We start from the raw sequence: 72089 nt of genomic DNA, 5'->3' as shown, positions 1-72089 counted from the left end.
TATAGAATAATAGTGAAGACATCAAAACTATGAAATAACAAATCAAAATATATTATATATTTGAGATTCTTCAAAGTAGCTACCCTTTGCCTTGATGACAGCTTTGCACACACTTGGCATTCTCTCAACCAGCTTCATGAGGTAGTCACCTGGAATGCATTTCAATTAACAGGTGTGCCTTGATAAAAGTGAATTTGGGAAATGTATTTTCTTAATGCATTCGAGCCAATCAGTTCGTTGTGACAAGATAGGGATGGTATACAGAAGATAGCCCTAAGTCCTTATTATGGCAAAAACTGCTCAAATAAGCAAAGAGAAATGACAGTCCATCATTACTTTAAGACAGGAAGGTCAGTTAAAATGGATCGTTTCAAGAACTTTGAAAGTTTCATCAAGTGCAGTCGCAAAAACCATTAAGCGCTATGATGAAACTGGCTGTCGTGAGGACCGCCACAGGAAAGGAAGACCCAGAGTTACCTCTGCTGCAGAGGATAAGTTCATTAGAGTTACCAGCCTCAGAAAATGCAGCCCAAATAAATGCTTCACAGAGTTCATATAACAGACACACCTCAACATCAACTGTTCAGAGGAGACTGCGTGAATCAAGCATTCATTGTCGGATTGCTGCAAAGAAACCACTCCTACAGGACACCAATAATAAGAAGAGATTTGCTTGGGCCAAGAAACACGAGAAATGGACATTAGACCGGTGGAAAACTGTCCTTTGGTCTGATGAGTCCAAATTAGAAATGTTTGATTCTAACCGCTGTGTCTTTGTGAGACGCAGAGTAGGGGAACGGATGATCTCCGCATACGTAGTTCCCACCGCGAAAGCATGGAGGAGGAGGTGTGATGGTGAGGGGGTGCTTTACTGGTGACACTGTCAGTGATTTATTTAGAATTCAAGGCACCCTTTCTGCAGCGATACGCCATTCCATCTGGTTTGCGTTTAGTGGGACTATAATTAGTTTTTCAACAGGACAAGGACAGAACACACCTCCAGGCTGTGTAAGGGCTATTTGACCAAGAAGGAGAGTGATGGAGTGCTGCAGCAGATGACCTGGCCTTCACTCGACCTCAACCCAATTGAGATGGTTTGGGATGAGTTGGACTGCAGAGTGAAGGAAAAGCAGCCAAAAAGTGTTCAGCATATGTGGGAACTCCTTCAATGCCTTTGGAAAAGCATTCCAAGTGAAGCTGGTTGGGAGAATGCCAAGAGTGTGCAAAGCTGTCATCAAGGCAAAGGCTGGCTACTTTGAAGAATCTAAAAACGAAAATATATTTTGTTTAACACTTTTTCTATTTGTTCAACACTTTTTTTTGGTTACTACCACTACTATGTGTTATTTCATAATTTCTGATCTCTTCACAACCATAGTTCAGGGACATCGGTTTAGCCAGGACTGCTCATTGTTCTAGGTCCCATAATCCTAGTAAAACAACACACACATATTACAAATCACACATTGGAAAATCACAATCTTAAAACACAGTTTCTCGGTTTGTTTTGATTGAATATATAGCTGTAGAGGGATAGAGAGGAAAGATAGAAGAGCCACCACTAAAGTCTCACTGTTCTGACTGTTAACTGTCATGACCAATAACATGCTCTGTTGGCTAAAAGTGTCTTTTAGTAGTCATTAACTCTGCCCTCTGCTAGCACGGCATTGTCCCCATTGTTGAGCCCGAGATCCTCCCCGACGGTGACCATGACCTGAAGCGCACCCAGTACGTGACTGAGAAGGTCCTGGCCGCAATGTACAAGGCTCTGTCCGACCACCACGTCTACCTGGAGGGTACCCTCCTGAAGCCCAACATGGTCACTGCCGGACATTCCTGCTCACACAAGTACACCCACCAGGACATCGCCATGGCCACCATTACCGCCCTGCGCCGTACCGTGCCCCCAGCAGTCCCCGGTGAGCGGCCGACAACACACTGAATACAGCCCAATATACAGTACAGCACGATACACTTATACATTTCTAAACTTCCAGCTTCACCCACTCACACGCAATGTTATCACACATTTTCCCAAACACAAAAACTCACCCTCTATGACTATGGCACTTTCATATACAGTGTTCAGTTACATTATTAAATACAGCATGTTATTAAATATTTCACATACAAATGTAGACACAATTTGTTGATGTATCTTTTTTTTGTCGTTTTTTAAAATAAAACAACCCCTCTCCTTACCCGCTTCACCCACAGGCATCACCTTCCTGTCCGGTGGCCAGTCTGAGGAGGAAGCCTCCATCAACCTGAATGTCATGAACCAGTGCCCCCTGCACAGGCCATGGGCCATTACTTTCTCCTATGGCCGTGCCCTCCAGGCATCTGCCCTTAAGGCATGGGGTGGCAAGCCCGGGAACGGCAAGGCTGCCCAGGAGGAGTTCATCAAGAGAGCTCTGGTACGAACAACCAAATATATTTTTCCCATTTATTTTGCTTATATTTTATATGTCATTATTTATAGCTGTATAGAGGCCACATCCCACTGGATGTTTATAGTATGGATGTATAGGAAGTCACAATGTACAGTATATTCCACACTTCGAAAATATCAGCTGAAAACAAGTTGATGTTGTGCTTCTTTCCTTCCACAGGCCAACAGCCTGGCCTGCCAAGGCAAGTATGTTTCTTCCGGAGATAGCGCCGCTGCTGGAGATTCACTGTTCGTGGCCAACCATGCTTATTAAGCATGGACACTCATCAGCATCCCTCTCCTAACCCTCCCTACACCCCCCTCCCCCACCATGGGGAGTGCCATGTTGTTTCTGGTACCTCCTAAAAGCCGTCTCTACTCGACCCTGTGCGACACCACTTGTTTGATACCTCGATACGGGAAAAAGTCAACGCAAACCTTTCTTTGGGCTCTTGCTTCAGAGAGAAGATTCAAAACAATTAAAGTTCTGCCTCCATTCCCTTAAGGTGAAATGATTTCCATCGTCATGTTTTTACACAACATGCAACATTATTCCTTAGTCTGTAACACCTAACTAATGTAATGTTTGTACTGGAGCCTTGGAATAAAGTATTTTACCCAACATGCAACATTATTCCTTAGTCTGTAACACCCAACTAATGCAATGTTTGTACTGGAGCCTTGGAATAAAGTATTTTACCCAACAATGTGTTACTTTGCTTCCTTCCTTATTACATTTCATTGTAACTCTGAGAACTGATCTTACATCATTGAACATCCTGCTCGACTCAATGATCACTTCCTATTTATTTGGAATGTACTGTTGGATGTCAGTAAAAATTATCATAGAAACAAGTATTATGTTTCAGGTAAGACACAGATGCAGACAGCGTCGAATTAACAACAGTTTATTAATCCAACAGGAGCAGGCAAAAGAGAGGTCAAGGCAGGCAAAGGTCAGTAATCCAGATCGGTGGGGCAAAGGTACAGGATGGCAGGCAGGCTCAGGGTCAGTGTAGGCAGAAATGGCCACTCCGACATCTAAAGCATCGGCCTTCACCACAAACTGACGGGAAGGTCAGGATGAACCAAGACAGGAGCAGTGGTTGAGGTCCCGGAACGACCAGTCAGTGGCAGAGGACCACGTGAACGGAACCTTGGTAGAGGTGTTAGAGTTGTAAAGAGAAAGCCATATCTCCGACTGGCCAATAAAAATAAAAGATTAAGATGGGCAAAAGAACACAGACACTGGACAGAGGAACTCTGTCTAAAAGGCCAGCGTCCCGGAGTCGCCTCTTCACTGTTGATGTTGAGACTGGTGTTTTGCAGGTACTATTTAATTAAGCTGCCAGTTGAGGACTTGTGAGGCGTCTGTTTCTCAAACTAGACAATAATGTAGTTGTCCTCTTGCTCAGTTGTGGACCGGGGCCTCCCACTCCTCTTTCTATTCTGGTTAGAGCCAGTTTGCGCTGTTCTGTGAAGGGAGTAGTACACAGCGTTCAAAGAAATCTTCAGTTTCTTGGCAATTTATCACATGGAATAGCCTTCATTTCTCGGAACAAGAATAGACTGATGAGTTTCAGAAGAAAGGTCTTTGTTTCTGGCCATTTTGAGCCTGTAATCGAACCCACAAATGCTGATGCTCCAGATACTCAAATAGTCTAAAGAAGGCCAGTTGTATTGCTTCTTTAATTAGCACTGCAGTTTTCAGCTGTGCTAACATAATTGCAAAAGGGTTTTCTAATGATAAATAAGCCATTTAAAATTATAAACTTGGATCAGCTAACACAACGTGCCATTGGAACACAGGAGTGATGGTTGCTGATAATGGGCCTCTGTACGCCTATGTAGATATTCCATTCAAAATCATCCGTTTTCCAGCTTCTCTATTTCTCTTGCTTCTCCATTTTGGAAGAAACTGTTCAACTATTGTCTTTCTCTCTCTTTGAAGTCAACTACTCACCACATTTTATACACTGCAGTTCTAGCTAGCTGTAGCTCATGCATTCAGTACTAGATTCATTCTCTGATCCTTTGATTGGGTGGACAACATGTCAGTTCATGCTGCAAGAGCTCTGATAGTTGTCATACTTACTATGTAAGTCTATGGAAGGGGGTGAGAACCATGAGCCTCCTAGGTTTTGTATTGAAGTTAATGTACCCAGAGGAGGACGGAAGTTCATTGTGTTGGAGAAAGTACATTGGTTAGTTTCCAGGCCCCTGCCCAGGCTGGAGACTCTTACTCTACTTGCTGTTGGGACATCGGTCCGATGAGGTGAGTACTGTCGGCTGTGTACTTCAGTGGGAGATTTGGGTAGGGTAGTGACACTAGCTACCTGGAGCTATAGCCTTTTTTTTCCTCTGTTAGGCTTAGTGACGTGTTTCACTTTGGAATACGTTGGGCATGGTTTTTGTGTCTGTGGACTGAGCAGTTGTCTCGTGGGCACATCCGTGGCTTGGGGAAATCTGCCAGCATGCTGGGTGGTTTATTTCCTTGCCAGTGGGCTACAGTACGTAATTACCCACCGCAAATCGGCACAAAGACTAGGGTTGAGTTACTGTAGGTTTTGGGGAAGCTCCATATATATCATCTCTCGTGGTGCCCAGTGTGATTGTCATTTCTCTGGTTGTGGTCTGGTGTGCTCAGCAGAGGGGAAGAGCGAGATTTATTTTTTTGTATTTTCTTGTGACTATGGTGTCTTATGTAGACGAGTTCATTCGCTTTCCATCAGAGGGACTGTTCGAATTATGTACTAAAGAACAGCTGTTGAAGATTGCTGAACACTACAAGGTTGAAATTAGTGATAAATGTCTAAAATTCTATTAGGTTGATATTGAAGGCCGATCTGATGGAGAGTGGTATTCTTGAAGTTACCACTGGGGCAGCTTCTGCTGAGGACTCGCCTTCTCTATGTAACGTTACAATGGCCGCTCCATCTTTGTCCTAGTAGTCGTCTTTTTGAACAGCAGAAATGACTGCTTCTGTTACAGCTAGAGCATGATCGTGTTAAGTATGAAAAGTAATTGGCATTTAAACAGAATTCGGAGCTTGCTAAAATCAAGCAGCAACAAAAGTGAAGAGCTGGTTAGGGAAGGAAAGCTCTCAGGAGAGTTTACTCTGGGAAGGTAACCCAGACGTACCTAGGGGTCACTCCTCTTGGTCGTGCCCTGGACACATTTGATATTGTTGGGAACTTACGTTTGTTGCCTAAATTTAATGAAAAGGACCCGAGACATTCTTTTCATTGTTTGAGTGTGTTGCTGACGCTAGGCGTTGGCCTGATTCTGACTGCACTTTGATGTTGTAGTGTGTGCTGACTGGTAAAGCGCAGGAGGCATATTCAGCTCTTAGTGTAGCCGACACTGTCAGTTATGATAAGGTTAAAACGGCTGTTACAGATTTATGAATTGGTTCCTGAGGCTTAACACCAACGATTTAGAACTTTAAAAAGGATGATAAACAGACTCATGTTGAGTTTGCGTGAGATTATCTTGTTTAAATCGCTGGTGTTCCGCCTCTGCAGTTATGAATTTCCAAGGCCTCTGATCTGATTATGCTAGAGCAATTTAAGGACACAATCCCTGATCGTATAGCCACGTACATTAACAAACGAAAAGTAAAGACTGTCGGTCAAGCTGCGGTTTTGGCGGACGAGTATGTTTTGACTTACAAAAGTGTCTTTGCAGAGCCCCGTATTCGGAGTGAGTGGGGGTGTTCGGAGAGATTTGGGCCTCCCTCAGAGTTACTTTGGTACACGAGTTCTTTTCAACTAGGGTTGAGCCGGACTCCTGTGGTAAAGCCGACTTTGGTCAATAGTGTCACTACTGTCAAGGTTCAGGTCATTGGAAAAACTAATGTCCAGTTCTCCGGGCTAGGGGTAAATTCAGTACGTGCGTTTAAGTTCAATCTAAGCCTATGGCATTGGCTGCGCCTGTTCCACATCAGTTCACTCCTGACACGTTGTCTCATGCCCAGGGGCATATGGAAGTCCATATTGACCCAAACTATTTACCTTTCATTACAGAGGGTTTTGTGGCTGTTAAGAAGTAACGACCTAGTGCCAGTGAAGATCCTGAACGACAGGTGCATCTGAATCATTTGTGTTGGAGTCTGTTACCCTTCTCTGCTGAGACTGATTTGGGGAATAGTGTTCTAATGAGGGGAATAGGTTTGAACACTGTCGGTTCCATTGCATAAACTATTGTTGGATTGTGAACTGGTGAAAGGAGAGGTTGTTGTGTGGGTGCGTCCTTCATTGCCTCTTGAGGGTATCGACGTTATCCTTGGGAATAACTTGGCTGGTGAGCGTGTATGGCCTGTCGTGTTTCCATCTCTAGTGGTTTCCACTATCCCGTCTTTTATAGGTATTCCTGATGAGCTTGCAGTGTTTCTCCTGGTGAAGTGACTCGTTCTATGAGCCGTGGCGACCTGGTCACTGCGCCGGCAAGAGGGAATACCACAAGTCCGTCACTGCTTTCCCTGTTATCCCGTTATTTGTATCCCGCTCAGATCTAATCAATGCGCAACGGACTGACCCCACATTAGTAGAGTTCCGTGACCAAATTGTGCCTGTGGAATAGTTGGGAGATGTCGCCCATGGCTATGGTCTCCAAGAGGATGCCCTGATGAGAAAGTGGGTGTCTCATGGTAGTTTTCTTTGGGAGGTGATTAGTCAGGTTGTTGTACCAGTTAAGCTTTGTGTTGGTGTTGACAACTTCCAACAATGACATTGCTGGATGTATGGGTGTGAGGAAAACCTTTGACCTCTGTCATTGCCAACAAAGGGTATATAACAAAGTATTGAGAAACTTTTGTTATTGACCAAATACTTATTTTTCCACCATAATTTGCAAATAAATTCATAAAAAATCCTACAATGTGATTTTCTGGATATGTTTTCCCCTCATTTTGTCTGTCATAGTTGAAGTGTACCTATGATGAATTACAGGCCTCATCTCTTTACGTGGGAGAACTTGCACAATTGGTGGCTGACTAAATACTTTTTTGCCCCACTGTATATGGCAAGGTAACCGATCCCGGGTAAAAATAGCACATTTATAAAGAGGGAAAGATGTAGGAGGACTATCCGTACCAAACTTTAAATTGTATTCCCAGACAAGCATTTCACCAAATCCTAAATTGGTTTAGACATTATTCTTCTGCGCCTTATAGAGATAAATATGTTGTCTCCTATTGCCCTGGAAGAAGTGGTCTTCACTGAAATGTAAACATTTACATAAACTAGGCTTTGGTCCTATTAGTCACATCAATTCTATTAGGTGTGAAATCAAAATGGCATAATATTTTACAATAATGCATGTGATCTGGAGGGTGGTCTTTTGTATCCCCCCCAATGGTACAACTGTGTAATCTGTACCCTTACTGATATCATGGAATGGTTTGATAACATGCCATGATTTGAAAGATACATACACACTACCAGTTCACTCCTTTTTTCTATATTTACAACTTAGTTCAGCTATGCTGGCTATGGAGTCCCTTGGGAAACCCAACTACCAAAACATCCAATGATGGAATTTATAATTAAGTTATCTGGGCTACTGAAAAGACTGCTCTGTATATTAATACCTTTTGGCTCATATTCTGAGCTAGTCATTAAGTATGCCCCACAGATCTACAGAGGTTACTCAATTATGTCTGTCACACTATTGAAAATAGTAAAGAAAATTGTAATTGACTCGCAGAAGCTTCCTACATGGTCACTTTTATGATTACAGACTATACAAGTAGTGAGTGGAGTTAGACTATCTGCAAAGAGAATTGTATATGACTACGCTGGCTAGCGTATGAGCTCGATTTGGGCCTACCCCCACACTAAAGCTAGTTAGCGTTGCTAGCTAACGACTCAGAATAATGACCAAACTCACCCCTGGATGTGTCAATTGCCAACAAATGACCCAGAACATTGCTGAATTGGAGGTTAGAGTGTATTCTTAATCAGATTAAAGAAGATAAACAGCTGATTGACTCTTTGCTTGAGTCTGCCAAAAATGTGGAGAACGAAGCCACTTGCCCATGGCTTGTTACCGCGGCCTCGGAGGAGCCTGCAGCTGTGAGACGTGCTTTGGTCCCGCTGGACGAGCATTGGCCATTACCGGGAGCTGTGCTCAAGCACCCGGTCTGCTCCACTCCCTCTGCTCCACCTCACACCAGGAGCCATGGATTACTGTACAGAAACCAGGCAGGAAAACACCAAGGCAAGGTGATGCCTTGGAACTGGGAAACAGATACCGGGTATTGGAAGAGTCTGAGATTTCTGCCGCTGGCCCCAAAGGAACAAACAACTTTGTCCGGGAGCAAGTGGACCCATGCCATCTAAACAATTTACAATGAAACAGCCCTACAACTAGCCCCAAACAACCCTCTATGATAATCGAACTAATCCTTGGTTCTCCTGCGATTTGAAAATCATTTTTCTGCAAAAGAATCAAGCATGGGCCTTGGTGAGGAAAACTGGTTAAACAGCTGATTGGCTGCTTTTCAGGCAATTGAGAAATAAATGGTAAAATCTAGGTATTTTCTTGATGCTATGACAGTCTGCTGGTGATCCCTCTAAATTCTGGAATACGGTTCACTCACTTAAACCAGGAAACTCCTTGACTTCCCTGCCGAAGCAAATTACAACGGGATCAGTGACTGAACTGAAATTTGATGTTTTTAATAAGCATTTTATTTCTGCCTGTTTTCTTTATGAAAGAAAAAATGGCCAACATGATCCTGACCGGTCTATTGTTTCAGCCCCTCAGCTGATGTGGAAAACAGTAAGCCGGTTTTTCATTTTCTAAAAGTCACAGAAGTCTTATCTGCACTATCTGTGACTCCAACCTAGGTGACTTCAACTGTAAGTCATATTAGATCAGTGTCTAACACAAACTATGAGACAGGTATATTTTTAGCTAACCTTGACCAAAAATAACTTTATATTGATTGATTTTACACCCGTTGCTACTCCCAAAAAATACATGAAAAGACATTGAGGACTTTAAAACAAATCCTGGGAGAGTATGCCCAGACCCCCCTAAAAGAGGCTTAGCCCCTCTATCCATGAATCTCTAGTGTCCACATGCTGTTCATACTCTTTTGACAATGAATCAAGCTGCACAGGTCACAGCTGCTCGTTGGATCAAGTGGTCAACTGTGCTGAAAGCTCCTATCATCATCATACAACGTGGCAAACCATGTAATCCAGATACTCAGATGCTTCCTCCAGATACCACATTACTTGAATCTCTGTTGAGATTTGGTTTTGGTTCAGCTTTCTGATGAGTTTACTAAAAGTAGTCTGTTGGAAAACCCTGAGTTTATCTTTTACATAGACGATTCAAGCATTGTGGAAGGGAGTGTGAGGAAGGCAGGCTGGGCAGTTACTACAATGGATAATGTGATAGTGACAGGCACGTTAACTGCAGGGGCATCAGCACAGGTGGCAGAATGGGTGGCTTTGACAGAAGCATGCAAACAGGCTGAAGGAAAAACAGCTGATATCTGCACAGACTCAAGGTATGCTTTCTGTGTTAACCATGATTGTGGAAAAATATGGAAAAACAGAGGATTCATGACATCACTGGGAGCTCCTGTGAAGAATGGACCAGGGGGCTCTACTGAATGATCTCGTTGTTTCTCACGGTGCGTTGAACCCTACTAAAAAAGGAACCGCACAACAGAGTTAAAATTCTAATTCGAGAAATCATTCCCAGATGGGGATCCTGACTAAAGTGTGTCAGGAAGTAGCTCGTCTTCTGAACATAGACTGGCAACTACACCGCCCTTAACATCCTCGATCGAGTGGGCAGGTAGAACGCACAAATCTAGTTTTGAAAGAGAGACTTTCAAAGAAGCATCAAGAAGGGATAGCATGGCCAGATGCATTGCCCACAGTCTTATGTAGTATACGGGCAACGCATAACAAAACCACAGGGTTGAGTCCGTTTGAGGTCGACACATGTCACTACCAGGCACGTTAGATTTGAAAAAAGCAGACATACACTTTGAGTGACATAATGCTTAATTATTGCATACAACTCTAATGCAGTAGGGGAAGCAGACAGACAAGTAAAAGAGGCGTGGAGAACAACTCCCAGTGTGGGGGGGCATGACGTAGTACCAGGACAGTGGGCAATGGGAATATGTAACAGACACATTAGGACCAAAATAGGAAGGTCCTTCTCATGTTTTGCTCATTATGAGTTCAGCAGTAAAAGTCCAGGGAAAATCACGAGGGATACATGTCACTCGTTGCAAGGTTGTCCATTTTGATGAAAGCGGAGCCTGGAGAATAAAGAACTGATTGATTAGCAATCGGGGGCCAATCTCAGGTAAAGAAGCATCGTAAGATGATCAGAACCTGATGAGCTTCTATGTTGTACACCGCAGTCGTCATATTAGGGATATCTAGGTGAAATGTAAACTTTTTCCTGAAAATCAGGACATGCTTACTTAAGGAAATCTATGTGATATATCAATGTCTCTTGAAATCAGGACATGTTACTTTCACTTTTTTGTTTCCTTCGTTACAGGTTACAAGACTCTACAGTCTGAAGCAATATTCCTTGACCCAAGGACTGTACCTGAAATGATACAAAATCACCGGTGAAGTGTTCATTAGAGAAGTCTTATCAACCAGTGGAACAGAAGAATTCCTCACTACCAGCAGAAATCATTTCTTAGTTATCTACGTGGGACTAATACCAGCGTGGAACAGCTGGTCACAGTTATAGGACTCTGAATTATTACATTGACAATAGGACGATTTCTAACAGAGAGATGAATCTCCGCCTCTCATTCCAGTTCTCTGCTGCCAATGACTGGAACGAACTGCAAAAATCTCTGAAGCTGGAGACTCATATCTCCCTCACTAGCTTTAAGCACCAACTGTCAGAGCAGCTCACAGATCACTGCACCTGTACATAGCTCATCTGTAAATAGTCCATCCAATCTACCTCATCCCCATACTGTATTTATTTATCTTGCTCCTTTGCACCCTAGTATCTCAACTTGCACAATCATCTTCTGCACATCCTACCATTCCAGTGTTTTAATTGCTATATTGTAATTACTTTGCCACCGTGGCCTATTTATTGCCTTTACCTCTCTTATCCTACCTTATTTGTACATGCTGTATATAGATTTACCTACTGTATTATTGACTGTATGTTTGTTTATTCCATGTGTAACTCTGTGTTGTTGTTTGTCAAACTGTTTTGCTTTATCTTGGCCAGGTCACAGTTGCAAATGAGAACTTGTTCTCAACTAGCCTACCTGGTTAAATAAAGGTGATTTAAAAAAATTATAATTTAGTCTGAATGATAGAAATGTAACATGGTTTTAGGTTGGAAGTATGATGTTGCTGCAATGCACCTAAATATTACCATGGTATTGCATCATTTACACCATGGTGTAGATGGGGATCATGGAAATACCATGATTTTAAACTGCGTTATATATTATACCATGGTAATGCACAATTATGAAAAATGGTATCAGCTTTATTAATTGTGCGTTACGAAAGTACAATGGCAGCATAATGCATTTAATGAGTAAATCTCCCTGGTCAGAGCGGTTCTGTCACGCCTTGGTCTTAGTATTTTGGGTTTTCTTTATTATTTGTTCAGGCCAGGGTGTGACATGGGTTTTTTGTGTTGTCGTATTGTTTTTTTTTTGTAGGCATTGGGATTGTGGTTGATTAGGGGTGTGTCGAGTGTAGGCTTGGCTGCCTGAGGCGGTTCTAGATCGTATTTGATTGTTCCTGTCTCTGTGTAGTGTTCACCAGATAGGCTGTATTAGGTTTCACGTTCCGTTTGTTGTTTTCGTATTTATTTAGTTATTTCATGTATCGCCGTTTTCTTTATTAAAGATGATTAACCACCACGCTGCATTTCGGTCCGACTCTCTCTCAACAAACGAAGAACGCTGTTACAGAATCACCCACCACACACGGACCGAGCGGCATGGTAACAGGCAGGAAAAGCGAAAGGAGGATGTTATGGACAGCAATGGCATGGAGTATACGACGTGGGAAGAAATCGACAGGTGGGTGGCCGACCCAGAGAGCGTGCAGGAGCCCGCATGGGATTTGCTGGAACAGTGCGAAGAAGGCTATAGGCGAATGGAGTTGGAGAAACAGACACGGCGGCGCAGAGCGAAACCAGAGAGTCACCCCAAAAAATGTATTGGGGGGGGGGCTCAGAGGGAGAGTGGCTGAGTCAGGAGATGGACCTGAGCCAACTCTCCTTGTTTATCGTGAGGAGCCAAGGAGGAGACCAGAACCAGAGCCGGTGTTAGAGGTGAGCGAAGCAGAGACTGAAGGAGTTAATGGGGAAAGTGGAGTGGAGAGTAATGAGGGAGTTGCTAGCTTGGTGCTATAGATATCATATTCGTCCGACGGATCGTGTCGGGGATTTGATGGCACCTGAGTTAGCACTCCATACTCGTCCTGAGGTGCGTGTTAGTCGGCTGGTGAAGTTGGTGCCAGCCTCACACACCAGGCCTCCTGTGCACATCCCTAGCCTTGCACATCCTGTGCCACCTCCACACACCAGTCCTCCGGTAGCAGCTCCCCGCACCAGGCTTCCTGTGCATGTCCTCGCTCCAGTATCACCAGTGCCCGCACCACGCATCAGGCCTACAGTGCGCCTCGCCTCTCCTGCTCTGTCGGAGTCTCCCGCCTGTTCAGCACAGCCAGAGCCTTCCTTCCCTCCTGCGCTGTCGGAGTCTCCCGCCTGTTCAGCGCAGCCAGCGTTCTCCTCCTCTCCTGCGCTGCCGGAGCCTCCTGCCTGTTTGAAGCAGCCTGAGCTGCCAGTCTGAAGGGTGCTGTCAGTCTGCAAGGAGCTGCCAGTCTGCAAGGAGCTGCCAGTCTGCAAGGAGCTGCCAGTCTGCAAGGAGCTGTCAGCCTGCATGGAGCAGTCAGAGCTGTCAGTCTGCAGGGAGCTGTCAGTCTGCAAGGAGCTGTCAGCCTGCAAGGAGCTGTCAGCCTGCATGGAGCAGTCAGAGCTGTCAGTCTGCAAGGATCTGCCAGTCTGCAAGGAGCTGCCAGTCTGCATGGAGCAGTCAGAGCTATCAGTCTGCATGAAGCAGCCAGAGCTGCCAGTCTGCAAGGAGCTGTCAGCCTGCATGGAGCAGTCAGAGCTGTCAGTTTGCATAGAGCAGCTAGATCCGCCAGTCAGCCATGATCTTCTAGATCTGCCAGTCAACCAGATTCTTCCAGATCTGCTAGTCAACCAGATTCTTCCAGATCTGCTAGTCAACCAGAATCTTCCAGATCTGCTAGTCAACCAGAATCTTCCAGATCTGCTAGTCAACCAGAATCTTCCAGATCTGCTAGTCAACCAGAATCTTCCAGATCTGCTAGTCAACCAGAATCTTCCAGATCTGCTAGTCAACCAGAATCTTCCAGATCTGCTAGTCAACCAGAATCTTCCAGATCCGCCAGCCAGCCAGGATCTACCGGAGCCTACTACCTACCTGGGCTTCCTCTCAGTACTGGGCTTCCTCTCAGTACTGGGCTTCCTCTCAGTACTGGGCTTCCTCTCAGTACTGGGCTTCCTCTCAGTCCCGAGATGCCCCTCAGTCCCGAGATGCCCCTCAGTCCCGAGATGCCCCTCAGTCCCGAGATGCCCCTCAGTCACAAGCTGCTCCTCAGTCACAAGCTGCTCCTCAGTCACAAGCTGCTCCTCAGTTCTGTGGGGTTCTGGGTGAGGACTATTAGGCCATGGTCGGCGGCGAGGGTGGATAATCCCAGGACGCGAAGGGGAGGAACTATGACATTTATGGAGTGGGTTCCACGTCCCGAGCCGGAGCCGCCACCATGGACAGACGCCCACCCGGACCCTCCCTATGGTTTTGGGGGGGGGGGGGGGGGGGTTCTGTCACGCCTTGGTCTTAGTATTTTGTGTTTTCTTTATTTGTTCAGGCCAGGGTGTGACATGGGTTTTTTGTGTTGTCGTATTGGTCTTTTTTGTAGCCATTGGGATTGTGGTTGATTAGGGGTGTGTCGAGTGTAGGCTTGGCTGCCTGAGGCGGTTCTCGATCAGAGTCAGGTGCTTCTCGTTGCCTCTGATTGGGAACCGTATTTAGGTAGCCTAAGTTTCGCTTTGTATTTCGTGGGTGATTGTTCCTGTCTCTGTGTAGTGTTCACCAGATAGGCTGTATTAGGTTTCACGTTCCGTTTGTTGTTTTCGTATTTATTTATTTATTTCATGTATCGCCGTTTTCTTTATTAAAGATCATGATTAACCACCACGCTGCATTTCGGTCCGACTCTCTCTCAACAAACGAAGAACGCCGTTACAGGTTGGTTGACATTCTATTGATGAAGGTATATACCAGTATGGGAAGGTTTCTGATAAAGTCAGCATAATGCATTTAATGAGTAAATCTCCCAGGTCAGAGCGGTTGGTTGACATTCTATTGATGAAGGTATATACCAGTATGGGAAGGTTTCTGATAAAGTCAGCATAATGCATTTAATGAGTAAATCTCCCAGGTCAGAGCGGTTGGTTGACATTCTATTGATGAAGGTATATACCAGTATGGGAAGGTTTCTGATAAAGTCAGCATAATGCATTTAATGAGTAAATCTCCCAGGTCAGAGCGGTTGGTTGACATTCTATTGATGAAGGTATATACCAGTATGGGAAGGTTTCTGATAAAGTCAGCATAATGCATTTAATGAGTAAATCTCCCAGGTCAGAGCGGTTGGTTGACATTCTATTGATGAAGGTATATACCAGTATGGGAAGGTTTCTGATAAAGTCAGCATAATGCATTTAATGAGTAAATCTCCCAGGTCAGAGCGGTTGGTTGACATTCTATTGATGAAGGTATATACCAGTATGGGAAGGTTTCTGATAAAGTCAGCATAATGCATTTAATGAGTAAATCTCCCAGGTCAGAGCGGTTGGTTGACATTCTATTGATGAAGGTATATACCAGTATGGGAAGGTTTCTGATAAAGTCAGCATAATGCATTTAATGAGTAAATCTCCCAGGTCAGAGCGGTTGGTTGACATTCTATTGATGAAGGTATATACCAGTATGGGAAGGTTTCTGATAAAGTCAGCATAATGCATTTAATGAGTAAATCTCCCAGGTCAGAGCGGTTGGTTGACATTCTATTGATGAAGGTATATACCAGTATGGGAAGGTTTCTGATAAAGTCAGCATAATGCATTTAATGAGTAAATCTCCCAGGTCAGAGCGGTTGGTTGACATTCTATTGATGAAGGTATATACCAGTATGGGAAGGTTTCTGATAAAGTCAGCATAATGCATTTAATGAGTAAATCTCCCAGGTCAGAGCGGTTGGTTGACATTCTATTGATGAAGGTATATACCAGTATGGGAAGGTTTCTGATAAAGTCAGCATAATGCATTTAATGAGTAAATCTCCCAGGTCAGAGCGGTTGGTTGACATTCTATTGATGAAGGTATATACCAGTATGGGAAGGTTTCTGATAAAGTCAGCATAATGCATTTAATGAGTAAATCTCCCAGGTCAGAGCGGTTGGTTGACATTCTATTGATGAAGGTATATACCAGTATGGGAAGGTTTCTGATAAAGTCAGCATAATGCATTTAATGAGTAAATCTCCCAGGTCAGAGCGGTTGGTTGACATTCTATTGATGAAGGTATATACCAGTATGGGAAGGTTTCTGATAAAGTCAGCATAATGCATTTAATGAGTAAATCTCCCAGGTCAGAGCGGTTGGTTGACATTCTATTGATGAAGGTATATACCAGTATGGGAAGGTTTCTGATAAAGTCAGCATAATGCATTTAATGAGTAAATCTCCCAGGTCAGAGCGGTTGGTTGACATTCTATTGATGAAGGTATATACCAGTATGGGAAGGTTTCTGATAAAGTCAGCATAATGCATTTAATGAGTAAATCTCCCAGGTCAGAGCGGTTGGTTGACATTCTATTGATGAAGGTATATACCAGTATGGGAAGGTTTCTGATAAAGTCAGCATAATGCATTTAATGAGTAAATCTCCCAGGTCAGAGCGGTTGGTTGACATTCTATTGATGAAGGTATATACCAGTATGGGAAGGTTTCTGATAAAGTCAGCATAATGCATTTAATGAGTAAATCTCCCAGGTCAGAGCGGTTGGTTGACATTCTATTGATGAAGGTATATACCAGTATGGGAAGGTTTCTGATAAAGTCAGCATAATGCATTTAATGAGTAAATCTCCCAGGTCAGAGCGGTTGGTTGACATTCTATTGATGAAGGTATATACCAGTATGGGAAGGTTTCTGATAAAGTCAGCATAATGCATTTAATGAGTAAATCTCCCAGGTCAGAGCGGTTGGTTGACATTCTATTGATGAAGGTATATACCAGTATGGGAAGGTTTCTGATAAAGTCAGCATAATGCATTTAATGAGTAAATCTCCCTGGTCAGAGCGGTTGGTTGACATTCTATTGATGAAGGTATATACCAGTATGGGAAGGTTTCTGATAAAGTCAGCATAATGCATTTAATGAGTAAATCTCCCTGGTCAGAGCGGTTGGTTGACATTCTATTGATGAAGGTATATACCAGTATGGGAAGGTTTCTGATAAAGTCAGCATAATGCATTTAATGAGTAAATCTCCCAGGTCAGAGCGGTTGGTTGACATTCTATTGATGAAGGTATATACCAGTATGGGAAGGTTTCTGATAAAGTCAGCATAATGCATTTAATGAGTAAATCTCCCAGGTCAGAGCGGTTGGTTGACATTCTATTGATGAAGGTATATACCAGTATGGGAAGGTTTCTGATAAAGTCAGAGGCAGGTCTTAGTTTAATATCAAAGAAAAAGGGTAATACTTTAGGTATTAATAGTACCGTTTTTTCTCATGATTGGGTTCCCTGTGTTGCCAACCTGAAATGTGGGAGATGTGGGAGAAATATGGTAGCCTAATCTTTGGCATGTTGTAATCATTTACAGCAGCCTTTCTGAAAGTATGGGTTGCAGACCTGTTAATGGTGGGTTGCGATGTGTCCGAGTAAATGTATAATTATTTCATGAATTACTGGAATTGATTTGGCCAAGTGCAACTGCACACTCTGTTCGATGCGCTCTCTGCGTCGCAGCGCTGTCTCTGCTCGATTTGCCAGATCTTTTTTCGGCAGTTTTCTTGAAGATCAAAGATCCCTCCACGACCCACATGCTACAGTACTGTCGTAATTAATTTATAAAAGGTGTTACATGCTGACCAAACCGCTCGTGTTTTTTGCAACGCTTGCGAAAGCGGTGTGGTCAGCATGCTAGCATAGAAGCTAACATCGGCTGAAGTTAGCCCCAGTCAAGCTAGCCTGCTGTTGTCATGGCAACAGTACCAACGGACATTCGGTCACAGTGTAAACAAAGGGAAACATTGTAACTAGCTGTTTTTAGGGATGTGGAGAATTACATGATTAAAATATCTATTTGATAAGACCATTTATACCTTCTTACAAATTGTTTTTTTGTATGTTGGCTATTTAGAATTGTATAAGAGTAGCCAAGTCAGGTGAATAAGAGGCAGCCAACTGAAAATTGTATTGAAGAGAAACACCAGATAAACTACTTTAAATCTTCAAGGTGTCAGTCTCCGTTCTTCTCACCATAACCTATCTAGGTCCAAATGTTTAATAGGGCACACTACTAGACCATGTGTGTTGTGTTTTTTTCATTATGAGCTAAAGGGGTTTAAGAAGGTACTAAGTGTAACAGACTGAAACGCTATTTAGCGCGCACCGCTAACTAAGCTAGCCGTTTCACATCCGTTACATAGGCCTACACTTTGCCATTGCAGAGTGAGTAGTCGATGTTGCAGTATGTGAGTACCATTGGATGAAGGACCTCTGTATGAAGGGTATGAGCCCCAGAAGTGGTGAAATCCAATTATTTTAAATGTGCTAGCCAGGTATGCCCTGTGTTACTGTTGTTAGAAGGCTATTGTGAGTGTTTTGTTTTGGGACCACTAATTAGGCAATATTTTGATAATGCTATGGTAGAGGCCGGACTTGCAGCGCGTTGAGCATCACATACCTATTTCTATTTTAGCGCCTGTCGCTGAGGCGAGCAGTGCGGGTGCAATGATTGAATAACCTTTTTGCAACGCTCGTGCAAGCGGTTCATATAGACAGCGTTTGAAATCTAAAAACTGTAGAATTATCTAAAATAAGGACGCACTCCTCAGATCTGGAAGAGCTCTGAGGTGGGTTCTGTTCCTTCGTACCTCTTCTGAGCTTGTGTCCACCACATAGGAGCATCCGCTTTCCTCAGCACTATTGCTTATGTCAGCTCTGGCCTCTCCGTAGCACGGTGTCTCTGATTTAAGTCTCCAGTTTGTGTTTGTTTCAGCCGCTTGTCCCTCTCAGCGAAGGCCTTCCTGTTAGGCCATCGGGGTTTAAGCTGAGGCGGCGAGACAGGCGATGGGGAATGCAGACTCCTGCCCATCAGGAGTTTCGGCAGGCGACGGCCCATGATGCAGTGGTGTAACTCTGTAAGCTAACAGAGCCCTGTATGGATTCTTGTTGTTTTTCAGCAGTCCCTTGACTGTTTTCACAGCCCTCTCTGCCTCACCATTACTCTGTGCATGGTAGGGGCTACTGGTCACGTGTGAAGTCATATTCTGCGGCAAAAGGAGCTTGCAGAGAACTGGGGAGCGTTATCTGTAACCAGGACCTCAGCAACCCTTTGCCTGGAAAAGATTTTACTTTAACCCATTGATAACACCAGCTGATGTGGTTATGGGTGTCTTTGCTATTTCAATGTATCTTGAGTAGTAATCTACCTCTAGCAGATAAGTGTCATTTTTCCAATAGAACATATCTGCCCCTACATTTTGCCATGGCCGTTTTGGCTGCTCCGTTGACTTCATTGGCTCCGGATGACAAGGTTGACATGTTGTACACTATCAGAGGCAGAGGAGACCGTTCACACGGTCCCAGAACCCACGGGACTGAGTGTCTTTAATTTAACAAGCAAGATATGGAGCCCTGCCCATGTCTCTTTGCTTAATAAAGGGTTATCTTTTGTGCCTACAACCCTGTGCAACAATTTGATGTTAAGGTAGACATGTTTAAGTTTTTCAGAAACATCCGTTTAAGGGAATACTTTAGCTCCCCTAATTCTGACACTTCTATTGAACCAGTAGGTTGCTCTCCTGCACATATTCCGACTCCTTTTAGAAGCAAGAGTTATTTTATACCTCCAGCCAATCACAATCACTCTATCGAGACATATTGCAGACTTGTGGAAAAAGGATGTTGAACATCTCCTTAAGAACGAACAGGAGTCCAAATCTTTCCATAATTTGCCTGAGGATGAAAAACAAGCTTTGCTTGATTTACAATCCGATACGTCAGTCCTTATTCGTCCTGCTGATAAGGGTGGGGTCGGTTGTACTCATGGATAGGACAGTTTATGTAAATGAGTGTCATAGACAACTGCTTGACAACACCTTTTACAAGAAACTCAGAAGTGACCCTACTTCCCAATTTCAGAACACAATCTTTAATGTCCTAGAAGGGTATTTAAGTTCTGGTCAGATAACCAAAAATAAAACACGACTTTTTGGCTATTTCAACACCCTAAAATTGCCACTTTTTATACTTTGCCGAAATTACACAAAATTACTCATTTGTAAAGGACACCAGCAGTATGGTCTCAGAACAGCTCCCCTCCTTTGTAAAGGACACCAGCAGTATGGTCTCAGAACAGCTCACCTCCTAAAGGATACCAGCAGTATGGTCTCAGAACAGCTCCCCTCCTTTGTAAAGGACACCAGCGTATGGTCTCAGAACAGCTCCCCTCCTAAAGGATACCAGCAGTATGGTCTCAGAACAGCTCCCCTCCTTTGTAAAGGACACCAGCAGTATGGTCTCAGAACAGCTCCCCTCCTAAAGGATACCAGCAGTATGATCTCAGAACAGCTCCCCTCCTTTGTAAAGGACACCAGCAGTATGGTCTCAGAACAGCTCCCCTCCTAAAGGATACCAGCAGTATGGTCTCAGAACTGCTCCCCTCCTTTGTAAAGGACACCAGCAGTATGGTCTCAGAACAGCTCCCCTCCTAAAGGATACCAGCAGTATGGTCTCAGAACAGCTCCCCTCCTTTGTAAAGGACACCAGCAGTATGGTCTCAGAACAGCTCACCTCCTAAAGGATACCAGCAGTATGGTCTCAGAACAGCTCCCCTCCTTTGTAAAGGACACCAGCGTATGGTCTCAGAACAGCTCCCCTCCTAAAGGATACCAGCAGTATGGTCTCAGAACAGCTCCCCTCCTTTGTAAAGGACACCAGCAGTATGGTCTCAGAACAGCTCCCCTCCTAAAGGATACCAGCAGTATGATCTCAGAACAGCTCCCCTCCTTTGTAAAGGACACCAGCAGTATGGTCTCAGAACAGCTCCCCTCCTAAAGGATACCAGCAGTATGGTCTCAGAACTGCTCCCCTCCTTTGTAAAGGACACCAGCAGTATGGTCTCAGAACAGCTCCCCTCCTAAAGGATACCAGCAGTATGGTCTCAGAACAGCTCCCCTCCTTTGTAAAGGACACCAGCAGTATAATCTCTATTATTGAATCTCTTGATCCTCTCCCAGAGAATACTTTGTTAGTTACTTTTGATGGTGAGTCGTTATACACTAATATTCCACACGAGGGCGGTATTGAAGCTATGGAACATTTTTCTTCTGCAACGTGACCTTAATGAACTACCTTCCAGTGCTGCATTATAACATTGGCTGAAATAGTACTCACACACAACTACTTCATGTTTCTAAATTATTCCTTTATTCAGACGAAGGGTACTGCTATGGGATCCCCCATGGCTCCTAACTATGCTAATTTGTATGTGGGTTACATGGAGAAACAGTCTATTTTCAATCATCTCAAAATGTTTTCTTGCCTAACATCATTATTTGGAAATGGTATATTGATGATATTTTAGTTCTATGGAGGGGTGATGTAAAACAGATAGTTGTCACCCGCTTCCCTTGAAAAATAGTTTGCCCTACAGCCAATTCTGTCGATTCGAAAGAATTTGCAAAAAACTATCAGATTTCGACAGAAATATGGCTGAGACGCAAAGAAAGTTCAAGGAGAGGGGCTACAAAAATCTGATTAATATTGCCATTGAGAAAATTCAAAACAAAACATGACCTTTTTCAAGGTCAGTCTCGCAAAAAGACGCATTCTTGTGTTCTAACTACCCGCTATTCAAAGCGTTCTGAACAAATTAAGGGAATCGTTCAAACATTGACACATTCTAAAATCCGATGATAACACATTACCGAGACTTTCGGACCTTCCCTTGGTACACTCTGATTTACCACCCCAAGATATTCCTGAATAACGTCTATTTGCTCCCCTACTGGATGGAAACTACAAGTGTAATGGCTGTGCTCAATGCAATGGCACTTATAAATGTAGATCCTTTAAACACCCACAAACAGGGAAATCGATCAAACGCCACCTGTTGCATGTGACCCCGTGACCAGTCATTCTCTTTGGCTAGTAAGTCTCAGGGGTTTGGCTGTATCTGAAAACTGTGGGAGGAACTTCCCGCATGTGGCCATGCCTAAGAAGGTCCTGACTTCAGCCACATTCTGGGGTCTGGGCATGTCTGTGATGGCGCTGATCTTCTCCGTGTCCGGCTCTATTCCAGCTGCCCTGTTTTGTGTCCCAAGAACAAGACCTCTGACTGTGCAAAAGTGCATTTTTCATTGTGTCAGTGTCAGGCCAGTCTTCTGGAGTCGGGTCAGAACTGCTGTGAGCCTTACATCATGTTCTGCTCTGTCCCTTCCGCACACGAGCACATCGTCCGCGTGGACTATGACGCCACTCAGCCCATCCAACAGCTGGGACATGAGTCTTTGGAAATGTTCAGGACCGGAAGCGATTCCAAATGGCAAAACATTAAAACAGTAACGTCCAAACGGTGTTATAAACGTTGTGAGCGCCCTACTCTCTGGTGACAGGGGTATCTGCCAGAAACCTGAGCGGGCATCCAGCTTTGTGAAGACTTGTGAGCCATCCATCTGAGCCAGTGACTGCTCCACTGATGGTAAGATGTGCCTCTCTCTGCAGTGTGCCTCATTCAAGTTAGTCATGTCCACACAGACCCTTATGTCCCCATTGGCTTTTGGGACCACTACCATCCTTGCACACCAGTCAGTGGGACAGCCCCAATTCCTTCCATCCTCCCCAACTCTTCCTTTACTTGGCCAATAAAGATATAGGCATGGTGGGGGGTGGTAAGGGCATAGGGGACAGCATCCTCTTTCAGGTGGATTTTGTAGTTACCTTCTAGCCTTCCTAGGCCAGAAAACACTTTTGGGAATTTATTTTTGAAAACCTCCCCTGGGTCCTCCAGTTCAATCACTCTGTCATTGAGTTGCAATGCTTCAATTGCTGGCAGCCCCAGCAAAGGTCTGGCTAGAGAATCAATAACAACAGATTTAGCTAAAGCCTTCAACAAAGTTGACCTTACAGTGGTAACAAAGTTCCTGATTCCGCGAGGAGTCAGAGTCCCTTATCCCCTGGGTCTGTAGCTTCATCTCCAAATGGAAGCAGAGGGTAATTGACTGACCAAGTTCTGGATGAGAAATGAAAACCATAAACAGCGGAGGTTCCATTACTCACGGTGGCAGTCAATTGAAAAACAAGTTAATGTCATTATGACCAATACAATTCCACAGTAGCCTGTGAAGTACAATATTATTTCTGGAACACCTACGTGAGAATGTTATTCATTGACTACAGCTCAGCGTTCAACACCATAGTGCCCTCAAAGCTCATGACAGGCCGCCCCAAGGTGGTAAGGGTAGGTAACAACACATCAGCCACACTGATCCTCAACACAGGGGCCCCTCAGGGGTGTGTGCTCAGTCCCCTCCTGTACTCCCTGTTCATCCCATGACTGCATGGCCGGGCACGACTCCAACACCATCATCAAGTTTGCCGACGACACAACAATGGTAGGCCTGATCACAGACAACGATAAGACAGCCTATAGGGAGGTCAGAGACCTGACCGTGTGGTGCCAGGATAACAACCTCTCCCTCAACGTGATCAAGACAAAGGAGATGATTGTGGACTACAGGAAAAGGAGGACTGAGCACTCCCCCATTCTCATCGACGGGGCTGCAGTGGAGCAGGTTGAGAGCTTCAAGTTACTTGGTGTCCACATCACCAACAAACTATCATGGTCGAAACACAGACAGTCGTGAAGAGTGCATGACAGCTATTACCCCGAAGCCGTAAGACATCTGAACAGCTAATAAAATGGCTACCCAGACTATTTGTATTGTCCCCCCCCTCCCCCTTGACACTGATGCTTCTCTGGTTATTATCTATCCATAGTAACTATAACTCTTCAACCTACATGTCCATATTACCTCAATTACCTCGACTAACCTGTGCCCCCTCACCTTGACTCTGTACCGGTACCCCCTGTATATAGCCTCACTACTGTTATTTTACTGCTGCTCTTTAATTATTTCTATTTTTTACTTATCTATTTTTTACATCATACTTATTTTTCTTAAAACTGCATTGTTGTGTAAGGGCTTGTAAATAAGCATTTCTCTGTAAAGTCTACACCTGTCTACACCTATTCAGCACATGTGACAAATAACATTTGATTTGATTAGAGTGGCTCAAGTCACACTTCTTGGACCCCTTGTCTTCCTGTCCCTCATCGACACTGCACTTCAGAAGTTCAGGTGGAAATACAGTGATGACATGAACATTACAGGTGTATTAGGGTGGGGCGGCTCTCCAGACTTCAACACAGTCTCGAAAAGACGTGCTCCTAGGTGGATGAGCGTTCCATGCAGCTCAACCCAAATAAGTGCATAGTCCTGCATCGTTTGCTCTACAAACAACCCGACCCCTTTGGGACCCCTGTACCCAAATGGACACACTCTGCAAGCAACATCTGATGTTAAACTGCTGCTATCCAGGATGACCTGAAGTGGACCGGCAGGTGGAAAATGCTAACCAGAAACTCTTTGTGGTTCTCTGTGGCTCAGTGGAAAGAACATGCCCATGGCCAATGCACTGCCAGGATTCCATTCCCAAACACCGGCCTCGTCACCATCTACACCACCAACTTCGGGCCTGTACTAGAAGACAGCTCCCCCGAATGACACACTCACCTCAACCATGACTGGACAATTGGAGTGGATACAGAAGTGAGCATGCTGGAATATCCATGGACCATGATACAGCAGCTACACATCAGCACACTCAACCCCCAACCTCTGTCCATTGATTGAGAGAAGAGCCCAGCACTCTGCCTCTAGTCTGACAACAGGAACTTCCTACCACAACCCATCATCACAACCTCTGGAAGAAAAACACTCACAAGAACTCAGACCTGTCAGAGCAAGAACTGAACAAGCTCAAAGATCATCCATCCCCTACATTACTCAATTATTGAACAGCAACTCATAACAACATCCACAACAATAGTTCATTAAATGTATGTTTGTTTTGTATTATTATTTATTTTATCATTCAATTCAGAGTTAAATTGTATTCTGCCATGTGAATGAATTCATCCGTATTTTACGATATACCGGTGTTGTTGCACGGACCGGTTTGGGTTTTTACTTTACCTTATAACGATATTTGAATGTTTGGTTTGTTAAATGTGATACACCGTGTGTAACGTCCATTTTTATAGTTTACTTAGCTACTTGAGTAATCTCTCTCCACTCCATCTCCATCCCGCTTTCCACACATACCTAGCCCCGCTCCTTGTCACTCAAGGAGCGCATTTGTGGTTCCTCTACCACGAGAAAGTTGCGTTTGAAGCTGTGGCTAGAGATCAATCGTTGATAAACAAAGAATCAAACTTTACTCCGTGTGGCGGCGGTTCGGCTGTGCTGTGACTAGGTCAGAGATGGTAGGAGATAGTGATGGAGATGAAAGTGAAGCAAGTATGGAACATATGGAACATATTGGTACAAATAACGGTGGGAGTAACACCGCTTCACATACATTTCAATGGAAGGAAAGAGGTGAGAAGCGGAGAGGGTGGGGGAGCTTTGGGCGGTGCGGAGGTGGTGTGGGAGGCGGTGAAAAATCTAAACTTTTCCCAACTTTATGCAAATCACCAGCGGCGACCGCTGGGCGATGACCAATCATATCGAGTGGTTCCCATGGCGAATTTGAAACTATTTTGACGCTCCAAGGCTGGAGACTTTCTTCAGCAAAGATGGCTGGTTGAGAGGAGGGGTGCTAGTGGTAGTGAACTACTATAATCCCGAGTGCCGTTGCGGTCTAAGGCACTGCATCTCAGTGCTAGAGGCGTCACTACAGACCCTGGTTCGATTCCAAGCTGTATCACAATCGGCCGTGATTGGGAGTCCCATAGGGCAGCGCACAATTGGCCCAGCATTGTCTGGGTTAGGATTTGGCCGGGGTGGCGTCATTGTCAATAAGAATTTGTTCTTAACTGACTTGCCTAGTTAAATTAAGGTGCCTATGCCTATAACACGCTCTTGGGGGGGGAGACAAGTGATGGACAATCTGATAGAAATGACAGATCTGGTGTGCCTGAATGATGGCAGAGGGACCAGGATTGATGTAGCCACAGGGAAAGAGTCTGCCTTGGACCTCACTCTGGTATCTAGTGTGATGGCAGGAATCTGTGAGTGGGAGGTAAGGGAGGAGTAGAAAGGGTGAGAGAGAACGAGAGAGGAGAATCCTGGAGTGCTGGATAGGTGGGAGGATGTAGATGATGCGTTGATTGCACCATTTACCATGGCAGAGGTAAAAAAAAAAAGGGCAATAGGTAAGGCTGGGTTAACTTCACCTGGGAAAAATGAGGTGTGCTATGTTATGTTGGCCCATCTTAGTGATGAGGCCCTGGATAAGGTGTTGGTGTTGTACAACAGAGTGTGGGAGGAGGGGAAACTACCAGGCAGTTAGGAGACAGTAGTAGTACCAATCCGGAAGCCAGGGAAGGACCCAACGAGGCTAAAAAGCTATCGGCCAATAGCTTTAACATCACATGTATGTAAGATTATGGAACGTATTGTAACGGTTTTGACTTGAGGTTATTATTTATAGGGGTGCCAGGTAGGTTGTGCCTACCAGAGAACATTGGTTTCTCATTTTAGTTTGGGTGGGAATGAGTCCCATCTGGTCTGTCAAGTCTACACCAATACAAAGGACTTATGTAAAAGTCAGGATGGAAATAAACTTTTCATAAACCCTTAAAACATTGGAAAGAACTTCAAAAACTACTATATTATTTTGCGTGGGTTGTATTAGCAACACCAATGATTACAGACACACATATAATAATATCACAATGAGTTCTGGTTCCTCCAGAAATGTCCTGTACCTCGGGCCTAAAAAAGGAGTCCAGCCCGGTAAAGGAGTTCAGTGAACTCAAGTGACTTTTGTCACGCAATGTTTGTCCGTTCATTCAGTGTAGCGTAAACCCAGTATTAAACATACCATCAATATAACAATTATTTTACCACAGAACTTTAAAGCGTATCAACTCTTACTAAGTCCTCAACTACAACTAACTACATAAATCATCACAGTATACCTCACATCAAAACAAATGAAATACCGTATACAAAAAGGTTGTAGTCAGTCGGTCAGTCAGACAATCCAATCCGCCAATAGATCTCCAGCGGAGAAAGGCCACGAAGAACGGAGAGGTGTAGTCCACGGACGCAAAGAGTGGATCCGATCATAGGTAAACACTCTTAGGCTACAAAACAAACGGAATAGAGACGCTGCGGATCACAAAACCCCCTTTTGCGCAGCTGATGCTGGCTATTTAATTGTGAATTAAAGGGAAAGCGCCCTATTGAAAGGAGTTGCACTGAGACGGTTCAGAAAAATTCAGGGCCGTCACATTATGATTACGGAGAGTCTAACTTACTTCCTGGAGAGCAGGTGGCTAGTATGGCCACATCAAAGTGGGTTCAGGAAGGGAAGGGGAACTATGGACCCAGTGCTCTGTTTAGAAGCAGAGGTCAGGAAGGCTCAGGTGAACAAGAAGACTGTTGTAGCTGTCTTTTTTCATGTGGAGAAGGCGTATGATATGATGTGGAAGGAGGGATTGTTAATTAAGCTTGATATTATGGGGGTAGGAGGAAGAACGTACAACTGGATTAAAGGCTTCCTGTTTGGAAGGTCTATCCAGGTGAGGGTGGGAAAGTCACTATCAGGTGAATAATGGTATACCACAGGGGAATGTGATTAGTCCTCTATTGTTCTCAATCATGATCAATGATGTCTACTCTCAGGTACCGCTGGATATTGGGAGGTCGTTATTTGCAGATGATGGGGCCTTATGGAAGAGGGGAAGAAATGTGCCATACATAGTCAGGAAGGTACAGGAAGCAATTGATGAGGTAGAGCGGTGGGCATTAATGTGGGGAGTCAGGTTCTCTGTAGAGTGAACTCAGACAGTGTTCTTTACCAGGAGCAAGGTGGGTGAAGCGATATACTTGAGGTTATATTGGAGAAACATGGAGAGGGTGGTGGCTTTCAGGTTCCTTGGGGTATACTTTGACACTAGACTGACCTGGGCAGAGCACATTGAGAGAGTAGTGGGAAAGTGTAAGAAGGTGCTAAATGTGATGCGCTGTCTGACGGGGAAGGAGTGGGGGGGCTGGGAGTTCCTCATTGAGGACCATGTATGTTGCATTGATCCGGTCTGACAGGGAAGGAGTGGGGGGGCTGGGAGTTCCTCATTGAGGACCATGTATGTTGCATTGATCCGGTCTGACAGGGAAGGAGTGGGGGGGCTGGGAGTTCCTCATTGAGGACCATGTATGTTGCATTGATCCGGTCTGACAGGGAAGGAGTGGGGGGGGGGCTGGGAGTTCCTCATTGAGGACCATGTATGTTGCATTGATCCGGTCTGACAGGGAAGGAGTGGGGGGGCTGGGAGTTCCTCATTGAGGACCATGTATGTTGCATTGATCCGGTCTGACAGGGAAGGAGTGGGGGGCTGGGAGTTCCTCATTGAGGAGCATGTATGTTGCATTGATCCGGTCTGACAGGGAAGGAGTGGGGGGGCTGGGAGTTCCTCATTGAGGAGCATGTATGTTGCATTGGTCTGATATGACAGGGAAGGAGTGGGGCGCTGGGAGTTCCTCATTGAGGACCATGTATGTTGCAGTGATCCGATCTGACAGAGAAGAAGTGGGCGGCTGGGAGTTCGTCATTGAGGACCATGTATGTTGCATTGATCTGATCTGACAGGGAAGGAGTGGGGGGCTGGGAGTTCCTCATTGAGGAGCATGTATGTTGCATTGATCTGATCTGACAGGGAAGGAGTGGGGGGTTGGGCGTTCCTCATTGAGGACCATGTATGTTGCATTGATCTGATCTGACAGGGAAGGAGTGGGGGGCTGGGCGTTCCTCATTGAGGACCATGTATGTTGCATTGATCTGATCTGACAGAGAAGAAGTGGGCGGCTGGGAGTTCCTCATTGAGGACCATGTATGTTGCATTGATCTGATCTGACAGGGAAGGAGTGGGGGGTTGGGCGTTCCTCATTGAGGACCATGTATGTTGCATTGATCTGATCTGTAATAGACTATGGTATTAAAGCGTATGGTTCGGCAGCCCGGAAATATTTGGACAGGCTAGATATCATACAAGGGCAAAGATATGTTATAGGGCGTTTCGGAAGTCCCCAGTGGCTGCACTACAGGTGTAGATGGGGGATGTGCCATTGCAGACTAGGAGACAGCAGCTGGCAGTTAATTATTGGGTCAACCTACAGGGACATGGGGTGTCTCATCCTGCAAAAGGGATTTTATAGGCATACTGGAAACTTGAGTGAAGACAGAACACGAGCTTTGGGCGTGTGGGTAATACCCAGGCGAAGGAGATGGGACTGTATGAAAGGAAGTTTAGTCCAACAGTAGCTATCCCTGTAAATCCACCATGGCTACTCCCGCCTCCAGGACTTGATCTCTTCAATCTTTCCCTATCCCAGTCTCCTGACCCCACATGCTTCAAGATGGCCACCATTGTTCCTGTACCCAAGAAGACAAAGGTAACTGAACTAAATGACTATCGCCCCGTAGCACTCACTTCTGTCATCATGAAGTGTTTTGAGAGGCTAGTCAAGGATCATATCACTTTCACCTTACCTGTGACCCTAGACCTCTTCAATTTGCTTACTGCCCCAATAGGTCCACAGACGATGCAATCGCAACCACACTGCACACTGCCCTATCCCATCTGAACAAGAGGAATACCTACAGTATGTAAGAATGATGTTCATTGACTATATCTCAGCATTCAACACCACAGTACCCTCCAAGCTCATCATTAGGCTCGAGGCCCTGGGTCTGAACCCCACCCTGTGCAACAGGGTCCTGGACTTCCTGACGGGTCGCCCCCAGGTGGTGAGGGAAGGAAACAACATCTCCACTCCGCTGATCCTCAACACTGGGGCCCAACAATGGTGCGTGCTCAGCCCCCTCCTGTACACCCTGTTCACCCATAACTGCGTGGCCATGCATGCCTCCAACTCAATCATCAAGTTAACAGACGTCACTACAGTAGTAGGCTTGATTAACAATAACGACGAGACAGCCTACAGGGAGGAGATGAGGGCACTCAGAGTGTGGTGTCAGGAAAACAACCTCTCACCCAACATCAACAAAACAAAGGAGATGATCGTGGACTTCAGGAAATAGCAGAGGAAGCACCCCCCCCCCCCCCCCTATCCACATTGACAGGACAGCAGTGGAGAAGGTGGAAAGTTTTCAGTTCCTCATCGTAAACATCACTGACAAACTGAAATGGTTCACCCACACAGACATTGTGGTGAAGAAGGCGCAACAGCGCCTCTTCAACCTCAGGAGGCTGAAGAAATGTGGCTTGTCACCTAAAACCCTCACAAACCTTTACAGATGCACAATTGAGAGCAGCATCCTGTTGGGCTGTATCACCGCATGGTATGGCAACTGCACCGCCCACAACCGCAAGGCTCTCCAGAGGGTAGTGAGGTCTGCACCACGCATCACCGGGGGCAAACTGCCTGCCCTCCAGTACACCTACAGCACTCGATGTCACAGGAAGGCCAAAAAGATCATCAAGGACAACAACCACCCGAGCAGCCTGTTCACCTCACTACCATCCAGAAGGCGAGGTCAGTGCAGGTGCATCAAATCTGGGACCGAAACACAGCTTCTATCTCAAGGCCATCAGACTGTTAAACAGCCATCACTAACTCTGCTGTCTATATACAGACTTGAAATCATTGGCCACTTCACTACACTCGCAATAACATCTGCTAACCATGTCTATGTGACCAAAAACATTTGATATGATCTAGAAGTGTTGGAGAGACTAAAGAAAGATAGGGAGGGTGTTGATCCATCTGATTGGTTTAAGAGACGTCTGGATGGTTTTAAAGATGCAAGGACAGGACACACTGGGTCAGTATTTGAAGTGCAGGAACGTGAGGTGAGAGTCAGGAAATGTATTACAGATCATCTGGCTGTATATAAGGCTGAGATGATGGCCATACTGTTGCAAGTTAAGCTACACTAATTGTAGTCTCACCCATTCATTTCTAATGACCGGTCAAAAAAAAATAATGTTTTAACGTTTTTTATTTTTTTATTTTTAGGTTGAGATCTAGTAGGAGAAGGGGAAACAGTAAATTCGTTTATTGATTAGAACGTGATCAGATATAGTCTCAAATATTTTGTTATCGTTTAATTTCTCTGTCTCTGGCCCACACTCCAGTACAGTTGGTGGCGGTAATGCACCATAACGTTGGATGCCAACCACCGATAAACCCCCCTGAAGAAGAAGAGGAAGTGACGTCACGTCCCTGGAACCACGTTATTCCCCTTTCCTGAAGCCAGTGCCTGACAGAGGCTTTGCACGCGAGTGCTGTACCCGTAAAATTGCAAAGGTGGAGTAGAAATCATTCCCAACTGGTCAGACACACAACAGAAGGTTTTTCCTGGACATAGGTGAGTCCCTTGTAATGATTAGTTGGAGCTGTGTTTAATTTACATTTGCTGGTAACGTTTTGTCTAGACATGTCTGGGCCTAGTAGTAGTGCGTCAGCAGCACACTAGCTAGCGGGTCGTCGTTGTTGCCTTGAAAAGGAAGCGATCTTGTTCGTTAGGTATACCCTTTACCATTTCACAGTGCGAGGAATATGTGAAACCAATGGTTAGTTTACTTGCTAACTAGTTTCTGAATTAATTAATAGGCAGACTTACTCTGCCAATAATGGATGATCGTGCCCAGAGCCATGTATTTATTGCCAGCTACAGATTCTTATACCCGATAATGTGATTTTTAACCAAAGATTTGGTATCCATTTCTACTGGGAGTTTGCCGATCCAAAACTTCGCCAGATATTTTTTTTCCGTAAACCTTGTATTTTTCTACTATCTTAGTTCTCGATTCGGCCAAACATTTATTCTAAAATGTCCAGTTGCAGATGGTACGTTGGAATTTAGAAAATGCTCCGTTATTAAAACCAAGGTTTTTCCCCATGAATTAATCTAGCAATGCGTACGCCGCCATATTGTCTATTTCAAATCTAATCCAAAGATTGTCTATTGACAAGATATTCGAGTGATGGTTTTAACAATGGAAATGCATGTCCTCAAAGATGGAAGGCATACGGGAGGAGGCGAGCTCAGATGGGACCATTCTAGCCAATGAGAGGGCAGATAAGTGTGATCAAGGCCATCTCCATTTAAAAGTAGTGAATTTTCTTCATTGGCTGTTTTGATCCGGACTCAAAGGAATCCCCAACCAGTTGACTACTTTTAAAATGGTGGATGCCCCCAATTGCTGTGTCCATTCTAGAATGGGTTATGTCCGTGAGTCCTCTCTCTCTTAGTGTTGTCACAATGCCACATGTTTGACTTCGATACCAAAACGTTACTCAATACAAAATGATACCATGGCAATTTTGAGATTTGACTGAGTTACGATTAATAAAAGGAAATCGGTCCATTTAAATACATTTTAATAGGCCCTAATTTATGGATTTTACATGACTGGGAATACAGACATGCATATGTTGCTCACAGATATCTTTAAAAGGGTAGGGGCGTGGACCAGAAAACCAGTCACAATCTAGTGTGACCAGCATTTGCCTTAAGCAGTGTGACACATCTCCTTTGCATAGAGTTGATTAGGTTGTTTGTGGCCTATGAGATGTTCCACTCTTCAATGGCTGTGCGTAGTTGCTGGATATTGGCCGGAACTGGACAACGCTGTCGTACATGCCGATCCAGAGCATCCCCAAACATGCTCAATGGATGGCATGTCTGGTGAGTATGCAGGCCATGGAAGAACTGGGATATTTTCAACTTCCAGGAATTGTGTACATATTCTTGTGACATGGGGCCGTGCATTAACATGAGGTGATGGTGGCGGTTGAATGGCACTAAAATGGCCCTCATGATCCTATCACGGTATCTCCATTAATAAAATGCGATCGTGTTTGTTGTCCGTAGCTTATGCCTGCCCGTACCATAACCGTAAAGCCACCATGGGGCACTCTGTTCACAACGTTGACATCAGCAAACCACACGAAGCCATACATGTCGTCTGTGATTGTGAGACTGGTTGGGCGTACTGCCAAATTCACTCAAATTAAGTTTGAGGCGGCGTATGGTAGAGAAATTAACATTTAATTCTCTGGCAAAAGCTCTGGTGGACATTCCTGCAGTCAACATGCCGATTGCACGCACCCTCAACTTGAGACATCTGTGGCGTTGTTACAAAGTATACGTGACCTTACATTGTCCCCAGCGCAAGGTGCACCTGTGTAATGATCATGCCGTTTAATCAGGTTCTTGATGGATTATCTTGGCAAAGGAGAAATGCTGACTAACAGGAATGTAAACAAATTTGAGCAGATTTGAGAGAAATCAGCTTTTTGTGACAATGGACCATTTCTGGATATTTTATTTCAGCTCATGAAACATGGGACTAACACTTTACATGTTGCGTTTATATTTTTGTTCACTGTACATTACATTTTTTTTAAATAAAAATAAACTTACATTTTCCTTATGCAAAACTATATCTGAGACTCGTAGCTCGCACTGTCAGCTGCATGCACAAGTAGCCTGGCTAGCTACTGCCCCCTAAAGGAAGATTCAAATTACTGGACAGACTCAATCCTCTCAATTTGAATATGACATCTGACACGTTTGACAGAAGTACCGAAAGAAGATACAAATGTAGTACCAAACAATTTTGTGTTCTTGTATCTGAAAAGTACTGACGTTTTGGTATACTGTGCAACACTAATCTCTGACAAGCATTATTCCTATGTAAAGTGACATTTTTCAAAGTGGCCGAAATGCCATGCGCTTCAACTTATATCAGTAACAACCTAACCACTATTAAACTTCTATTCAATCAAATAAGCCTCTCACCAAATTAGCAGTTCAATTTCTTGTTGACCAAATTCGACACTCATTAACCTCCATTCTCTTCGTGGGCTTATTGTTTTGGGCGGATTAAAACCTCTCACTACGCCTCTTCATTGGTCTTCTCTCATTCATTGAGCTGGGTGGGTCCACTCCAAAGTGCACAATGTCATGATGACACTCCGCTGTCTTGATCTGTATGACAATCTGTACCTATGTATTTAGAGTTGTCAATGGGGTTTCTGCATTGATGCATTTACATGACGCTACAACATTGTGTGGCAGCCATGTTAGCTCCCCATTAACCTAACGTAGCAGGTGTAAAAAACACCCGAAACTAGATCCCCCTACATACTGGTCTTGACAAAAATAAAATGTTGAGAGGTTCTCTTCTGCACTGTTCAACCAATCCGGTAAATGTGGAGGAGGTGTTTTAATATGGCGTGTCGCCTTGTTTACGTCCAGAAGTCGCGTCACGGGCTCTTATTCTGGTTTTCGGGGAAAATGGAACATCCGGTTGTTGGGGACTCTGCAGAGGCCAACTGGGAATATATATATATATATATTTTTTAAATACTATACAACAGTGTATTATGGTGCATTTAAGTGACTAACATTCTAAATGAGCCATGTAATTACATTACATGGGAATATTTAAACAAATACTATGTAACTGAATGTTTAGAATTAGAACAAAATTCTAAAAGTTGGCCTACCTCTAAATATATGGCTCTGGTAGTGCCCTACCATATGCTTTTCTGCTTACCGGAAGCTAACATTAGTGTTAGCATGCTAGCTTGTCAGCCATTTATACAACTTTGTCAGATAGCTGACTAGCTGCTCTGACCATGATACGATTGGCATATCAGCAATTTTGCCAGGGAGGATATTCCATATTTTTGGTTATGACATCAATCAGACATAGCTTGCTTCCTAGCGAGCTAGCTTACATTAACTGGCTGTTGTTCACAGGGCAAGTGTTAGCTAGAAATTTAGCTATTAGTCTTGTGCCATGAGACAAACTTTAACATCTAGCTATCTAGCTGCATCATTTCAATAATGATGTGGGGGATTTTCACTTGTTTTTCTGGATCAACTGGTACGTGTTAGCTTTCCAGTTGCATGTAGGCCTACATCTGATGTGGAATTTCTACAGATAAATACAGTATGTGGTCAGGGAAGTGGGTTCTAGAATAGTACAAAAATGTTATCTGTAATTTCATGTTGCCATTATTCCACTTCCACAGATTTGACGGCAGCCTTCAGCAATGTCACGTTTCTTTGCCACCGGGTCCGACAGCGAGTCCGAATCCTCCTCGTCGGCTGACGAGATCACCCCTAAAGCACCTGGAGCTACTTTCACCAAGCAGTCAGTACTACTTTCTCTCGTCAAAACCTCAGTCACACTAACTGTTGTTTCTACAGCTCTCTCACTTTTCCACATTTGGTCCCTGCAGGTCATTGCTACTTAGTGACGATGAGGAGGACACCAAGAGAGTGGTGCGCAGTGCCAAGGACAAGAGGTCAGGCATTTACTCTACTTCATGATCCAAAGAACCATCTAAGCCTTGTCCCTGATCTAGTTGTGCTGTACAGTCAGCTCCTATGGTAGTTATTATGCCCTTTGGCTATCAACCATCATAGGAGTTGGTAATACAGCATAGACATAACTAGGGTTGCAAAGGGTCAGAAACCTTCTTGGAAATTTTCCGTGGGAAGTTCAGCCCGGAAATTTGGGGAATGTTGCTTAAATTCATCAAAGTTAGCTTATAACAGTGAACCTTTTTTTTGTGGGATACACAAGGCAATTCAATGGAACTGCAACCCTCTACATGCACAGTGCACTCTTCCATAAATTTTTATTTTATTTTACCAGGAAGGCCAGTTGAGAACAAGTTCTCATTTACAACTGCGACCCATCCAAGATGAAGCAAAGCAGTGCGAACGTATAATCAATAACACAGTAGGAAGAATCTATGTACAGTGTGTGCAGATGTAGTAAGATTAGGGAGGTAAGGCAATAAATAGGCCATAGAGGTGAAATAATTACAATTTAGCATTAACACTGGAGTGATAAATGTGCAGATGTGTAAGTGGAGATACTAACAATATGGGGATGTGCAGTGTAATCTGCCATCACATGTACAGCTGATTCTCAAGATCTTGCACACTAATGAGATGCTGTTGAGCCCACACTATTACACTGTCTGAGGCAAGGACTACATGCTTTCTGGTAAGTTTCGATTACAGTACTGGGTGGGGTGAAAATATTTTATATGACATACATGATTTTTTGTTAACTAGTAAATAGTAGCCTACAGAAGTGTTTAAGTAATTTATAACTTGTTAACAATTTCTGCTAGTTAGTTTTTGCTACCATGTGGGTTTTAGCTTGCTTGAGCCTCCCAACTGAGTGTTAATTCACCTGTTTCCATACATGCAGTTTTAAAAAACATTTATCTTACAAAGGAGTTGTTTAATCTGCTTAACTATTTATCTGTACATGGAATTTTGAGTGTTTTTTGCAAATTTATTTTTTATACTCTTTACAAGAAAATGCCACGGGCGTGCACTATCTGATGTGTGGAGACATTTCACTGCAGCTAATGTAGAAGGAAAAGCTTTGTACATTTGCAAATACTGTGCCAAATCATATGTAAAGAATGCAACAAAGATGCAGAATCATCTGGCCAAGTGCATAAAGTTCTCTCAGCGCTCACAACAAGCAACTTCTGACAGGTCTCTACTATTTGAGGTGAAAATGATGAAGACGGCACCTTATCGATAGCAACAGCTCATGGTCCTACTGGAATCAGATTTTTTTTACTCAATGGAGGAACGTGGTCAGAGAAATGCTGATGAATGTCTTGCTCGAGCTGTGTATGCAACTGGTTCACCTCTGATGCTCACAGGCAATGTGTATTGGAAAATATTTCTGAATGTTCTTCGCCCAGCATACACTCCTCCAACCAGACCGAGTTCGAGTGAAGGTCAAGCAAATCATAGAGAAAGCAGACTATTGCAATCATCTCTGATGGGCGGTCGAATGTTCGTGGGCACGGAATAATTAACTACATCTCCACCCCTCAACCTGTATTCTACAAGAGCACAGACACAAGGGACAACACACACCGGTCTCTACATTGCAGATGGGCTGAAGACAGTCCTCAATTACCTTGGACCACAAAGTATTTGCACTGGTGACAGACAATGCTGTGAACATGAAGACTGCTTGGTCTAAGTTGGAGGAGTCCTACCCTCATAGCACACCCATTGGCTGTGTTGCTCATGCATTGAATCTGCTCCTCAAGGACATCATGTAACTGAAAACAATGTATACCCTCTACAAGAGAGCCAATGAAATGGTTAGGTATGTGAAAGGTCACAAAGTTATACAAGTAATCTACCAAGCAAAGTGAGAAGAATAAGAGCACCACATTGAAGCTACCCAGCAACACCCATTGGGGTGGTGTTGTCATCATGTTTGACAGTCTCCTGGAGGGGCAGGAGTCTCCAAGAAATGGCGATATCAGTCTGCCGATATGGACAGCCCTATCAAGAGGATCCTCCTGGATGATGTATTTTGGGAGAGAGTGGTAAGCAGCCTGAAACTCCTGAAACCTATAGCAGTAGCCATTGCATGGATTGAGGGAGAAAATGCCATCCTGTCTGATGTTCAGACTCTGCTTGCAGATGTAAGAGAAGAACTCCATACTGCCCACTTCACTGGTGCTCCAAGAGGAAACTGCAGTTCTGAAATACATCAAAAAGGGAGAAGACTTCTGCCTGAAGCCCAAACACACCACAGTGTACATGTTGGACCCCAAGTACGCTGGTGCAGAGATCAACAAGGCCTCTGGTGCAATCCCTACTGTGACTTGCCACCCTGGCCTGGATGAGGGCAAGGTTCTTGGCAGTCTGGCGAAGTACACTTCCAAGCAAGACTTTGGGATGGAGATGAAATATGGCAGTCGTGCCAACATATCTCATCAGCCACCTAGTGGAAGGGACTTTGTGGATCTGAGGCTCTTTCCCCTGTGGCCTCCAACATCCTCCAAAACCAACAAACATCAGCTACCTCAGAGCGCAACTGGTCCAACGGTTGAAAAATTGGTGGCTGTCTGGGCAAATTTGAGGCTTTTTGAGCCTGACAACGAGTTATCCTCAAGGTTGGAAAGTGACAGTGAAGATGAGGCCTCAGAGTCTGGTGTTCAAGAGGTGGACATTGAGGAGGTCCAGGGAGAAGACATGGAAACCTGAGAGGAAGACGACCAAAGCTTTAGTTTCTAGACAATCATTTTACAGATGTATGTTAAATATTTTTGAGACATGCGATGGATCATTGGAGATCATTCAATATTCTCTTTTGTTGTTCAGTGAAATCATCCCATGTGAAGAGTCAACAAATTTAATTAAAGTTCAATTCATAACTAAATAATTTTTTTCTGATGGAAGGATTTAATAATTTGCAATTGTCTACTTATAAGGTAAAATGTTTCTCATGTGATATGGTAAATATATCCAATGCAAAAAACATCAACATATAAATGGTATTAATATTCATTAGCATATTCCCATTAATTCCCACGGAAAGTTTCTACCACTGAATATTCCCCAAAATATGCAACCCTGGCATAACTGATCTGGGACCAGGCTACCACCCATAGGAGTTGGCTGTACAGCATAAACATACAGTACCAGTCAAGAGGTTGGACACCTACTCATTTCAGGGTTTCTCTTTATTTTTACCATTTTCTACATTGTAGAATAATGAGAACTCGCATGGAATCATGTAACGAAAAAAGTTTTCAAGAAACCCAAATAGGTTTTATATTTGAGAAACTTCAAAGTAGCCACCCTTGTTGCCTTGATGACAACTTTGCATTCTCTCAACCAGCTTAGGGGTAGTCACCTGGAATGCATTTCAAGTAACTGGTGTGCCTTAAGTTCATTATTTGTCATTTCTTTCCTTAATGTGTTTGTGCCAATCAGTTGTGTTGTGACAAGGTAGGGGTGGTATACAGAAGATAATCTGGTCTTGGGTCTTTTACCAAATAGGGCTATGGAAAGAACAGCACCAAATAAGCAAAGAGAAACGACAGTCCATCATTACTTTAAGACAAAGTCAGTCAATGCGGAAGATTTCAAGAACTTGATTTATTTAGAATTCAAGGCACACTTAATTAGCATGGCTACCACAGCATTGTGCAGCTATCTCATCTGGTTTGGGCTTAGTCCCACTTGTTTTGCTGTCTGTCTGTAAAAACCCTTGCATGAATAGGTGTGTCCTAACTTTTGACTGGTACTGTATCTGAGACCTGACTAGTGTCCCTTGACTGGACTCCCTCAGACCGTATCTGTTGTTAGTATGCCTGCCCTGGACTATGCCATCTAACCAATTCTTATATCCCAGGTTTGAGGAGCTGACAAACCTGATCAAGACGATCCGCAATGCCATGAAGATCCGAGACATGTCCAAGTGTCTGGAGGAGTTTGAGCAGCTATGTCGAGCGTTCCTCAAAAGCAAGACTATAGTGGACAAGGAAGGGGTGCCCCCTTTCTACATCCGTCTTCTGGCTGACCTTGAGGACTATTTGAATCAGGTAAACCTCCACAGTTCACACTTTCTCTGCATGTCAAACTGCTCGAATGTCAGCCTGTGACATCTTGGGACTGTAAGTTTCTAGCGCAAAGCATATTTCTGAGATATGAACATCAGTTTTCAGGTCTCAGAATTGATTTGTAGTGGATTTTTCTTTCATAACCCATTAAGGGTATCGCCTTAAAGGTACCTAAAGTGCAGAGTATCAAAATCCTGAGACATTTTGTCAATCAGTTTTTTAGGGGGGTGCAACTAGGGCTGTGGAGGTCACAAAATTGTCAGCCAGTGATTGTCAAGCAAACAGTTGAAGTTGGAAGTTTACATACACCTTAACTAAATACATTTAAACTCAGTTTTTCACAATTCCTGACATTTATTCCTGGTAAAAATTCCCTGTCTTAGTTCAGTTAGGATCACCACTTTTATTTTAAGAATGTGTAATGTCAGAAAAATAGTAGAGATTTATTTCAGCATATTTCTTTCATTACATTCCCAGTGTGTCAGAAGTTTACATACACTCAATTAGTATTTGGTAGCATTGCCTTTAAATTGTTTAACTTGGGTCAAACATTTTGGGTAGCCTTCCACAAGCTTCCCACAATAAGTTGGGTGAATTTTGGCCCGTTCCTCCTGACAGCTGGTGTAACTGTCAGGTTTATAGGCCTCCTTCCTCACACACAACTTTTCAGTTCTGCTCGCAAATGTTCTATAGGATTGAGGTCAGGGCTTTGTGATGTCTACTCCAATACCTTGACTTTGTTGTCCTTAAGCCATTTTGCCACAACTTTTGGATGTATGCTTGGGGTCATTGTGCATTTGGAAGACCCATTTGCGACCAAGCTTGAACTTCCTGACTGATGTCTTGAGATGTTGCTTCAATATATCCACATTTTCCATCCTCATGTTGCCATCTATTTTGTGAAGTGCACCAGTCCCTCCTGCAGCAAAGCAACCCCACAACATGATGCTGCCACCCCCATGCTTCACGGTTGGGATGGTGTTCTTCGGCTTGCAAGCCTCCCCCTTTTTCCTCCAAACATAACGATGGTCATTATGGCCAAACAGTTCTATTTTTGTTTCATTAGATAGTCAGAACACATCGTCAAATACATTAGTAAATGTGTTAACATCATGACAACACCATTTACTTTTTTGTTGTTTTTGCCTGCCAGCCATTATTGCGGACGAGCCTAGATCACGGTTTCCCAAACTTGTTCATGGGGCCCCACCATGGATGCGCATTATGGTTTTTACTCTAACACTGCACAGCTGATTCAAACAACCAACTCCTCAAGATTTGATTATTTGAATCCATTGTGTAGTGCTCGTTGGAACAAACTAAATGTGATCTGTATTTGTTCTGGCTTGTAATTGGTTTGCACATTTGCACAAACCATCTAAATATGAATTATGTTACTAACACATTTTACAAACATTTCAGAGAGAACCTTGTAGTCCCAAGGTCTTGAGCTATTGATGTGAGGTTTTCCAAACTATGAAAATGAAAAAATATGCACGTTATCGATAGAGAAAAAAAACATGAATTAATAACCGGAATGCTGTGATTTATGAACACACTCTTAACACTATCCCTAAAGACATGATGTTTCATGATGTTTCATGTTTCCCTACAGCTTTGGGAGGACAAAGAAGGCAAGAAGAAGATGAACAAGAACAACGCCAAAGCCCTCAGCACCCTGCGGCAGAAGATCCGCAAGTACAACAGGGATTACGAGACGGAAATCACCAGCTATAAGGAGGTGAGGCTTTTCACTACAACACAGAATGGTAGATTCTTAAGACGCTGTTTAAAAATAAAAAAAAACGTGCATATAACACTTACCAATAAGGAACGCACATATGATCTCCATTTGAAGAATCTAGATATTCATTATGGCACCTTTTTTTGAACATTCAGTGCCTTTAGAAAGTATTCACACCTTGATTTCTTCCATAATGTGTTACTTCCTGAAGTAAAAGTGTATTAATAATCTTGCATAGCGCAACAGTCAAAAAATATTACTGGGAAATATTCATATTCATGTAATCACAAGTGAAATATAGTGAAACACAGCTTAGCCTTTTGTTAATCACCCTGTCATCTCAGATTTTGAAATTATGCTTTACAGCCAAAGCAAGACAAGAGTTTGTAAGTTTATCGATAGCATTATGTCCAGCTAGCAGCAGGAAGCTTGGTCACAAATCAGAAAAGCAATCAAATGAACCGTTTACCTTTGATCTTCGGATGTTTTCATTCACGAGACTCCCAGTTAAACAGCAAATGTTCCATAAAGATTAAATTGAGGTTTTGTCACTGGCCTGTACACAATACCCCATAATATCAGTTGTGTTTTTCAAATGTTTCAAATTAATGAAACGCGATAATGTCTTGTCATGAATGCAACAACATTCTAGTACATTTATAAACTGGATTGTGTTTCGGAATTCAGTTATTCTGAATTTTTTTCATCGTTGTAGCTTACAGTTGATTAGAGTTCAAACAAAATGCATGGTTGGTGGTTCAAATTAATCAAATGTCGTTTAGCGATTAAGTGGATCGGTTGTAGAAAGGTAAATCGAAGAATTGTTGTGATAGTCCTTACTTCGCGTGGTTAAAAACAGACGTTAGGCTGTTGATCTGACGGAGACCTATTTGAAATCAATGCAGCAGCCTACCTTCGATCATGGGCATGTAGTCACAGACTACGACTGGGAAAATGGAGGAATTCAAGAGAATACACAGTGCATTTGGAAAGTATTTTTCCACATTTTGTTATGTTACAGCATTGTTCTAAAATTGACTTAAATCTACACACAATACCCCATAATGAAAAGCAGAAACATGCTTTTCAATATTTTTGCAAATGCATTAAAAATCAATTGCATAAGTATTCAGATGCTTTACTCTACTTGGTTTAAGCACTTTTGGCAGCGTTTACAGCCTGGAGTCTTCTTGGGTATGCTGCTACAAGCTTAGCACATGTATTTGGGGCGTTTCTCCCATTCTTTTCTGCAGATCCCATCAAGCGCTGTCAGGTTGGATGGAGAGTGTTGCTGCACAGCTATTTTCAGGTCTTTCCAGAGATGTTCGATTGGGTTCAAGTCTGGGCTCTGCCAGGCCCACTCAAGGACTTTCAGAGACTTGTCCCGAAGCCACTCCTGCGTGGTCTTGGCTGTGTGCATAGGGTGATTGTCATGTTAGGTGAATCTACACCCCAGTCTGAGGTCCTGAGTGCTCTGGAGCAGGTTTTCATCGAGGATCTCTCTGTATTTTGTTCCGTTCATCTTTGCCTCAGACCTTCATTTTGGATCCCCATTAGCTACTGTTATTATTATTTTCTTTACCTTTATTTAACCAGGTAGACCAGTTGAGAACAAGTTCTCGTTTAAAACTGACGTGGCCAAGATAAAGCGTGACAGAGTTACACATGGGATAAACAAACGTACAGTCAATAACACAACAGAAAAGGCTGTATACAGTGTGTGCAAATGAAGTAAGGCAATAAATAGGCCAATAGTGGCGAAGTAATTACCATTTAGCAATTTACACTGGAGTGATAGATGTGCAGATGATGTGCAAGTAGAAATACTGGTGTGCAAATGAGCAGAAAAACAAATATGGGGATGAGGTAGGTAGGTGGTTGGATGGATGGGCTATTTACAGATGGTCTGTATACAGCTGCGGCAATCAGTAAGCTGCTCTGACAGCTGATGCTTAAAGTTAGTGAGGGAGATATGTCTCCAACTGATTTTTGCAATTCGTTCCAGTTATTGGCAGCAGAGAACTGGAAGGAAAGGCGACCAGAGGAGGAATTGGCCTTGGGGGTGATGAGTGAGATATACATGCTGGAGCGCGTGCTACGGGTGGGTGTTGCTATGGTGACCAGTAAGCTGACATAAGCGACGGTGGGTTTGTTGACGAATATGTAGCGAGTACCAGCCAACGAGACCATACAGGTCGCAGTGGTGGGTAGTATTTGGGGCTTTGGTGACACAACGGATAGACTGCATCCAATTTGCTGAGTAGAGCGTTGGAGGCTAGTTTGTAAACGACGTCGCCGAAGTCTAGGATCGGTAGGATAGTCAGTTTTACGAGGGTAAGTTTGGTAAGGAGGCTTTGTTGTAAAATAGGAAGCCAATTCTAGATGTAACTTTAGATTGGAGATGCTTCATGTGAGTCCATATTGTCTAGCCCAGCTGATTTGTAGGGATCCAGATTTTGCAGCTCTTTCAGAACATCAGCTGTCTGGATTTGGGTGAAGGAGAAGCAGGGGGTCTTGGGCCAGTTGCTGCGGGGGGTGCAGAGCTGTTGGCCGGGGATGGGGTAGCCAGAGGGTGTTTTTGTGCTGGTCAAGGGCATTAAGTCTGGAGTAAACCAAGGGCTATATCTGTTCATCTTCAAAAAAGAAAGGTGCATGCTTATTTTACATGGTGAGGAAAGCACTTTTAAAGAATAACCAGGCATCCTCTACGGACGGGATGAGGTCAATATCCTTCCAGGATACCAGGTCGATTAGAAAGGCCTGCTCGCAGAAGTGTTTTCGGGAGCGTTTGACAATGATGAGGGGTGGTCGTTTGACCGCAGACTCATAACGGACGCAGGCAGTGATCGCTGAGATGCTGGTTGAAAACATTTAGAGGGCAAGTTTGTCAGGATGATGCCTATGTTTATGAATTTGGGGTTGTATCTGGTGTTTTGATAATTTGTTTGAGATAGATGCCCTCAATCTTAGATTGTTGGACGGCCGGGCTGTTAAGCATATCCCAATTGAGGTCACCTAGCAGTACGTACTCTGATAGATGGGGGGCAATAAATTCACATATGGTGTCCAAGGGACAGCTGGGAGCTCTATAACAAGCAGCAATAGTGAGGGACTTATTTCTGGAGAGATGGATTTTTAAAAGTAGATGCTCAAACTGTGGGCATAGCCTGCAGAGTTGTCATACTTTCCAGGTCTATCTCTGCAGTAGATTGCAATTCTGCCCCCTTTAGCAGTTCTGTCTTGACTGAAAATGTTGTAATTGGGGATGGAAATTTCAGAGTTTTTGGTGGCCTTCCTAAGCCAGGATTCAGACACGGCAAGGACATCAGGGTTGGCGGTGTGTGCTAAATCAGTGAATAAGGCAAACTTAGGGAGGAGGCTTCTTATGTTAAGAAGGTAGAAACTAGGGCCTGTAGGACCTGCCTTGTTCATAGTGCTGTCTAGAAGGTAGAGCAGCGCCTTATTATGGACATACTTCTCCCCATCCTAGCTACTGTTGTATCAATATGTTTTGACCATGAACGTTCACAATCCAGGGAATATTTAGGACTAACTTATTCCTTGCCACCCACTCTGAAATGAACTGCAGCTCTGAGTGTTGCAGTCATTTCAGTCGCTGTAGTAGCTGACATCTATAGTGTTGAGTCATCTGCGTACATAGACACTCTGGCTTTACTGAACGCCAGTGGCATGTCATTAGTAAAGATTTTTTTAATGTAATGGGCCTAGACAGCTGCCCTGGATAATTGTTGATTCTACCTGGATTATGTTGGAGAGGCTTCCATTGAAGAACACCCTTTGTATTCTGTTAGACAAGTAACTATCTTTTTCCACAATTTATCAGGGGGTGTAAAGCCTTGTCTCCCAATCCCTACCGTTGAAAAACATCACAGCATGATGCTTCCACCATCATGCTTCACCTTAGTGATGGTGCCTGGTTTTCTCCAGACGTGGCACTTGGCATTCAGGCCAAAGAGTTCAATCTTGGTTTCATCAGACCAGAGAATCTCTTGTTTCTCATGGTCTGAGAATCTTTAGGTGCCTTTTGTTAAACTCTGGGCTGTCATGTGCCTTTTTACTGAGGATTGACTTCTGTCTGGCTACTCTACCATAAAGGCCTGATTGGTGGAGGGCTGCGGAGATTGTTATTCTTCTGGACTCCAAGTTGTTGGATGCTCAATTGAAACAAGCATCGTAGCAAACGGTCTGAATACTTATGTAATTGAGGTATTTAAAACAAAAACAAAAATGAATGCATTTGAAAACATTCCTAAACTGTTATCGCTTCGTCATAATGGGGTATTGTGAGTAGATGAGGAAACTATTTAATTCATTTTAGAATAAGGCCATAATGTAACAAAATGTGGGAAAAGTCCTGAATACTTTCCTTTAACTTGTTCACGCTACCACGTTCCCCTAGGGCACCCCCCCCCCCCCCCACGCTCAACTCAAAAGATGGCGCACAGAATGCAAAAATATTCTTAGAAATATTTAACCTCTACACATTAACAAGTCCAATAGCTCAAATGAAAGAAACACCTTGTTCATCTAGCCAGCGTGTCAGATTTCTAAAATGTTTTACGGTGAAAACATTGCACATATTTATGTCAAACCACCACCAAAGACACAGACAATATACAGACAATATACAGCCATTTTGTCGAACAAAAGATGCAATCACAAACGCAAGATTAAAAGAGAAATAATTCACTAACCTTTTGACAATCTTCATCAGATGACAGTAATAGGACATGTTACACAGTACATTTGTTTTTTTCAATAATATGCAATTTATATCCATAAATTTCTGTTTACATTGACGCCATGTTCAAAAAATGCTACAAAAATGTCCGGAGAAATTATGATAACTCCGCCAGATAACAGCAATACACATCATAAACTTTGACTAAATATACATGTTCTACATGTACAGTGCCTTGAGAAAGTATTCGGCCCCCTTGAACTTTGCGACCTTTTGCCACATTTCAGGCTTCAAACTTAAAGATATAAAACTGTATTTTTTTTGTGAAGAATCAACAAGTGGGACACAATCATGAAGTGGAACGACATTTATTGGATATTTCAAACTTTTTTAACAAATCGAAACCTGAAAAATTGGGCGTGCAAAATTATTCAGCCCCTTTACTTTCAGTGCAGCAAACTCTCTCCAGAAGTTCAGTGAGGATCTCTGAATGATCCAATGTTGACCTAAATGACTAATGATGATAAATACAATCCACCTGTGTGTAATCAAGTCTCCGTATAAATGCACCTGCACTGTGATAGTCTCAGAGGTCCGTTAAAAGCGCAGAGAGCATCATGAAGAACAAGGTACACACCAGGCAGGTCCGAGATACTGTTGTGAAGAAGTTTAAAGTTTAAAGCCGGATTTGGGTACAAAAAGATTTCCCAAGCTTTAAACATCCCGACAAAATGGCAATCTTACTTTTCTCCCTCTCATTCAGAACCCAATGGCGTCAGCGGATGAGGAAGAGGAGGAGGAGGAGAAATATGATGTCGACTCAGGTGAGTTTCTTACCACACCTTTTCATTACACCTCGAGCCTACAGTAAATACCAGTAATGGAAGACTCGAGTCTGCTTTTGTTAAAGCCAGAACCGACCGACATGGGACTGCCTCCTGTTTCTGTATAATGAGGCAGCTCGATGTACTAGTACACCCCCTGGACAGGACACATCTATTGTAAGGCCCTAAGGCGTCGACATGCTTCTGTTCGGCTATGCGAACTGAATAAGTGTGTTTACAGACTCCCTTAAGACTGCTGCCATAGTACTTTGTCCATTTTAGAGAAGTTGTAGCCAGTATACATTTCCTCAAAAAAAGATAACTCATCTCGTTTAATTGACGTTTTTTCTGAGGAGATCTTAGTCGCTCAATTTTACATCCAACTGAGATGTTTGCAGTATTTCTCAATGAAACCAATGTGCATTAAAATGAGTAGTCTCTCATTGAATGACAAAGCCTTTACTGAAGACTCCCTACTGTGGACCAATCACTGACGAAGAGGCATGAACTTGGGCTACCGACTTAAACCCTTACCGATACCCAAAACAAACGTCACAAAATGTTGTCATAATATATGCACAAACGCTTCCGAACTGAACTACCCCCAATAATTTCCTTAATGCTGAGTGACAAGCAGAGAGGCATTGGGCCCCTTTTTAGAGTGGTATGATTTGACTTTCCAATCGCAGTGCACCATTGATACATGGATTCTGTTTTAACTGCCGTTGTCTCTCTAATCACCTTGGTGTCTGTAGGGTCATCGTCAGATAGCGACGAAGTGCCAGGGGCCAAGAGCTTCCTGAAGAAGAAACCGGCTGCCGAGGTGGCAGCGCCTCCACCGGACGCCAGCAAGTTCCTGAAGGCAGCGGCGGTAAGAGGATGATGGCCGCAGTGGCTCTATTGCAGTGTGCAGTTATTGGCAAGCACGCTCGCTTGAAAATTCTTTTCTTTTTTTTTATAGTGACATTTCTCTGTTTTGGCTGAGGGGCTGCCTAATCATAAAGCACTATCATTCTCCCTACCAAGCCCTCTCCCGCTGACAGTCCATCTTTATTGTCCACCATCACTTTAATCTAACTTGTATGTGTGTAATGACTGTGTACATTGTCTTCAACAGGACAAGGAGGCTTCCAGCAGCAGTGACGAGGATGACGAAGACTGGGACTCGGACACCGCGGAAAGCGGCAGTGGTAGTGAAGACGAAGAGGGCAAGAATGCCTCCATGGCCCAAATCTTCCTGAAGAAGTCAGTCCCTTTCCTGTTCTTTTTACTACAACATCCTTTGTACCTCACGCATTAGACTCAATCCACAATCATTCTGTCCCATCGCTGCCTGTGTAACTGAACATTGCTCTAATTCTAAACATCCTGCCTCTTTCTTTCATTCAGTAGCTCTCTATGTAAAACTATGCTCTAGAGTAGGGGTCAGCAACAGATGGTATGTGGGCCATATTCATGCCTGTGATTTCTGTTCTGGGAAGAAATCAGCTGACAACAGAATCTAGTTGCCTACCGCTGCTCTAGAGACTCTTGTCTCTGACAAGTTTTAGACACTGTCTGACTAATGTATTTACAACACCCCATTCTGTCTCGCCAGGCCTGGTAGTGAGGCAGAGCGACACACCAGCGAGAAGAAAAAGGAGGATAGGAAGAAGAGACACAGGCGGAAGGAGCGGCTGGAGGAAGAGGCCGAGGAAGAGGCCCAAGAGGAGGGTGAAGGCGAATGGGAGAAGGTGAAGGGAGGAGTGCCCCTTGTCAAGGTGGGTGATCAAGTCGTGGCATGACAATACAGAGTATCCTCACTACACTTATCTGTATATATGGTTTGTATTCATTAGGCACCAAATGTAGGAGAACTGATTGAAACGGAGAGCAACCACTTGGACTTTACCAAGAAACGTTAATTTTCATTTTCCATTGCAAAATGTTGTAATGCATTTTCTGTTGCATGCCCAAATAAACACGACCCAATGGTCCCATAGACATAAAGCTTCTGAGTAGAAGTGCTGCTAATCTAGGATCAAATCTATAGATTGTAATGAACCTGATCCTAGATTAGCATTCCTCCGAGACTCTTTTATACAGACCCAAACCTGCCAGAGGATGTGTGCTAATTGCTTCTCCCGACAGGGGAATCTTAAGATGTTTGCCAAGGGAACAGAGATCAACACAACAGTTGTGGTAAAGAAACTCAATGAGATTCTACAGGCCCGTGGAAAGAAGGGAACAGACAGGTACTAATCATTTGACCTCATTTACATATGCCAAAATTAGCCCCTAGTCACTTCTCGTTGGCCCTTTGTTGATCTGAAATCCAGGCTGATGGCAACAATATGGTATTGGTTCTTCCTGTCTAGACAACGTTTTAGCCTTTCACTGATATAGCCCTTTGTCTACAAGGGGAGACCCCGTGGGGTTTCGTTTGAGACCAGACAAAAAAAACTAAGTTAAAGCCCAAGCCGATATGACACCAACGCCCGAAAAGACACAAAACTAACCTAACGCTGTTCTTACACCCCCTGTTTCTGTCTACCACCACGTCTACTTCTGCTCTGTTCAGAGCTGCCCAGATTGAACTTCTCCACGCTCTGGCCAACATCTCCAACGAGAACAACCTGGGTGAGGGCATCCTGGTCAAGATCAAGTTCAACATCATCGCCTCACTGTACGACTACAACCCCAACCTGGCCGCCTTCATGAAGGTCAGATGCACTGCTGTTAAATGATCATTTGTGAAATGCTTAATTGTTAAATGACTAATTGCCAAGTGCTAAAACCTTCATGTTTTTAGTACCACCCATCTGCCTCCATGGGATGTGTGGCTATGCTAACGGGACAAAGACTTTCCGTTTTCTTATGGGGTTGAGCCTGAGTGACCATAATTCCGCCACCTCTATGAAAGGATTGCTCATTTGGAGAGAGGGAAAAAAACTGAGAATCCTGCAATAATGGCTATTCTATCCCCAATAGTAGTTGGGGGTTAAATGGGTACAACTTGAACTTATTGGACACGTTCAAGTTGTACTTTGCCCATTTTTAGAAATGTCTTCTCAGAATCGCAATTTACAGTGCCTTGCAAAAGTATTCATCCCCTTTGGCGTTTTTCCTATTTTGTTGCATTTCAACCTGTGATTGAAATGTATTTTTACTTCGATTTCATGTAATGGACATACACAAAATTGTCCGAATTGGTGAAGTGAAACAAAAAAATATAACTTTTCTTTTAAATTATAAAAACGGAAAAGTGATGGTTGCATATGTATTCACCCCCTTTGCTATGAAGCACCTAAATAAGATCTGGTGCAACCAATTACCTTCAGTCACAATTAGTTAAAGTCCTCCTGTGTGCAATCTAAGTGTCACATGATCTCAGTATATATACACACCTGTTCTGAAAGGCCCCTGAGTCTGCAACACCACTAAGGGGCGGCACTATGAATATCAAGGAGCTCTCCAAACAGGTCAGGGACAAAGTTGTGGAGAAGTACAGATCAGAGTACAGACCACAACAAACCTGCCAAGAGAGGGCAGCCCACCACAAGTCACGGACCAGGCAAGGGTGGCATTAATCAGAGGCAACAAAGAGACCAAAGATGACCCTGAAGTTACTCTAATCTCCGCTGTGGAGCTTTGCAGCTATCTGTCCATAGGACCACTAAGTCGTACACTAAACAGAGCTGGGCATTACGGAAAAGTGGCAAGAAAAATATAAGCAAACATGTTTGGTTTTTGTCAAAAGGCATGTGGAAGAATCCCCAAACATGTTTGGTTTTTGTCAAAAGGCATGTGGAAGAATCCCCAAACATATTTGGTTTTTGTCAAAAGGCATGTGGAAGAATCCCCAAACATATTTGGTTTTTGTCAAAAGGCATGTGGAAGAATCCCCAAACATATTTGGTTTTTGTCAAAAGGCATGTGGAAGAATCCCCAAACATGTTTGGTTATTGTCAAAAGGCATGTGGAAGAATCCCCAAACATGTTTGGTTTTTGTCAAAAGGCATGTGGAAGAATCCCCAAACATGTTTGTTTTTTGTCAAAAGGCATGTGGAAGAATCCCCAAACATGTTTGGTTTTTGTCAAAAGGCATGTGGAAGAATCCCCAAACATATGGATGCAGGTGCTCTGCTCAGGAGAGACTAATATTGAGCTTTTTGGCCATCAAGGAAAACGCTATGTCTGGCGTAAACTCAACACCTTATCACCCCAATCCAATTAAGAATCTGTGGTATGACTTAGATTGCTTTACGTCAGCGGAACCCATCCAACTTGAAGGAGCTGGAGCAGTTTTGCCTTGAAGAATGGGCAAAATCCCAGTGCCAAGTTTATAGACACCCTAAGAGACTTGCAGCTGTAATTGCTGCAAATGTGGCTCTACAAAGTATTTACTTTGGCGGGTGAATAGTTATGCACGCTAGAGTTTTGTCTTGTTTCTTGTTTGTTTCTCACAAAAATACTTTGCATCTTCAAAGTTAGACATGTTATGTAAAGCAAATGATACAAACCCCCCAAAAATCCATTTTAATTCCAGGTTATAATGCAACAAAATAGGAAAAATGCCAAGGGGGGTGAATACTTTTGCAAGCCACTGTATTCACTAAGTACATTTACGTTTACCAGGAATTTATCCTGGCAAAATGGTGCTGACAGCCATAAACTCCCGTGTACAGCCTGGATTCTCCTGTATTTGTCCCTGACCCAATTCCCGCTAATATTCTCCTCATCCCCTTTACCTGTTCCCGCACAACCCCTCTCCCAGGCTGACATGTGGAAGACGTGTCTGGACTGCATTGACGAGCTGCTGGACATCCTCTTTAACAACAACAACATATTTATCGGCGAGAACATCGCAGAGGACAGCGAGAACCTGGCCATAACCGACTCTCAGGTAATTCTCAAACTCTTAGTGAATGATTGGTTGATTACATTTCTTAGAGAAATATTGATTGGTTGGTTACATTTATTTGAACTAATCCAAACAAGAAGTTCCCTCACAGGAAAATAAAGCATAAATAAATACGTACACAATCAAGAACAAGCAGTATTAGATAAACCTTTCAAGTATAACAAGCATTTAATTACTTTTGGCAAGGATAGGCAGGCATGGCAAGAATGACAATACACTCCACGGGATAGGCGACAGTTTTGAAGTAGATTGTCCAACTCAAGTCAGTTTTTCTATCTTCCTCAGCCATTCAGGGTGCGCGGCTGCATTCTGACCTTGGTGGAGAGGATGGATGAGGAATTCACCAAGATCATGCAGAACACTGACCCCCACTCTCAAGGTGAGGCCCATTTTGGATCCACATTCCCTTTTTCACATTATAGAGGTCACTTGTGCGTTTGTCAAAGACAAACTAAATTGATACTCAATCACTATAGACACGTATGAAGTAAAATTATTGATAGAGTAGACGGCAATACAATTCCTATGGAAACCTGTACACCACAAATTCTTAGGATCGCTTTTTTTTTTTCTATAAACCCCCATACCCATAATTTGTGTGTTTCCTTACCACTGCAGTTTGAGCTGATATTTCACACTCACTTGCAATCATGATCATTCAATCACTCACTCGATCTCCCCCAGAGTATGTGGACAACCTGAAGGACGAGGGGCGTGTATGCGGCATCATCGACCGCCTGCTGGGCTACCTGGAGACCAAGGGCAGCACAGAGGAGGTGTGCCGTGTCTACCTACGCCGCATCATGCACACCTACTATAAGTTTGACTACAAGGCTCACCGCCGTGCACTGGGCCTCCAGGGAGAGACCAAGGTAAGGATTTTTTTTTTTTTTTTCTCCTTTATTTAACCAGGTAGGCTAGTTGAGAACACCTTTATTTAACCAGGTAGGCTAGTTGAGAACACCTTTATTTAACCAGGTAGGCTAGTTGAGAACACCTTTATTTAACCAGGTAGGCTAGTTGAGAACACCTTTATTTAACCAGGTAGGCTAGTTGAGAACACCTTTATTTAACCAGGTAGGCTAGTTGAGAACACCTTTATTTAACCAGGTAGGCTAGTTGAGAACAAGTTCTCATTTGCAACTGCGACCTGGCCAAGATAAAGCATAGCAGTGTGAACAGACAACAGAGTTACACATGGAGTAAACAATTAACAAGTCAATACCACAGTAGAAAACAAAGGGGGGGTCTATATACAATGTGTGCAAAAGGCATGAGGAGGTAGGCAAATAATTACAATTTAGCAGATTAACACTGGAGTGATAAATGATCAGATGGTCATGTACAGGTAGAGATATTGGTGTGCAAAAGAGCAGGAAAGTAAATAAATAAAAACAGTATGGGGATGAGGTAGGTAAAAATGGGTGGGCTATTTACCGATAGACTATGTACAGCTGCAGCGATCGGTTAGCTGCTCAGATAGCAGATGTTTGAAGTTGGTGAGGGAGATAAAGGTCTCCAACTGCAGCGATTTTTGCAATTCGTTCCAGTCACAGGCAGCAGAGAACTGGAACGAAAGGCGGCCAAATGAGGTGTTGGCTTTTGGGATGATCAGTGAGATACACCTGCTGGAGCGCGTGCTACGGATGGGTGTTGCCATCGTGACCAGTGAACTGAGATAAGGCGGAGCTTTACCTAGCATGGACTTGTAGATGACCTGGATGACCTGGAGCCAGTGGGTCTGGCGACGAATATGTAGCGAGGGCCAGCCGACTAGAGCATACAAGTTTCAGTGGTGGGTGGTATAAGGTGCTTTAGTGACAAAACGGATGGCACTGTGATAAACTGCATCCAGTTTGCTGAGTAGAGTGTTGGAAGCAATTTTGTAGATGACATCGCCGAAGTCGAGGATCAGTAGGATAGTCAGTTTTACTAGGGTAAGTTTGGCGGCGTGAGTGAAGGAGGCTTTGTTGCGGAATAGAAAGCTGACTCTTGACTTGATTTTCGATTGGAGATGTTTGATATGAGTCTGGAAGGAGAGTTTGCAGTCTAGCCAGACACCTAGGTACTTATAGATGTCCACATATTCAAGGTCGGAACCATCCAGGGTGGTGATGCTGGTCAGGCGTGCGGGTGCAGGCAGCGAACGGTTGAAAAGCATGCATTTGGTTTTACTGGCGTTTAAGAGCAGTTGGAGGCCACGGAAGGAGTGTTGTATGACATTGAAGCTCGTTTGGAGGTTAGAGAGCACAGTGTCCAAGGACGGGCCGGAAGTATATAGAATGGTGTCGTCTGCGTAGAGGTGGATCAGGGAATCGCCCGCAGCAAGAGCAACATCATTGATATATACAGAGACCCCAACATAGACATAGAATGACATCCTTGTCATGAGTACATTAAATATGGCAGCCGATCCACACATCCTAGAACTCTAATGGTAATGTCTGTTTTAGTAATTCTATTTCTATGGACCCCAAGGCTGCATCTCAATTGTTTAAAATTACTTCCTCATCTCTTTCTCGTTTGAAATTTCATGGTAGGAGATGTCAGCAATATGGCAGATACTCACTAGGAATTTGTTCAGAATGTATCTTTTGGGGTTAGAGGTCGACCAAATATGATTTTTCAATTACGATACCAATTATTGGAGGACCAAAAAAAAGAAGCTGATACCGAATAATCATCAGATTTCTCTTTATTTTATTAGTTCGTTTTTAAATATATTTGTATATACATTTGTAATAATGACAATTTCTCCGTCAACAATACTGAATTACAACACTTGAACTTAATATAATACAGAAATAAAATAAATTTAATCTCAAATAAATAATGAAACATGTTCAATTTGGTTTAAATAATGCAATATTATGGTCAAATCTGGAAACTATCATTTCTAAAACAAAACATTTTTCTAATTTAAGTTTCCCTGCATTAAGGCTATGCCGCCTCTGGGTGAGCGTTTTCTTGTTTGCTTATGGCTGAATGCAGCTAATTCAATGCTGTCTTAGTGCCAGCCTCTGACTGCGGTGGTATGTAAACAGATATGAAAAATACAAAACAGTGTGATCTACATTTTATCGTGAGATTCTCTACCTCGGGTGAGGAATAGCTTGAGACCTCCTTAGATATCGTGCACCAGCTGTTATTTACAAAAATACATAGACTGACGCCCCTTGTCTTACCAGACGCCGCTGTTCTATCCTGCCGGTGCATCGTATAACCAGCCAGTATGTTGATATTGCCGTCGTTCAGCCACGACTCCGTGAAGCATAAGATGTTTGTTTTTAATGGTAGTTTAATCTTCGCCATATCTCGTAAAAATTATATTGTCCAGAGATTGCACATTTGCTAGCAGAATGGAAGGAAGTGGGGGTTTATTCGGTCACCTACGAATTCTCAGAAGGCAGCTCCGGCCCCTTTTTCTTCACTGAAATCACGGGGATCTGGGCCTGTTCCTGAAAAAGCAGTATATCTTACGCGTCAGACTCGTTAACCTAGTAATATCATCAACCATGTGTAGTTAACTAGTGCTTATGTGAAGAAAGTTTTTTCTAAGTTTACTTCTAGCTAGCAGCTTACCTTGCAGCCACAAATCCTTTTTGATGCTGCACTCGCGTAACAGGTGGTCAGCCTGCCACGCAGTCTCCTCGTGGATTGCAATGTAATCGGCGTCCAAAAGGGCAGATGACCTATTTTGGTGTGAAATTGAAATCGGCCATAATTAATCGGCTGACCTCGGAGGGCCCTCTAAATAGTCAATGGAATGCTTTTCATGACTACGAAGTGTTAGTTGTATACAAAATAATTATTATCCATGAGCTAATGTCCTAACCCAACCTTGTACTCACCTCCCATTGAGTTATCACTCTATCCCTCTTAACCTTTCTCCTCCCTAGTCTGAGCAGGATGCGGAGGAGAGCGAGGGTGAGGACAGCGCCTTCATCATGGACCGCCTGTGCAAGTTCATCTACGCCAAGGACCGCACGGACCGCATCCGCACGTGCGCCATCCTGTGTCACATTTACCACCACGCACTACACTCGCGTTGGTACCAGGCCCGTGACCTGATGCTCATGAGCCACCTGCAGGATAATATTCAGCACGCCGACCCACCCGTACAGGTATGAACATGTGAGTGTGGGGGCACACAACACCGGCACCCAGGATGTCAAGCTGTTCACACAATTCATTTACTTGCATATTTTCGGATGTTAGTATTTCAAAAATATGTAGGTTTTATCATTGGAATGTGCTACAAAACGAGGCGACGATGCACTTTAGGACCATGCGGCTGTGTCTGAGTGGTCGGGTCGACTGGAGTGTTTATCCGACTGGATAAAGGTTTTTATAAAATAATGTCTCCCCCTCACCTCTAAAACCAAAGTTGCACCTTGCACCTCTGCTAATATCACATACGCTTTACTCTATTTGGGGCTTATTCACCATCTAAGGAAGTGGAAATTCGACTCATTATCTAGATCACTAAATATAATAAACTGCTTGTTAGATTAATTACTACTAAGAGTACATTTAATGTCCTAAACTTTGCCATGTACGACCCAATGATATCTATATAGGCCTATGCAATCATCAGAAATGGCCGATACGCACTTTGCCCGATCCGAATCTCAAAGATCCATACCAGTTTATTTGTTCTAAAAACGGTGCTAAAACACTATATAGTTGAAAATAAACAAACGCATGTAATACCTACATAAAGCTGAGACAACAGTTGCTTTCAAAACAGTTCTTTCTCGCGATTGAATTTTGAAATGTTGCGCAATTGGAACACATTTTCTTTCTCAGTCTACTCAAAGTTCTCCTGGGGAGGGAGTGAGTCGCTCCTGCCAACGAAACAGGGGCAGGGCAGACACTTTAATTGCAGGGATCAGGATAAGCCTGCTTGACCAAATCAAGCTTTTATCCTCCCCAAAAACAGAAAGCCTTGTAAAGTGATCAACTAGAATTTGCAGCTCGTACCGATGTGACCAAGAAAACATTGAACTTGCACTACCAAGTCGGTACCAAAAGTCGACTAAATTATTGCACTGTGGGGCCCTGCACATAAACTGTGTACACCCACCCACACAGACTGATAGACCTCTGTGTGTGACCATGTCTCCCCCTCCAGATCCTGTACAACAGGACCATGGTGCAGCTGGGGATCTGTGCCTTCCGCCAGGGCATGATCAAGGACGCCCACAATGCCCTGCTGGACATCCAGTCGAGTGGCCGTGCCAAGGAGCTGCTGGGCCAGGGCCTGCTCATGAGGAACATGCAGGAGAGGAATGCAGAACAGGAGAAGATCGAGAAGAGGCGACAGGTAAGCTACGGCTAAGCTTAACTCAGCTGAAGAAACCATGGGTAGACTAAGGCTAGGATAGGTTGAAGCCAGAAAGCAGAACAGTAGAGGATTGTAAATACACTACAGGTAGCCTAGGCTAGTCAAATGCAGAAGAGACGAGCGGTAGGCTAGGCTAAACCCCTGCAGAACAGTTGACAGGTAGGCTACGCTAAACCAAGGCAAGCAAAAGACAACGCAGGTATGCTAGGCAAGGATAAACCCAGCCGAGCAGGAAACGATTGGTCTACCAGTCGTCTCATACCACTCTCGGCTAAACGGACAGGTAGGCTAGGCTAAGCATGGGGGCTAGGTAAAACCTGACCGCGTAGGTTCCCAGCTGTAAAGCCTTTGTCTGGAAAGATTAAATAAAGATTTTCAGGATGATATACTGGAGCCTGTTTAGACTATTTTACAGTATTACACTGATACACTACACTGACTGGGGTTGGTTTACAACGTGACATTGTTGTCCATCTTGTTCCAGGTGCCCTTCCACATGCACATCAACCTGGAGCTGCTGGAGTGCGTGTACCTGGTGTCTGCCATGCTGCTGGAGATCCCCTACATGGCAGCCCATGAGTTTGATGCCCGCCGCAGGATGATCAGCAAGCAGTTCCACCACCAGCTGAGGGTGGGCGAGAGGCAGCCCCTTCTCGGTACGTACAGTAGACTGTGGTGACGAAGCAGGGTTGTGTTCATTAGGCACCAAATGGAAGAAAACAGACTGAAATGGACAGGGACTACCGGGACCGTTCCAAAAAGACACTCATTTTGGTTTTAGAACGTTTTCTGTTGCGTACCGTAATGAACACCGCCGAGTTTAGGACCAAAGGGTGGGTGGGGACCAAAGTAACTCATGCCTCAGAAAGAGACACAGGACTTAAGATGGGCAAAAAAGGCTGTTTTATTCTGATTGGCCTCAAATATCCAGTAATCCTGAGATTTTTTGAGATGTTGTGATGACCGTATTACCGCCACAGGCATTCATGACCGCAGTTAAATTTCACATGACCGTTGAGTCACGGTGATCTCCTCTTATCTCACTCTGGACATTGGTAGTCCCCAACTCGGTAACGACCTGGTACTCGGTGCTCTATTGTCCATTTAACTTCTTATGACTGCCATCCCGTTAACGGGATAATTGTCATCAGCAACCGCTAAATTGCATAGCGCCACATTCAAATAATATTACAAAAAAATATTTATATTCATGAAATCACAAATGCAATATAGCAAAACCCAGCTTAGCCTTTTGTTAATCCACCTGTCGTGTCAGATTTTGAAAATATGCTTTACAGCGAAAGCAATCCAAGCGTTTATCGATCGCTCTACAAAACATTAAGCATCAAGTAGCTTGGTCACTAAAATCAGAAAAGCAATCAAATGAATCGTTTACCTTTGATCTTCGGATGTTTTCATTAACGAGACTCCCAGTTACACAATAAATGTTCCTTTTGTTCCATAAAGATTATTTTTATATCCAAAATACCTGTTTGGCGCGTTATTTTCAGAAATCCACAGGAAAGATCACGACAACGCAGACAAATTCCAAAAAGTGTCCGTAATGTTCACAGAAACATGTCAAACGTTTTTTATAATCAATCCTCAGGTTGTTTTTAAAATATATAATCGCTAATATATTAACCGCAACTGTCTTTTTCAGTCGGAGAGGGAAAGGCAATGGCTGCCCAAACTCTGTTGCGCCAAGCAAAACGCTGCTGGCACCCGGCCAATGACGCGATGTTATCTTTCTCGATCTGAATCTATGTCTAAAGACTGACACCTTGAAGAAGCGATAGGGAAAGGAATCTGGTTGATGGATTTTTCAAAATAGAAGCCACTTCCTGGTTTGATTTTCCTCAGGGTTTTGCCTGCAATATCAGTTCTGTTATACTCACAGACAATATTTTGACCGTTTTGGAAACTTCAGAGTATTCTATCCAATGCTAATAATAAGATGCCTATATTAGCAACTGAGACTGAGGAGCAGGCTGTTTAGTTTGGGAAACTTATTCATCCAAGCTACTGAATACTGCCCATAAGAAGTTAACCACACTGACATCAATGTAAATGCAATGGAAAGTCACATCAAACACTTACCAAAACGTTTAAAACTCACCGTCAGGCTACATTTTGACCTCGCTGTGATGACCAATTTTGAAAAGTTTGACCTGTTGAAACTGAGTGGATAACATGGTCATTGTGGATGTTTCAAAGCCTAACACAGTGAAATGGACATTCTAAGGGATTGAATAAATCAAAGCATTTAAAGGTTGATTGTAGAACACCCATATGCATATCATATGCATATCAGAGCTTATGCATTGGCCTGTATGACTATAATGACCAAGCCACTAATAATAATGCAAGCCTATCGATACTGTCCTACTTCCTTCACATTCAGTCAGTGCTGGTTGTAGTGCGAAGAAGGAAGAACGGCCATCTTTTGGCTTATAAAAATGTTGACAGTGCTGAGTAAGAACTTAAACATGAACTCATAAACAACAGCTCTCTTTGATGTATTTGTTGAGTGTCTAGTCATGGTTTTGGAATTTCGCAGTATCAACTTTGCTGTAGCTTTCTTTTACGCCTGCTATGTTACTGCAGACCCGGTAATGGGAGCCATCCGATTGGCCAGTGGTAGGCCTATAGTGCACTTGATTTGCTCTCCGGGTCCTCCAGTAAGGCAGAGTTTATCTTCAGATGCATGAAGTGGTTAAAAATCTGAACATTTTGCCCAACTGGCACACGGGGCAGCTGAATCTGGTGCACCTACGGATGACATGTGTGAGCATAACCTTTTTTTGCACAATTCATAACTAATTTAGCCAAATAACTCAATCTGACTTATAGATCCTCAAATGATCACTTTTACGCTCAACATGGGCACTTCATATGCACACTCGCTCCAGACTGGGAAAAATACTTGTATTTTATTCCGCTATGTTCAATTATATTATTCTAACTATTAAAGCATATAGAATAAGATGTCAGCTTATACAATATTAAAAGCATTTACAATACATTCACAGATTTCATAACATGCTGTGTGCCCTAAGCCCCCTACTCCACCACTACCACATATCTACAGTACTAAGTCCATGTGTGTGTATGCATGTGTCTGTGCCAATGTTGTTTCAGTCCCCGCTGTTCCATAGGGTGTTTTAAAATCTAATTTTACTACTTGCTTCAGTTACTTGATGTGGAATAGAGTTCCATGTAGTCCTGGTTCTATGTTTTACTGCGTTGACATGCCCAGGAATTAAATGAGTTAATACACCAATTAGAAAGCGTTCTAAAACCTCTCTGCCAATAACTCGTTTTTGGTTTTCCCCTCCCCACTCAGACCACTCTCTCTGACAATTCTTGCTTGTGAAATTGCTATTTTTCTAAGCTTTTGTTCTCCATCTTTTTTGACCATTGTAATAGAAACAGAATCTCAGTGAGGTATTTAATGGTTAACCAGAAATAATTTGATATTGAGATAAAAACGGGCTGCATTAACTTAAAGGTCTAAGATTGTATTGGTACGTGTCTGTATTAGCTGTACAGACACGACAATGGACACACACACTAAACAAATCCGTCCCTTTCCGTGCATCCTCCAGGACCCCCAGAGAGCATGCGCGAGCACGTGGTGGCAGCCAGCAAGTCCATGAAGATGGGCGACTGGCGCACCTGCCACTCGTTCATCATCAACGAGAAGATGAACAGCAAGGTGTGGGATCTGTTTCCTGAGACCCAGTGTGTACGAGAGATGCTCGTCCGGTGAGTTTTCTGAAATAAGGTCTGCATCAACACCCCTCTTGTTCAACTCTCCCTTGTTTGATCAGAGGTCAGTATCAACCAATCGTGGCCTGGAATGGTTTAATAGAATTAATTCAATCAAGATCTTCAAATGGCTAATTAAACACTACCTTTTTAGTAGCTTTCTTTAGACAAAATCAGTTTTACACTATTACTCACAGTAACTGATTATTTCATGACTGAACGAACGTTTCGGCAGCCCGTCCTTCAGAGGTAACATTCCTGTAACGTTTCCTGGTGGTTTGTGGTTGCAGGAAGATCCAGGAGGAGTCTCTGAGGACGTACCTGTTCACCTACAGCAGCGTTTATGACTCCATCAGGTAATAACTTTTCAAACGGTCAGAGGTGGTTTCCCAGTTACGGATTACACCTAGTCTAACCCTAGTCTACTCTAACCCTAACCCCACATTTTAGTGGAGATTCTTAATTACTGTAGCCTGGTCCCCAACTGTTTGTTGTATTGCCGACAGCCATGACCATGGAGATTACTATAGACGGAGTGTTTACAATGTAGCCAGCCTTCCAAAATCCCATCTCTTTCACTTGACTATTAAGTCAGGCCAACTTCACAGACAGTGATTTAGGGCTGTAATCTAGCTCACTACGGTAAAACAGCCCGTTCCTCATCAGACAGTCACTGTTCCATGTGCGCCCCACACACTCCTTTCTGGTAGAGGGGCAGAACAGGTGTATCAGAGAAGGTCTTTCTATTGCCTTCACTTAGCCTTCACTTAACTTCACTCAGACGTTCAACATTCTTTCCTCATGATTTGTCTAGTTGCATTCGATTTCGTGCTATAGCCCAACTGTCGTTTTTAGCTTCACTCAGACGTTCAACATTCTTTCCTCATGATTTGTCTAGTTGCATTCGATTTCGTGCTATAGCCCAACTGTCGTTTTTAGCTTCACTCAGACGTTCAACATTCTTTCCTCATGATTTGTCTAGTTGCATTCGATTTCGTGCTATAGCCCAACTGTCGTTTTTAGCTTCACTCAGACGTTCAACATTCTTTCCTCATGATTTGTCTAGTTGCATTCGATTTCGTGCTATAGCCCAACTGTCGTTTTTAGCTTCACTCAGACGTTCAACATTCTTTCCTCATGATTTGTCTAGTTGCATTCGATTTCGTGCTATAGCCCAACTGTCGTTTTTAGCTTCACTCAGACGTTCAACATTCTTTCCTCATGATTTGTCTAGTTGCATTCGATTTCGTGCTATAGCCCAACTGTCGTTTTTAGCTTCACTCAGACGTTCAACATTCTTTCCTCATGATTTGTCTAGTTGCATTCGATTTCGTGCTATAGCCCAACTGTCGTTTTTAGCTTCACTCAGACGTTCAACATTCTTTCCTCATGATTTGTCTAGTTGCATTCGATTTCGTGCTATAGCCCAACTGTCGTTTTTAGCTTCACTCAGACGTTCAACATTCTTTCCTCATGATTTGTCTAGTTGCATTCGATTTCGTGCTATAGCCCAACTGTCGTTTTTAGCTTCACTCAGACGTTCAACATTCTTTCCTCATGATTTGTCTAGTTGCATTCGATTTCGTGCTATAGCCCAACTGTCGTTTTTAGCTTCACTCAGACGTTCAACATTCTTTCCTCATGATTTGTCTAGTTGCATTCGATTTCGTGCTATAGCCCAACTGTCGTTTTTAGCTTCACTCAGACGTTCAACATTCTTTCCTCATGATTTGTCTAGTTGCATTCGATTTCGTGCTATAGCCCAACTGTCGTTTTTAGCTTCACTCAGACGTTCAACATTCTTTCCTCATGATTTGTCTAGTTGCATTCGATTTCGTGCTATAGCCCAACTGTCGTTTTTAGCTTCACTCAGACGTTCAACATTCTTTCCTCATGATTTGTCTAGTTGCATTCGATTTCGTGCTATAGCCCAACTGTCGTTTTTAGCTTCACTCAGACGTTCAACATTCTTTCCTCATGATTTGTCTAGTTGCATTCGATTTCGTGCTATAGCCCAACTGTCGTTTTTAGCTTCACTCAGACGTTCAACATTCTTTCCTCATGATTTGTCTAGTTGCATTCGATTTCGTGCTATAGCCCAACTGTCGTTTTTAGCTTCACTCAGACGTTCAACATTCTTTCCTCATGATTTGTCTAGTTGCATTCGATTTCGTGCTATAGCCCAACTGTCGTTTTTAGCTTCACTCAGACGTTCAACATTCTTTCCTCATGATTTGTCTAGTTGCATTCGATTTCGTGCTATAGCCCAACTGTCGTTTTTAGCTTCACTCAGACGTTCAACATTCTTTCCTCATGATTTGTCTAGTTGCATTCGATTTCGTGCTATAGCCCAACTGTCGTTTTTAGCTTCACTCAGACGTTCAACATTCTTTCCTCATGATTTGTCTAGTTGCATTCGATTTCGTGCTATAGCCCAACTGTCGTTTTTAGAAGCGTTTCTGTATAAAACTATTTTAATTTAAGAGGGGGCAGCAACAGGGTCGAGCTAATACAGACAAGTACCAATACAATCTTAGACCTTTAAGTTAATGCAGCCCGTTTTTATCTCGCTATCAAATCAACAGGGTCGATTTAGCATTGTCCATCACAATGTTTTATGGGTACATAACCACAATAGGACAATGGTTGACATCACCGTTTAACAATCTCCTTCGGAGTAGTCATGCTTAGGTTACTTCCCCAGGCTTTCACACTAATGGGATTCCAAGGCTACCATTGGTTATACAGCACAAAATGGGACCAGGCTACATCTACTGTGCCTCATCATATAATTGTCTTACCTGGTTAAAGAATGGATAAATAAAATTCAGACATTTCTCCCCCCCCCTCTCTTTGTGTCTCAGTATGGAGACACTGAATGAAATGTTTGAGCTGGAGCTGCCCACAGTGCACAGCATCATCAGCAAGATGATCATCAATGAGGAGCTCATGGTAAAACCCGCGGCATCAATGGTCTCAAAGGGCTGTGTGTAGATCGTACAGCCCCACAGATGTAATGAAGCTAGATGATATGAAGGTGTAACATGTCTATGTCTGAATGGCTTTCTCCTGTGTGTATCATGTCTCCCCTCACACAGGCGTCCCTGGACCAACCCACCCAGACTGTGGTGATGCATCGCACAGAGCCCACCTCCCTGCAAAACATGGCCCTGCAGCTGGCTGAGAAGCTGGGCGGCCTGGTCGAGAACAATGAGCGCATCTTTGACCTCAAGCAGGGCGTGTATGGTGGCTACTTCAACAGAGGTTAGTGGGGCTGCCCCATAGAATACATGCAGACCTGCCAAACTGCACGCATTTTGCAGATCATCCACACATTTTGAGGCCAACGTACACTGGTATGAAAAACTACCTCAACTAGAAGCCTATTTTTGCATATTTTATCACGTTGTTTTTGACTCAACCATCTGAAGTTGAAGCCAATCAGAGGTCTTGGCCAATCAGAGGACTTGGGCATTTCCAACCCGCCTCCGTAGTTGTAGTAGTTTCCTCTCAAGCTTGGATGGTAGCACTCCACTTCGTCTGTTGATACCTCTGTGTTAAGGGGGGAAAAGGGTAGGACAAATGGAGAACGAACTGTTTGACAAATACATGTTCCAAAATTGTATGTGTTAGTCAAGCACACATCCACTATTTCGTAGTTGGCTCACAGATACTAGCAGACTGGTGATTATTACACGGTCACAGATACCAGCAGACTGGTGACTATTACACGGTCACAGATACCAGCAGACTGGTGATTATTACACGGTCACAGATACCAGCAGACTGGTGATTATTACACGGTCACAGATACCAGCAGACTGGTGATTATTACACGGTCACAGATACCAGCAGACTGGTGATTATTACACGGTCACAGATACCAGCAGACTGGTGATTATTACACGGTCACAGATACCAGCAGACTGGTGATTATTACACGGTCACAGATACCAGCAGACTGGTGATTATTACACGGTCACAGATACCAGCAGACTGGTGATTATTACACGGTCACAGATACCAGCAGACTGGTGATTATTACACGGTCACAGATACCAGCAGACTGGTGATTATTACACGGTCACAGATACCAGCAGACTGGTGATTATTACACGGTCACAGATACCAGCAGACTGGTGATTATTACACCGTCACAGATACCAGCAGACTGGTGATTATTACACCGTCACAGATACCAGCAGACTGGTGACTATTACATGTAAGGTACCTCAAGGAACACTGGCTGTAAGTGATTTGTTGGGTCCTCTATGTGTGTGTCTGTTACAGATCAGAAAGGTGGCTACCAGCAGAAGCAGGGTGGTTACAACAGAGGTAAGTGCCAATCTTGAACAAACAGGGCGTCTGCCGTAGACCCTTAGGGAGTGTGTTTCCGTACCACTGACCACAATATTATCCTTAGCCAACATGCATGTTTCTTACAGTAGATGCATCGCAGGAAGCCGCTGTCCTGAATGTTTAAGTTATCCCCCCCCCATATTGAAAGTCAATTATGATGCATGATTTATTGAATATGTTAAGATGTTTGAGTGTGTCGCCTATTTCACAGTACTGGGCCCGGCCAAGCTGTATTGCGATGGCCTGGTTACACATCCACTATAAATCCTGGAACGGTGCTGGAGAGAATGTGAAAATAAAATATTAAGCTAGCACAATACAAATATGGCTGGCACAATAGTGTGAAAGACATTGGTGTGCATGTGCGCCTGGAGGCATGTTTCGTGTGAACAATAAAATATACCTACAGTGCATTCAGAAAGTATTTAGACCCCTTCCCTTTTTCCACATTTTGTCACATTACAGCCTTATTCTAAAATGGATTCTATTTGTCTCCCCTCGTCAATTTACACACTAGAACTCCATAATGACCAAGCGAAATACAGTTGTTTTTTAAATGTTTGCATATGTTCACATAATAAACAGAAATACCATATTTATGTAAGTATTCAGACCCTTTGCTATGAGCCGTGAAGTTCAGTATCGTGTTTCCATTGATCATCTTGATGTTTTTACATATTGATTGGAGTCCATCTGGTGGTAAATTCAATAGATTGGACATGATCCAGGCTGTATCACATCCGGCACAATTGGCCCAGCGTCGTCCAGGTTTGGCCGGGGTAGGCTGTCATTGTAAATAAGAATTTGTTCTTAATGGAATAGTTAAATATAGGTTCAGTAAATAACAATACAAATTTGGAAAGGCACACACCTGTCTAAGGTCCCACAGAACTCCAAGACAGGATTGTGTTAAGGCACAGATCTGGAGAAGGGTACTAAAACATTTCTGCAGCATTGAAGAACACAGTGGCCTCTATCATTCTTAAAGGAAGACTTTTGGAACCACCCAGACTCTTCCTAGAGCTGGCTGCCCGGCTGCCCAGCCAAACTGAGCAATCAGGGGAGAAGGGCCTTGGTCAGGGAGGTGGCCAAGAACGCGTTGGTCACTGACAGAGCTCCAGAGTCCTCCTGTGGCGATAGGAGAACCTTCCGGAAGGACAACCATCTCTGCAGCACTCCACCAATCGGGCCTTTATGGTAGAGTAGCCAGACAGAAGCCACTCCTCAGTAAAAGGCACATGACAGCCCGCTTGGAGTTTGCCAAAATGCACCTAAAGTCTCTCAGACCATGAGAAACCAGATTCTCTGTTTCTGGTGAAGCCAAGATTGAACTCTTTGGCCTGAATGCCAAGCTTCACGTCTAGAGGATACCTGGCCCCATCCCTATGGTGAAGCATGGTGGTGGTGGCAGCATCATGCTGTGGGGATGTTTTTCAGCGGCAGGGACTGGGAGATCCTTGATGGAAACTTGTTCAGTGCCTCAGACTGGAGTGAAGCACACTGCCAAGACAACGCAGGAGTGGCTTCGGGACAAGTCTATGTCCTTGAGTGGACTGAGCCTGAACTTGAACCCGATCGACCATCTCTGGAGAGACCTGAAAATAGCTGTGCCTGAAAGAGCTTGAGAATCTGCAGAAAGGAATGGGAGAAACTCCCCAAATACAGGTGTGCCAAGCTTGTCGCGTCATACCCAAGACTTGAGGCTGCAATCACTGCCAAAGGTGCTTCAGCAAAGTACGGAGTGAAGGGTCTGAATACTTATCTAAATATAGTTCCGTTTCTGCATTGTCATTATGATATTGTGTGTAGATAAGGCTGTAATGTAACACTCTGAATACGTTCTTAAGGCACTGTATATTTTGAATGATTATTATTTTGTTTGTCTACGCCCACGCTCATTGCATGCCACAGCTGTGTGTTTTCTAAACTGTTTTCACTGTACGGTTTCAGACCAGAGAGGCAGTTACCAACAGAAGCAAGGCGGTTACAACCGAGGTGTTTGAAATAACTGATTGAAATGCATGCTTGTCGGAATATTATGAGAGCGACTGTGTCTTATTTGTCTTATTTCAGTGTATATGTGAGTGAGAAACAAATAGTATATGTATTTAGTCAAATGTTGTTTTTTATCCCCTTTGTGTGTGTATGCCCAAGACGTGTCACAGCTGTGTCTAAACTGTTGTGTGTTTTCAGATGGTCAGAGAGGCAGCTACCAACCGAAGCAGGGAGGTTACAACAGAGGTGCTTATGTCCCAATTTATCCCTCCTTTATTTTCTAATGAAAGTCTTTTTAAAAAAAAGGGGGGGGGGGGGAATCCTGCTATTTTAAAGTCACTATCAGTGAGCTGCAGTCCCCTCTATGAATGATCAGACATCAGGATTTGACACCAGGTGGCGGCAACGACTATCTTTTTAATGTCTACATTTTAAAGTGTCATATTTCCATGTATACCATCACAATAATATGCATTGGTTGTCTTTAGGCAGTTCTTCAGAAACATTAGGGTGCCATAAGTTAACATTTCTAACACAATGTATTCATTACTGTACTGTGTAAGTTATTTTTTGTGTTTATTACATTTCAGCTTTGGATTGCTCTCACTAAAACTATGAAACATGTCATTGAACCAAATAACGGCTTCTCACCATGAGATTATTATATATATATATATTACCTAAACCCGCATGCAAGGTCTAGTGACAAACACCTAAAGAACACAAATGTATAGACATTATAAAGGAAAATATCTGTAGTTCTAAAAGTGCACAAGTAAGTTGTGAATGATATTGGCCACATTGAATTGTGGATTCGCTCGTGCTTACAGTTTCTGGTTGGTTTCAGATGGAGGTGGTTACCAACAGAGGGGCGGTTACAACCGAGGTGCTTATCAACCATTTCATACCACCTTTATTTTCTTATCACTTTCTTCTGTTTATTCTAAAAGCCACACATTCAGTAAGCGGCTCTCCCCTTTTTCTCTCATTCCGCTATGCCTGAGCCTTGGCGCTATTACCAGTAGTCTAGAACCAATGGGATTTCATGCCTATAGAATAAAAATGTCAAAATCAACCATTTTAAAGTGTACTAATTCCATTTAATTATATACCATGGTAAAAAAAACACCAATGCATTGGCTATGTTTAGGTAGGTCTAAAAATGTATTTTATTTGTGTATCGCATGAGCTAAATCTCTGAAACGGAGTTAACATGTATTTGAACCCAGTAAGAACAAGTACCTTAACCCTGCATGGAAATAAAAACAACTAACCACTGCATAAGCACCAATGCAAAAAAAGTCATTTGTAGGTTATACTGAACATGCCTCACACATGTTTACCATTTCTGGTTGGTTTCAGATGGAGGCAGTTACCAACAGAGGGGTGGTTACAACCGAGGTGCTTATGAATTTATGCCACCTTTACCCTAGAAATGTCAGTCTGTGACCTGTAGTCCCTTCTCATCCTCCCTCCATGCCTGAGCCTTTTGGCTACTCTAAACCCCCCCACACACACACCATTCTCTCTTGCAGTCTTTCACGTCTGTTCTTCGCACAACTTGTCAGCTCATTTTGTATGGCCATTTTAGTGTCACTGTTCTGTTCAAATTGTCCTAATTTTGTCTCCATCTCTGGTCCACAGATGGAAACAGAGGAGGTGGTGGTGGCTACCAGGGCCAGAACAGGGGGGGCTACCAGGGAGGTGGGGGCTACCAGGGAGGTGGGGGCTACCAGGGAGGTGGGGGCTACCAGGGAGGTGGGGGCTACCAGGGAGGTGGGGGCTACCAGGGAGGTGGGGGCTACCAGGGAGGCGGGGGCTACCAGGGAGGCTACAGGGGGGGCTACAAAGGGGGCTACCAGAACCAGGATAGGAGAGACTACTGAGCCAGAGGAACCTGGTTTAACAGAGCCAGCCAGTCTTCATTCCAAACATCATCTTGGGTTACTTCACTTGACATTGCACCTCTACTACACTATTCTCCCTTTGTACCACATTAATCAGCTTTCCCAGCTTGAAAACTGTCAGCTTCCGTATCTTTTAATACTTTGTAGTGTAATATCATTATTAACTACTCTTTTTGTCGAGTGTGAATGGTTTTTCGACTAACTGAGTTTTGAATAATTGTGTATTGACAAGATTACTGCATTTGCCGTGTGACAGGTTTTCTTATCACAGTGTAGTCGGGGCAGATGTGTCAAGTGACGTTTTTCAGTTGTAACCTGCAAAATAAACATTATTGAATGAATACACGCTTTGACTGATTCTTTATGACCATTGTAACATCAAAAACATTGTCAAGTAATGGTAACGCCTACAGCATCTAGTGTATGTACACACACACAAACATTGTCAAGTAATGGTAACGACTACAGCATCTAGTGTATGTACACACAAACATTGTCAAGTAATGGTAACGACTACAGCATCTAGTGTATGTACACACACACATTGTCAAGTAATGGTAACTACTACAGCATCTAGTGTATGTACACACACATTGTCAAGTAATGGTACCTACTACAGCATCTAATGTATGTACACACACACTGTCAAGTAATTGTATTTATTTATTTTATTTTACCTTTATTTAACCAGGTAGGCAAGTTGAGAACAAGTTCTCATTTACAATTGCGACCTGGCCAAGATAAAGCAAAGCAGTTCGACAGATAAAACGACACAGAGTTACACATGGAGTAAAAACAAACATACAGTCAATAATGCAGTATAAACAAGTCTATATACAATGTGAGCAAATGAGGTGAGAAGGGAGGTAAAGGCAAAAAAGGCCATGATGGCAAAGTAAATACAATATAGCAAGTAAAATACTGGAATGGTAGTTTTGCAATGGAAGAATGTGCAAAGTAGAAATAAAAATAATGGGGTGCAAAGGAGCTAAATAAATAAATAAAAATTAAATACAGTTGGGAAAGAGGTAGTTGTTTGGGCTAAATTATAGGTGGGCTATGTACAGGTGCAGTAATCTGTGAGCTGCTCTGACAGTTGGTGCTTAAAGCTAGTGAGGGAGATAAGTGTTTCCAGTTTCAGAGATTTTTGTAGTTCGTTCCAGTCATTGGCAGCAGAGAACTGGAAGGAGAGGCGGCCAAAGAAAGAATTGGTTTTGGGGGTGACTAGAGAGATATACCTGCTGGAGCGTGTGCTACAGGTGGGAGATGCTATGGTGACCAGCGAGCTGAGATAAGGGGGGACTTTACCTAGCAGGGTCTTGTAGATGACATGGAGCCAGTGGGTTTGGCGACGAGTATGAAGCGAGGGCCAGCCAACGAGAGCGTACAGGTCGCAATGGTGGGTAGTATATGGGGCTTTGGTGATAAAACGGATTGCACTGTGATAGACTGCATCCAATTTGTTGAGTAGGGTATTGGAGGCTATTTTGTAAATGACATCGCCAAAGTCGAGGATTGGTAGGATGGTCAGTTTTACAAGGGTATGTTTGGCAGCATGAGTGAAGGATGCTTTGTTGCGAAATAGGAAGCCAATTCTAGATTTAACTTTGGATTGGAGATGTTTGATATGGGTCTGGAAGGAGAGTTTACAGTCTAACCAGACACCTAAGTATTTGTAGTTGTCCACGTATTCTAAGTCAGAGCCGTCCAGAGTAGTGATGTTGGACAGGCGGGTAGGTGCAGGTAGCGATCGGTTGAAGAGCATGCATTTAGTTTTACTTGTATTTAAGAGCAATTGGAGGCCACGGAAGGAGAGTTGTATGGCATTGAAGCTTGCCTGGAGGGTTGTTAACACAGTGTCCAAAGAAGGGCCGGAAGTATACAGAATGGTGTCGTCTGCGTAGAGGTGGATCAGGGACTCACCAGCAGCAAGAGCGACCTCATTGATGTATACAGAGAAGAGAGTCGGTCCAAGAATTGAACCCTGTGGCACCCCCATAGAGACTGCCAGAGGTCCGGACAGCAGACCCTCCGATTTGACACACTAAACTCTATCAGAGAAGTAGTTGGTGAACCAGGCGAGGCAATCATTTGAGAAACCAAGGCTGTCGAGTCTGCCGATGAGGATATGGTGATTGACAGAGTCGAAAGCCTTGGCCAGATCAATGAATACGGCTGCACAGTAATGTTTCTTATCGATGGCGGTTAAGATATCGGTTAGGACCTTGAGCGTGGCTGAGGTGCACCCATGACCAGCTCTGAAACCGGATTGCATAGCAGAGAAGGTATGGTGAGATTCGAAATGGTCGGTAATCTGTTTGTTGACTTGGCTTTCGAAGACCTTAGAAAGGCACGGTAGGATAGATATAGGTCTGTAGCAGTTTGGGTCAAGAGTGTCCCCCCCTTTGAAGAGGGGGATGACCGCAGCTGCTTTCCAATCTTTGGGAATCTCAGACGACACGAAAGAGAGGTTGAACAGGCTAGTAATAGGGGTGGCAACAATTTCGGCAGATAATTTTAGAAAGAAAGGGTCCAGATTGTCTAGCCCGGCTGATTTGTAGGGGTCCAGATTTTGCAGCTCTTTCAGAACATCAGCTGAATGGATTTGGGAGAAGGAGAAATGGGGAAGGCTTGGGCGAGTTGCTGTTGGGGGTGCAGTGCTGTTGTCCGGGGTAGGAGTAGCCAGGTGGAAAGCATGGCCAGCCGTAGAAAAATGCTTATTGAAATTCTCAATTATGGTGGATTTATCAGTGGTGACAGTGTTTCCTATCTTCAGTGCAGTGGGCAGCTGGGAGGAGGTGTTCTTATTCTCCATGGACTTTACAGTGTCCCAGAACTTTTTTGAGTTAGTGTTGCAGGAAGCAAATTTCTGCTTGAAAAAGCTAGCCTTGGCTTTTCTAACTGCCTGTGTATAATGATTTCTAGCTTCCCTGAACAGCTGCATATCACGGGGGCTGTTCGATGCTAATGCAGAACGCCATAGGATGTTTTTGTGTTGGTTAAGGGCAGTCAGGTCTGGGGAGAACCAAGGGCTATATCTGTTCCTGGTTCTAAATTTCTTAAATGGG

The 72089-nt window shown here is 43.6% G+C and overlaps 2 protein-coding genes across 6 annotated transcripts in view; both read left to right on the top strand.

The window, feature by feature from the left end:
• Window positions 1-3140, top strand: part of LOC109879605 (fructose-bisphosphate aldolase A-like) — a 12559-nt gene extending 9419 nt beyond the window's left edge. The window contains exons 5-7 of the mRNA XM_020471775.2: window positions 1661-1919; window positions 2218-2417; window positions 2613-3140. Of these exons, the coding sequence (XP_020327364.1) occupies window positions 1661-1919; window positions 2218-2417; window positions 2613-2705 (552 nt within the window). The 3' untranslated portion in view covers window positions 2706-3140. The remainder of the gene's footprint in view (window positions 1-1660; window positions 1920-2217; window positions 2418-2612) is intronic.
• Window positions 3141-31260: 28120 nt separating this feature from the next.
• eif3c (eukaryotic translation initiation factor 3, subunit C) lies at window positions 31261-69362 on the top strand. 5 transcript variants are annotated; one of them, XM_031804598.1, is made up of 27 exons: window positions 31275-31415; window positions 35096-35217; window positions 35306-35371; window positions 39262-39451; window positions 41085-41210; window positions 46679-46739; window positions 47495-47610; window positions 47857-47984; window positions 48337-48499; window positions 48870-48973; window positions 49300-49441; window positions 51496-51624; window positions 51928-52021; window positions 52327-52514; window positions 55542-55766; window positions 56777-56968; window positions 57474-57645; window positions 60598-60757; window positions 61051-61116; window positions 63625-63712; window positions 63859-64024; window positions 65051-65095; window positions 67070-67114; window positions 67313-67360; window positions 67962-68000; window positions 68477-68515; window positions 68759-69362. In XM_031804598.1, the coding sequence occupies exons 2-27, from the start codon at window positions 35117-35119 to the stop codon at window positions 68998-69000; spliced, it is 3135 nt and encodes a 1044-aa protein (XP_031660458.1). In that variant the 5' UTR covers window positions 31275-31415; window positions 35096-35116; the 3' UTR covers window positions 69001-69362. The 5 variants fall into 5 exon arrangements, with proteins under 5 accessions (XP_020327366.2, XP_031660458.1, XP_031660459.1 ...); XM_020471776.2 differs by having other exon boundaries at window positions 31276-31415; window positions 48882-48973; XM_020471777.2 differs by lacking the exon at window positions 67070-67114 and having other exon boundaries at window positions 31261-31415; window positions 48882-48973; window positions 68759-69359.
• Window positions 69363-72089: the final 2727 nt, after the last annotated feature.

This window comes from Oncorhynchus kisutch, linkage group LG25 (genome assembly GCF_002021735.2).
Source record: "Oncorhynchus kisutch isolate 150728-3 linkage group LG25, Okis_V2, whole genome shotgun sequence".
Classification (NCBI taxonomy): domain Eukaryota; kingdom Metazoa; phylum Chordata; class Actinopteri; order Salmoniformes; family Salmonidae; genus Oncorhynchus; species Oncorhynchus kisutch.
Note: the sequence above shows the minus strand (reverse complement) of the source record. Positions and strands in the feature narration are given on the sequence as shown.

Bases quoted from the DNA above. Each gene is read 5' to 3' on its own strand.
- eif3c (XM_031804598.1), top strand. From the start codon at position 35,117: ATGTCACGTTTCTTTGCCACCGGGTCCGACAGCGAGTCCGAATCCTCC. The intron at 35,218-35,305 runs GTCAGTACTACT...TGGTCCCTGCAG, and splicing joins GGAGCTACTTTCACCAAGCA to GTCATTGCTACTTAGTGACG. The intron at 57,646-60,597 runs GTACGTACAGTA...TGCATCCTCCAG, and splicing joins CGAGAGGCAGCCCCTTCTCG to GACCCCCAGAGAGCATGCGC.